Genomic DNA, 72,089 nt, shown 5'->3' with positions numbered 1-72,089 from the left:
ACACCCATCAGGCAGGACTTCCCATCACCACTCCCCCACCTCCACCCCCAGGCTGCAGCAACCACTAATCTACTTTCTGTCTCTCTGGATTTTCTTGCCCTGGATACTTCATATAAAGGGAATCATACAATATGTGGCCTTCTGTGTCTGGCTTCTTTCACGCAGGATAATGTTTTCAAAGTTCTTCCATATGGTATCGTACGTCAGTACTTCATTCCTTTTCATGGCTGAATAATATTCCATTCCATATGTGGATAGACCACATTTCACCTACCCATTCATCTGGGGATGGACATCTGTGGATGGGTTGTTTCTGCCTTTCGGCTATTGTGAATAGTGCTGCTGTGAATAGTTGCAATTGCCTTCATTTTTGATATAATTTATTTAATTGTAAGTTTATGGCATTTAATTTTTAATAATGTCTGTGTTTACCACCAGCTTGCAAAATTCCTGATCATTTGATGATCGGCTCTTGGGAGCAGGCAGGAGCTGGTTCCGGGGGGGGGGGGCACCGGTTATCATTCTCCACCTAGCTCCGGACAGGAGACAGAGTTCTGAACTTTGAGCCAGCAGATCTATGTTCTGGGGTCAGTGCAGCCTCTTCCGCACTGTTATCTTAAGCAAGTCATGAAGCTCTCTCATCCTCCGTCTCATCTCTGAAATGACGCTCTTAGGCTATATGATGCCTAATATCCCTTCCTGGGGTTCTATAAACAGATAGGGTGGAGGGCGTGGTCCCTGGAGAAAGAGAACACGGCTTTGTGGACAGAGGAGAAGCCATTTTTACCTAAGCCATCTTGTGATCTAAGCCTGGCCGCAATCCTTAACCTAGAACAGGTCTCAGTAAAAAAACGATCTTAAGGGCATAAAAGAACAAACTGTTATCAGGCAAAAGAAGTAAGGATAGCAAAGATAACAAATCAGCTGTAAAGGCCCCCAGTTCCCCTTCAGTGGGGAAGGTGAGCCTAGAGCGCTTTCTTTGAGCTATTTTGCAGAATTTAAAACCCCCTCAGGTGCTCAACCACCAGGTCAACTAGAACCTAAGGGATGAGGATGGTGACCTTTTCTGACCCTCGTGACTTCAATCAACCGAAGCTTGGACTCTGCCTGCTGCCCAAGCCCCTTCCTGAGTATGCTTGTGCCCTTAGCTTAAAGCTCCCCCAGTTTTGCTGTTCCGGGTGACCCTGCTTTAGGTAAGATCCCCGGGGTTCTCCTTACTCGCTGCAAGTAATAAGTCCTTCCCTCTCCTGATCTTGACTTGGTTGTCTCTTTTGGCTCGACTCCCACCAAGAGGCGAACCCAGTTTTTGGGTAACAGTACCTTCTAATGGGTTGGCCGTGCTGGGTAAATAGATGAAACAAACTCACATTAGCCGCCCCCCACCCCAGCAGTTCAGGAGACTGAACATCACTCTTCTGCAGGTTTGGAGCATTGGCTCCATCCCCGTAGTAGACATGCTTTGATTGTCACCCCACCACCCCTTCTTCTCTTCTCTTCCCAAGATTTTTCCTGTTGGTGAAATCAGCCCCTCCCCCATTCTCAGACTTGCGTTTGGGGCACTGACCTGAAGAGATTCTCTTCTTGACCAAATTCTAGTCAGGTTCCTCTGACCTCTTTTCCCTCCTTGGGCATGTCCTCAAGAGCTTAATTTTAGCAAGAATCTTGCTAAGTCAGTTTAGCCAGAACCCTCACTCTCAATATCTGACCAAATTCCTCACCCCCCCACCCATCCCCCAGGTGATATCTGATCACCCTGGCCTGATTTCAGCAAGATCCTGTGAGGTCAGTTTACCCAGAATCCCCCCTTAACTCTGATGCTTCCTCTCAGTAATTTTCCATCCACTGACCATCCCTGGCCCCTGCTTCTTGGCTATAAATTCCCACTTCTCCTTGCTGTGTTGGGAGCTGAGCACAATTTCTCTCCTCTGCTGCAAAACCCCATGGGAGCAGCCCCTGTATCTATTGCCACAGTCCTGAATAAAGTCTGCCTTTCTTTTATTTATTTATTTTATTTTTGGCTGCTTTCGGTCTTTGTTGCTGCGTGCAGGCTTTCTCTAGTTGTGGCGAGCGGTAGTTACTCTTCATTGCAGCGCACGGGCTTCTCACTGCAGTGGCTTCTCTTGTTGTGGAGCACGGGCTCTAGGCAGACGGGCTTCAGTAGTTGTGGCTCGCGGGCTCTAGAGCACAGGCTCAGTAGTTGTGGTACACGGGCCTAGCTGCTCCGCGGCATGTGGGGTCTTCCCGGACCAGGGATCAAACTCGTGTCCCCTGCATTGGCAGGTGGATTCTTAACCACTGCGCCCCCAGGGAAGCCCCTGCCTTTCTTTTTTAACAAGTGTCGTGAACAGTTTAACAGACCACACCCCATCTCCGTGTGACTCCTTTGGTTCTGAATACATGACTCAATTGGCTCTAAGAAGATGCCAGAGGCTGTTTTGCTGGGGCTTGTGGGAAAGAGGAGCATCCTCTCCCTCCCTCTGTTGAGATGCTGTGGTGTGAGGATGTGGTGCTTGCACTTTCTGGGGCCATTTTGTGGCCTTGTGAGTATTTATTAAGCACCTTCTGTGTGCAGGCAGAGCCCTGAACCAGTGCGGAGCTTGCAGATGAATTGTTGAGAAGCAGAGTGAGGGGCCGGTGAGAAGATGTGCAGTCTCTCTGGGCCTCTCAGTTACATGAGCCAATAAAGTTCTCCTTTTCTTGAGGCAGTTTGAGTTGGGTTTTCTGCCTCACACAACGGGAAAAACAACAATAACAGCAAACAATGGATACCATCTCCATTGGAATGAGAAATGGAATATTTCCTGCCATATCAGTAAACAAAGAATGTCACAGTCATCAGCAGCTGCAGACCTGCAGCCCTCCAATGTGAGCAGGTGAGCCCTGAGGAAACTCAGGAAGGAAAGAATACCTGCCACCTAGCAGCCATCAGACTGCAGCCACTCCCTAAGGTGAGCCTTGAAGAAACTCACGATATGAAAACACACGATAGGCCCCAGATAGCTGAGGTGCATATCAAAGGAACGATTTCAGTGAGCCCAGACACTTGCATCTTCCCATATATAGAAAAGCGCTACATTCCTTAACTTGGGATATCTGGTTTTCTTCAATTTAACAATAATCTTTTGATGTTCTGACTACCTGCCCTTTGTTGCAAAACTCCTGTATATCTTGGCTTCCCCCTCACTTCCTGGGAGCAGTTCTCAGGGTTCCTTGAGATGCTGTCTTCCGGTGTGAAGTCCTAAAAATTCCCACCGAATAAAACATAACCCTCAGCTTTTAGGTTGTGCATATTTTTAAAGTCGACAGGAACCAGCAACTTCACTATTGTTTCAATCTCAGGCCAGTTGTAGTCAGTGCTCTTGATCTAAAGAGGTCCCGGGGAAACAGTGGGAACAATTAGAAAGACCATCCCCAGGGTGGGGATGAACGTATAGAGGGCTGAAAAAAGTCACCTTTGGATACTGGCCTTTGTCTCCAGTTCCTGGCACAGAGTTCCTAAAACCCTTGGAATTTCCTGAGTGATAGGAGTATCTTTTGCTATTCGTAACAAAACGCTCCTTTATATCTCTGGTGTGTCTTCTCTGACACCACACAGTTCTTCAGTTCTTTTCGTGCCCAACCATTCAATTCGGTTCTGACACAAGCCCCTTTAGATCACACCTGAGTTCGTGCTAATGCATGACTTAGGGTGGCACCCTTAGACAGCCTCAGGGTAGGGATGGTCACCGGAAGGACCAAGTAATTAGAGGGTGGGAACTTTCAGCCCCACCACTGACCTCCTGGGAGGGGAGAGAGGCTAGAGATTGACCCCTATAAAAACTCTTGAACACTTCGATTCAGAGAGATTCTGGGTTGGTGAGCACATCAAGTGCTGGGAGGGCGGTGCTCCCAGAGAGAGCATGGAAGCTCTGCACACCCTTCCCCATGCCTCGCCCTATGCATCTCTTCCATTTGGCTACTTCTGAACTGTCCTTCATAATAAACTGGTAAACTTAAGCGTTTTTTTAAGTTCTGTGAGCTGTTCCACAACCTGTCGAAACTTAGGGAGTCATGGGAACACCGGATTTATAGCCAGTCAGTCAGAAGTTCAGGTGAGACTTACGAACTCCAGGTGGATAGTGTCAGAATTGAACTGAATATCCGGGCACACTGTTGGTGTCCAAAGAATTGGAGAATTGTGTGATGTCAGAGAAAACACACCAGAGACATAAGAGAGAGTTCATTATAATCTTTCCCTTCACTGATTTCTAATTCTTAGTAAATTAACCCGGTAAAGAAAACATGAAATGAATAACTAGCAGTTTGCAATCTGCTCGTGAGATCAGAAATTGAATTCAGGGATGTCCCAGGAAGCACACTCACTTCTGGTTTCTCTTCCCCAGAGAAACCAAGGTGGGCAAGGTGCCAGCCTCCTGAATAAAGCAGCCTTTCCTTTCCAACCAACACGTGATTCTTGAGCACTGGCTTTTGTGAGCAAAAAACCTGAGTTCAGTAACAATATTTTATGGCAAGACCAGGAAAATGTAAACATAGGAACATTCTCTCTGCCCTTTGGCCCCCTCTCTCCCCTCGGCTGTTGTGTATCTGCGTTAGGCATCCACCAAACCTCCCCATTGGCGGAAATACCTGCTCAACTGTAGAGAGCAATATTCTCCTAAGCACCGAGAAGACAACTCCTTAAAAAATAACCTTCCTTCCTGATCTCGTAAAGGGGTCATCAGGACTCACAGCTGCGTACTTACAGATCTGCATTGTGCAAACTATCTATGCCATTTACTGTACAACTCTCTGTCTCAAAAACCTATATAGGGCTTCCCTGGTGGCGCAGTGGTTGAGAGTCCGCCTGCCGATGCAGGGGACGCGGGTTTGATCCCTGGTCCGGGAAGATCCCACGTGCCGCAGAACAACTAAGCCCATGCACCATAACTACTGAGCCTGTGCTCTAGAGCCCGCGAGCCACAACCACTGAGCCCACGTGCTGCAACTACTGAAGCCCGTGTGCCTAGAGCCCGTGCTCCACAACAAGAGAAGCCACCACAATAATTCTGCACACCACAACGAAGAGTAGCCCCCGCTCACTGCAACCAGAGAAAGCCCGCACGCAGCAACGAAGACCCAATGCAGACACAAATTAACTAGCTCATTAATTAGTTAATTTTTAAAAAGTGACCAGGTGGTGGAATGGAAAGGTGAGTGGACACAGTTAAACCTACGATCACTCAAGGAAAGGAATAGACTACACTAAATGAGCTATGGATGTGTGTGTGTAAAGAACCATGTCAGTCAGCAAGCATTACTGAGCACCTCCTCTGTGCACGCAAAGCCCTAAACCAGCCCTAGAACAGGAGCTCAGAAGGAGAGGAAGGCGGTGGAAGACACAGTTCTGAGCCACAGGTGTGAGTCCTTGGTTCTCAACAGTCATTAAACTCTAGTCTTCAGTGGCTAGTTCATCATGGAAACGCTCTTAAGCATCACTGGGTTTAAGTGAGAAGCACTTAGGCAGAGTCACTCAAATCAGACTCGAGATGCTGCATTTGGAAATTCTCCAGAGTCTATTAGGAAGCTAGCTGTCTGATTCTTTAGGGAGCAAAAGACCTCACTGGAGGGTGGTTTTTATCCCCTGAAAATATGAGAAGAGGTAAAGGAAATGCTTCATAAGAAATGACACCTAATTACCAATTTCCCATTCCAGTTCCAGGCCCTACAGGCCAAGTCCTTCTGGACATCTAGTCTACCCTCCACCTTCAAATGCAAGGCACACACACACACCAACACAGAGGTTGACTCAAGGCCTTTTTCTCAGCTTCATCACGAGCCCTGAAAGAGCAGAAAATGAGCTCTGCGTTGTGATGCTCCATCTCCCACTCCTGATTAGTTGTTCCGGAGCTGTTGATGGGTGACACTTGCCTTGGCATTACGGCGACTTTCAATATCCTGAAGTGTAGAACTCAGGGAGGGAGCCCTCTGCACAGAATGACAACGCGTATTAAAAAAAGGAAAAAAAGCAGAGCTGCTGCCTTGAAAATAGGGATGCATCTTTGATGAGAAAGCACCTTGCTGATGAGACTCTCAGAAAAACAATTTTTGAGGCAAGTGTTTCTGAGAAATTGTACCTGTAGACAGACAGCTATTTTGCCAAAAGACACCACAGTAGTGTCTGATTATGAAGGAATGAAGGGATGAAAAGGGAACAGGGAACTTTTCATCTCATCTGGATACACACACTCCTCACCTTAGGGAATAGACGTGTTCCTGAAAAGTTAACTGCAAATTGGAATTTTTATAACCTAAATCATGCTTTTTCCAATACCATCCTTGAAAAAAAGGGGTCCACAGAATATTTTAAGCTCTAGGATGTAATAAGACCACGGCTAAAACCTTTTAACATGATCACTTTTATAGCTAAAACTGACCATTTTCTATATTAAAAAAGTTACGTTTCAAAAAAGCTGAAAGACATGCAGTAAAATAGCTAGGGTTTTTTCTCTCTACGGTACGATCGTTTCCATGTCAACCACCATTTCCTAGGTAGGTTCTAAGTTTGGGGCACCAAGTGAGGCATTTTCACATGATATCTAATTTAATTCCCACAATGGTTCTGTGAGCTAGATCATTATTTCCATTTTTTTAATGTAATAATAAAGTTTAGGGAGATTAAGTAACTTACCCATGCTCGTGAAATGGAAGTGGCAAAGCTGGGATTCAAACCAGGTCTGGATGTCCCTAGGTTTGGTATATTTCCCCTCCACCTCAGATACCTGGTTTAAAGGTCTTAAGGAAGAAACCAAACAAGCAATACCCCCAATGTAAACAACCTCAGCTGCTACATGAAACAGAACACGGTCCCAGATTCTAACACGTTCTTCTCTCCAGAGTCCTTCAGGGAGGTGAGACACCAGTCACGCCTTTTGCCATTCAGATGTTGTTTCCAAACCATTGATGGAATTTGTTGGCTTTCAAAACAGCATGGGCGAGGCTAAATGGGTGACGAAGACCCCACCACTCAGAGCTCAACTGGAAACAAACAAGAGTGAAGCCCATCCATGGAGCATGTATCAGGCATGAAAGGGTTCAACCACCGAAAACCCCCAAGGCCTGCAGAGTCTGGGGAGCCCAAGCTAGGGGAGTGATTACTGGCTTTGCATGTTGATTTTCTAAGGATGCCTGTGCTCCTGTTTCACAGCTGTGTGGAAGCTGGCCTCCAAGAAGCCCCTAGTGGTCCCCTTCATGGAGTTCTCACCCTTGTGGCCCCTCCCACACTGTACTGAAGTGGTCCCTGTGGCCACTAGCTCATGGCATGTCAGTTCTGGTATTAGTTATATGACTACAGTGCCCATCTCAGATCTCTCTCTCTCTCTCAAAACGCTCTCTGGGAGGGAGCCAATTGCCATTGGTGAGGACACTCAGGCTGCCTGGAGAGAGCTTTGCAACACGGCAAAGAGCTCGATGCCGGAAACTCAGCCTCTGTGCACCGGTGCTGAACTGAATCCAGGAGACAGAGCTTGGAGTGAAATAGAATAGCCTTATTGCTTTGTCAGGCAAAGGGGGACACAGTGGGCTCATGCCCTCAAAAACTGCATGTCCCAACTTGGAGGGATTGGTGAGGAGTATTATAGGAATGGTTCAAGGGTGGGGTTGCTAATAAGGATCAGGGTGTGCGCAGGGTCTGCATTCCTTGAATCTGGTCTCAGGTGGTCTGATGAGCTGTGTTTCTCAAGGTTAGCAAACTATGACCTTCTCTCTCGAATGAAGAATGCTTCATTAAGGAGTTCATCTTCCAGTTGTTGGGGGTTTTAGTTCTGTGGAAGAGCTCAAAGATATCGTCATGTGTATCCCTTTGAGCAGGAAAAAATCCCCTCCCTTCCCTGATTAGCAACTGTTCGAATCTGCCCTTTGGAACTCAGGGAAGGTCATGGAGGCTGGAGTCTATTCCCTACAATCAAGAAACAGGGGACACAGAAAGGCTTCCATGCCCAGCAGCCCCACAGGGTCCTGCTTGGTTTCAAGCTGAGGTCTCCTACCAACGGTCAGCAAGAAATTGAGGGCTCCCACCAACAAGCACGGAAGTGAGCTTGCACGTGGGTTCTCCAGCCCCAGATGACCTCAGGCCCGTCCCACATGGCGACTGCAACCCCCAGAAAGATCTTGAGTCAGAACCACCCAGCAGAGCCACTCCCAGATTCCTGACCCACAGAACCTGGGAGATAATAAGAGTTTGTTGTTTTAAGCTGCCAGGTTTGGGGGTAATTTGTTATGCAGAAATAGAAAACTGGTATAAGTTGTTTCCTTTTCAAAGCTTCCTCACTGTGGACATTGAACCTTACCTGGCCAGGTGGTACCCACACTTGGCAATTTCTCTCCTCCTTCCTCAGGCTCCTTTTACCCTCTTGGCCCTTTATTTTGAATAACTTTATTAAGGCAGTGAATCTCAACTCAGGGCCACTGCAATTAACCAGTGCACTACTTCAAGGGACAGTAGCTTATGTGAATGGTGGTCCCTGGAAGTGTGGGGTATACAGCTTGGTGTGGTATCCCTACCCACACTCCACCAGAAAAAGTGCCCGTTCTGTTGGATGGAGCAAATGGGGCAATTCCTCCAAAGATTACAGATGAGAGGGGTGGTGATAAAGTGATTCCTTTCCACTGGGGCTGGCGGACCCATCTTGAGGCTGTGGGCAAAGCCCAAGGATTTAGGTCACCATCTTTCTTCCCACCACCATGATGGGGTGGTGACCATGAGCTTGGATGCTGGCGTGGCACAGACAGGTCCACTTCCAACTGTCCGTGATATTAGCTGGGCAACTCAGCACGTGGCTTCACCTCCCTCTAGGACTCAGATTCCTCAGCTGTCAAATGGGAATAAAAATGACACACCCCCTCAGGGAGTGGCTGGAGGTTACCGTGAGTTCACATACGTAGCGTACCCAGTTCAGTGTCTGATGCCTAAACAACAGCAATTATTATTATCTTCTGGTTCCCCCAGGTGAGCCCCGCATCCTGCTTTTTACATAGCAGACACTCAATAAGGATTTCTTGAATTAATTGAATGAAAGTCTTCATTTCTCCGAGAAGGGGACAGCCCTCTAGTTCTGGGTAAATCAACAACCAACAATAATGATAATGATCATGATCAAGTCACACTTTTAACTGAATAATACAAAGCGTACGGTACAGTTTGAACCCTTTGTCTCACAAACCACAGCCTTAATCAGGTCACTTTTTTCCACACTGGAGAAATTTCAGAAGAAAAGAAACCACGTCCTTTGGTAAAATACAGAGTCAGAGGCAGCAGCTGTGCGGCTCCAGATGCCCTTGGAGGGCTCTGGATAATTCTAACCTGAAGATGCGCATGCAAATATTTAGTCGATAACTTAAGGCTGACTTAAATCGAGCTGCTAAGTGCCCCAAAGCTATAAACAGCCCTACCTGGATGCTTGGCCCTCCTTCTGTCCCCAGGATTACATCCGCAAGCCTCCAAGTGGGAGAGAAAATGCCAGTCATTCCTTCTCAGGCTCAGGACACATGTTGGATCAGCCACTTACGTCAGAGGGGAGTTCACTCCCCCTGCTCTGGTCTAGAATTTCGCAGCTCCTCAGTGGCAGGAAGGATGGGCCACATACTGGACACACAGCGGTGCTGGTGTGGCAGTGGAGGGAGAAGCCATGCCTGGGGCTGCGCCAGAGAGTTTAGTAAACTATATATAAAATCGAAAATCAGCAGGGACCTACTGTATAGCACAGGGAGCTACACTCCATATCTTGTAATAACCTATAATGGAAGAGAATGTAAAAAAAAGAATATGTATATTTACATATATATGTATAACTGAATCACTTTGCTGTACACCTGAAACTAACACAATGTTGTAAATCAACGATATTTCAATAAAACTTTGAAAAGAGAAGAGAACTGCCCAGGTCTTGGGGGCCCAGCTCCCATGCCCACTTCCTCCCCTGCCCCATCAGGCTCACACTCACCCACCCTCCCTCCTGCAAAGGTGCCCCAGCACCCCCAGGGCCATCTCTGCACAGGCACACAGCCAGCTGTGCACAGGTGGTGTGAACAGGAGGAGATGGACAGCAAGCACGGGAGAACTAAACTATAAGGTCACTGCAGACAGGGATGGTATTGTGGGGAGAGCAAGGGAGACCAGGTAGGGCTGCTTTGGGCAGGTGCCCAGGGGAAGAGCCCTCTGAGGAGGTGACATCTGAGCTGAAAAGACCTGGGTGACTCAAGGAGCCAGACATGCAAAGACCGACGTCTAGGCAGAGGCAGGGCCGGCCATGTCATTCTCAGGGTCCTGGGCTTGAAATGAAAATGTGGGATCCCATTCAACACATATTAAGAATTTCACGTTGGTGACAACAGGGCATTAAACCAAGAGGGAGGCCCCTCCAAGTTCAGGGTCCTGTGTGACTACATGGGTCGTATGCCCACTAAGCAGGCCCTGGGTAGAAGGAATAGTTGGCCTGAGAGCCCTAAGGCTTGGCTGGTCTTGGAGAGTTCCAGAGTTAGAAAGAAGACCAGTGTTATTTACAATAGCCAGGACATGGAAGCTACCTAAATGCCCATCGACAGACGAATGGTTAAAGAGTATGTGGCACATATATACAATGGAATATTACTCAGCCATAAAAAGGAACGAAATTGGGTCATTTGTAGAGACATGGATGGATCTAGAGACTGTCATACAGAGTGAAGTAAGTCAGAAAGAGAAAAACAAGTATCGTATATTAATGCATATATGTGGAACCTAGAAAAATGGTACAGATGAACCAGTTTGCAGGACAGAAATTGAGACGCAGATGTAGAGAACAAACGTATGGACACCAAGGGAGGAGAGTGGCCGGGATGGGGGGAGGGTGGTGGTGTGATGAATTGGGCGATTGGGATTGACATGTATACACTAACATGTATAAAATGGATGACTAATAAGAACCTGTTGCATAAAAAATAAATAAAATAAAATTCAAAAAAAAAAAACAACAAAAAAGAAAGAAGGCCAGTGTGTCTGGAGGGCAGAAGAGGGTCAGAGGGTATGCAGGGAGGGGACCCCTGAGAAAGATGTGACCAGAGCCTTTGCACAAGGGAGGGACTGGATCTGATTAATATTTTTAAAGATCCTACTGGCCACTGGGGAGAGACTGGTGTGTGGCGGGTCTGAGGGGAAGATGGGAGCCAGGTTAGAAGGCAGAGACGGCGGTGGTGGAGACAGACGGCCCCAGACTGGCCGCAGGGCCTGACGGTCCTGTCTCAGGCCGGCACTCATCCCCTCCCCTGGGCCTGGACGCTCCGAGTGCCCTGCACACTCACACTCATTCCTTAACTCCGTCTCAAACCTCCACACCCAGCCCCGTCAGTGTAGCCCGGCCTGCAGCCTGGCCCTGCCTGTGCCCAGCACCCACCTCCCCGCCGGGACCAGGAAATCTTTTGTGTTTCTGGTGTCTTGCAGGGTGCCTGGCCCGTGCTGGTTTGTGCTCAGTAGCTAGTTGTCCAGTGAGTGAATGAGCTTATTAACGCATTTTAGAAAAATAAAAAGGGCCCTGCTCCAACCAGGCAAATCTAAACCTAGACCTTGACCTGAAAAAGAGGGCTTCTATTTCCAAACCCAGCGCATTTCCCTCTCATTAGATGTTAAAAAAAAAAAAAAAAAGAAAGAAAGAAAGAGGAGAAGCTGACACCCGAGGCTGTGGCACCCAAATTACAGCCTCCGACTATTGTTTATGCTATATTTGTCTTGTCTCCAGGCGTCATCCTGGGGGACAGGGCTTAACATGCCAAACGGTCCCTCTGGCTGCGGCACCCCCAGGAGGAATGTTGCCCTACTGCGCCCTCTCGTGGCGAGGGTGGGCACTGCATATGTCCCAAGCGGTTTTTCCAAAGACTGCAGGAAGAACAGGATGGTTTTGATGATGAAGACTTAGAAGGAGAGGTGAGCTGCCGGAGAGGCTTGGGAGCTGAGGTCCTCTTGGGCTGGTGGTCTCCATTAACCTGGGATGTTACTTATCCTGGGTCGTCCCCCAATCTCAGGGTTGCCAGACTGTACCAAAGCTGGAGGACAGTTCTGCTGGACAGGGGATGGCAGCCTTTGCCAGAGGAGGACAGACAGCTTTTACAAGGCTTTTTATGGTCCCTTCACAGAGCTGTTTTATTTACCTGCTGCATGGATGAGGTCTAAGAAAAACCCATATCCACCATGTAATTTGGAGCTAAGTACATGATGGATGCCCAGAGATTTAAAATTAGCCAAGTAAACTTAATACCGGGGCATTATGCTTGCTTTCAAGCGCCTGGATGTCTGTTAGGGAGGCATCACTTGGGAAGGACTCTTGATAAAATAATCAGATTCTATTCTCCCTAGAAAGTAAAAAAAGGGACCCACTCTGAAGGGGACCAGTTGTCCCAAATGTCCTCCAACTAAAGCAATGAGTAGAGCTGGTAGTGCATGTGGGATTATTTTGCGGTTTGCGCAAATGAAAGTGAGGTTTCAGGTGATTTCCAAAAGGCAAATATACCTTTGCTATTTTATAAACACAGCCCACTCCGCTTTCAAAACTGAGTGTCTCCCCACTCTATGGTAGGAGGGATGGTAGGTGGGGTGGGGCAATGAAGAGGCTCGACCCTTGACACCTCCTACAAGTTAATGATAAGAAAAGGGATGGCATCAGTTCACATTAAAAGCTAGCATATGAGGGAATGCTTATCCGTATGCTCTTTACGTGCATTATTTCATTTATTTCTTACGACTTCATGAGGTAGATATTATTATCTCCACTTACTTAAATGAAGAGGCGAGGCTTAGCCTGGTTAAGTGACGCACCCATGATCACGCAAGAGGAAGTAATGGCAGAGTCAGGATTCAAATTCAGATCTGCAGGACGGATGCTCAAGCATCCTGCACTATTTTCTCCCAGAGTAGAGTGGAGCCCACCAGCCTACCAGTTACACCTCAGATCCTGCCTTCTGTTGAAACTGCAGGGAGTCAATCAATCACACCCTTTATTGCCCTTTAAAGTGTGCAAGCGATTGAGAAATAGATTGTATTCGTATCTGTTGCTGTGTATCAAGCTATCCCAAAATGTAGCAACTCCAAACAACAACGACCATTCATTACATCACGGTTTCTGAGGGTCAGGCATCTGGGAGTGGATTAGCTGAGTGACTACAATGCAGGGTTTCTTATGACGTTGCAGTCAGGAGGTCAGCCAGGGATATGGTTGGCTTACAGCTCAGTTGAGCCTGGAAGATTTGCATCTAAGCTCACTCGCTTGGTGTTGGCAGAAGGTCTCATTCCTTGCCATGTGGGCTTCTCCCTAGGGACACTCATGATATGAATGGTGGCTTCCCTTAGAACAAGTGATGGGGAATTAGAGGGCTCAGAAATGACATACTACTATTTTTGTCATACGTTTATGGTCGCAGAGACTACCCTGATACACTATGGCACTATACCAGGGACCACCACCATCATCATCTAGCATGTGACAAGCAGTGTACTAATTCCTTCACAGGAATGGCCCCATTCCATCACCACAACCCTCTGCAGCAGGTACTGTAGCTATCTACATTTAATGCGAAAGGCAAGTTAGCCTTAGAGAAGTTAATGTGCTCACGGTCACATACTTACAGGTGGCAGAGGTGGGAACTGGAGCAAGCATTCTGACTCCACAGCCTTGCTTTTAAATCCCATGCCAGAGAGGCCATTCAGTCAATATTTGTTGAAAGAGATTAACTCAAAAATAACTTTTGACTTACAAAAAGAAAAGAAAGCCTAAATAAGTAAAGTTGTTGGACCACAGCATGTTCTAGAGAAAACCTAATGTCCACAATGCTTTTTCCGGGTCTTAGGAATAAACTGAACGTTGAAAAAGTGACAGCATCTTGCAAAATAATTAGTTTCCAGGAGGCAGAAGCATAGGCCAGGACATGGCTTCCATTTCAGTGTAGAGCTGCTTCTCACTCCCACTCACTTCTGTAGATGCTGCTTCCGTGGTTAAAACAAGGGCTGTCCGTGAGATCTGAGCAAAGCAGGATTAGGTGAGAACTTTGCTCCCCTAAATGACCACTGGAGGCTAGCGCAGTGGTCATTGCAGATGGCTTGTTGGCTGTGAGCACCAGGAAATGGGGATGGGTTCATGCTGCACTTCCCAAGAAACAGAAACCCAGAGTTTGTTTGCTTATGAGACAAACAAATGAAAGGCCAAGAGACAAGACACTTAGAGACTTAGTGCTTCCACTTGAATTGCTGGCCTGCCTGGGAGCAACTGCCCACTTGCTGTTACCCACTGGTGTCTTGCATGCCTCTTGGGCCACCCCTAGTCCCCACCAGCTGTGTCCATCTGGCTACACCAACTCATTTAAATGTCTTAACCCAACCAGAGACTAGAGTTCACCAATGGCCATGAAAGCACCAATTAAGCGTAAGACACAGGGCAGGGCTTATGGGGAAACAAGGTCTCGTGAGAAACATGGGGAGACAAGACCTCCTTGGGGGAGATAAAGGGGAGATAAAATCTCACGGGGAGACAACGAGGTATAAGGGAACACTTACCCTGTGGGGAGTTGATCTGGGGTTTTCATTTGTCCTCAAGGTGCTTGCTTCAGTCTTGGGGTGATTTAGGGGTCATGGCACAGGATAAAAGGGTGATTAGCAGGAGAGAGGCTAAGAAGCATTGGCCACAAGGCTTTAGTCCTTCACAGGAAGGAGGGAGCGCTTGGGGCTGGGCTGAGGAGGGATGCTTTCAGGGGGGACATGGGATCTGAGGAATTGGGAAGATATAGCCCAGTGTTCCCCAACCCTCATTCTCACATGATTTTGGCAATATTTGGCTATAGCCTGTACTATTTTTTTTTTAATATTTATTTATTTATTTATTTTTGGCTGCATTGGGTCTTCGTTTCTGTGTGAGGGCTTTCTCTAGTTGCGGCAAGCGGGGGCCACTCTTCATCGCGGTGCGCGGGCCTCTCACTATTGCGGCCTCTCTTGTTGCAGAGCACAGGCTCCAGACGCGCAGGCTCAGTAGTTGTGGCTCACGGGCCTAGTTGCTCCGTGGCATGTGGGATCTTCCCAGACCAGGGCTCGAACCCGTGTCCCCTGCATTGGAAGACAAATTCTCAACCACTGCGCCACCAGGGAAGCCCCTAGCCTGTACTATTATTTATTTGAGATTTTCTTTAAATTGAATCATTTTTTTTTTTTTTTTTTTTTTTGCAGTACGCGGGCCTCTCACTGTTGTGGCCTCTCCCGTTGCGGAGCACAGGCTCCGGACGCGCAGGCTCAGCGGCCATGGCTCACGGGCCCAGCCGCTCTGCGGCATGTGGGATCTTCCCGGACTGGGGGCACGAGCTGGTGTCCCCTGCATCGGCAGGCGGACTCTCAACCACTGCACCACCAGGGAAGCCCCAAATTGAATCATTTTTTCACATATAAATAGATTCCTCTTTAAGGGAAACTTTAAATCACCGCAGTAAATGGAAATCCAGTAGCACTTTCCATCATAGAATGTAGCCATAAGCTGGAGGCAATGAAAATTAATCAGTAGCATTAAATTCTAGCCAGACACTATTGTTGGTGAAGTCTCTGACTCTTAACAGGTATTACAGAGGCATTAAAGACGCAAGAACACTTAATTCACACTTTCTCCATGATATAATCTGAAGATTAGAAATGAACAGAATTCCTCTTGCAGGAGTATGGCAGATCAGGTCTTCCAAAGACCCCTCCCACTATACTATAACTAGACCCTAGCAAGACTACAATAAGCATTCTTTTATGTTTGCTATGTTTGTGTGAAAACGAGGACAATCTCCAAGGTTGGTGGGGGGATAGAAGAGAATACTAAAATGACGGTAGAATGGGAATAGTCAGCAAATGTGACAGTGAGAGATGGCATGAGTACCAGCCCTGGAATCAGGGCCCTCAGCCTCGAGCCCTCTGCAAGATGGGAGAAATAAAACTGAGATTCCTGCTATAAGCCCTGATTCTTTGAATGGAGCCCAAGGTGCCCGCCCAATGTGGTAACAGCTCAGCTACTGAATAAAAGCAAACATAAATCGTCCCTGGAAGAAAGCATCGCCAATTTAGGCTCTCAGGATCCCTACAGATTATGTTCAACCAAATATAAACTCACCATAAAAAATTGCCAAGTACTCAAGGAAACAAGCTGCATGGAGTGAGACGAGTGGAATTAACAAGACACGAATTTAAAATCATATGAATTTCTGGTATTGGAATTGTAAGATAAAAAATATAAAGTATGAAGTGTTTATAGAAAAAGCTATGTTATTAAAAAATAAACAAAGAACAATAAACTATAAACATTGACCAGGAAAAAGAACCAAATAGAACTTTTAGAAATGAAAAATATACGCACTGAAACTCAATGGATCTGTTTAGCTGCAGATTAGACAGATAGTGGGTGAACTGAGGAATAGATGTGAAGAGAGTATCCAGAATACAAAACAGAGACAGGGAGGAAGAAAGTGTCAAAGATAAAAAAGTTATGAGAAAGTCTTAGATAAAGTCAATTCAATTAGTTAATGTAGGTGAAGAACTTAGAATACTGCCTGGCAATTAATATGAACAAAGACAAATACTGGTTCTTCAAAAAGATCTATAGGGCTTCCCTGGTGGCGCAGTGGTTGAGAGTCCGCCTGCCAATGCAGGGGACGCGCGTTCGTGCCCCGGTCCGGGAAGATCCCACATGCCGCGGAGCAGCTGGGCCCGTGGGCCATGGCCGTTGAGCCTGCGCGTCCGGAGCCTGTGCTCCGCAACGGGAGAGGCCACAACAGTGAGAGGCCCGCGTACTGCAAAAAAAAAAAAATCTATAAAAATTTAAGATCTCTGGAAAATGAATCAAGGGAAAAAAAAGACTTCCCAAATAAACAAGATCTGGCATAGGAAAAGAAATTGCAGATGTAGCTGAGATTAAGAAAATAATGAGAGTATACTATAAACATTATGCCAATTAACTGGAAAATGTACATGAAATAGACAAGTTCACAGAATATATAACTTACCAAAACCGACCAAAGGAGATATAGAAAATTGAACAATCATATAATTATTATGGATATAGAAGTTTGAAATAATAGTTTAAAATGACCCAAAGAGAATACAGCAGTCCTAGAGACATTTACAAGTGAATCCTACCAAACTTGCAAAGAAGAGATTATTGGAGGGAACATTTCCCAATTTATTCTATTAGACAAAGTTTTGGCATTAAAGCCAGGCAAGAATAATGCTAAAAAGGAAAATTATAGGTCAATTTCACTCAGGAACATTGATGCAAAAATTGTAAACCAAATATTACCAAATTCAATCAACAATCTACGAGAAAAGTAAGAAAGACCAAGTTGGATGTAATCTAAAAATACAAGGGTAGTTTAACATGAGAAAAATTTATAAGCACAATTCGTCACCTTAACAAATTAAAGGATAGAATCACATGATCATCTTAATAGAGGCCAAGAAAATCATTTGAAAAAGTTAATACCTATTCATGAATAAAAACTCTCAGCAGATTAGCAATAGGAGGGAATTACCAACAGCAGGCATCATTCTAAGTGGAGAAACATTAGAAACATTCTCTTTGAAATCAAGAGCCAGACAAGGAGGCCCACCCTTCCTATTCCTCTTTAACATTGGACTGAAGGTACTAGTCAGGGCAATAACACAAGGAAAAGGAGCAAGAGTTTAAGGATTAGGAAACAAAGTGTCTGTATTTCAAGATACCATGATTATCTATAAAGAGATAACCCAAAAGATTTTCAGACCTAATTATTAGATTTAATAAAATAGTTTAGCAAAGTGACTGAAAATGAGATCAATATACAAAAATCAATTGTATTTTTATACACAAGCAACAAATGAAAACATTAATTTTTAAAAAGGTGTTATTTACAATAGTAACAAAATAGAAGGTACACAGGAAAAAATATAACAAAGATGAGAAAGAAGTTGATAGAGAAAAATTTTTAACTTTTTTGAAAGACATTCTTTAAACACTAAATTAGTACTATATTAAAAAGATATTATCTCCACATTAATCTATAGAGCCCATGTAATTTCATTCATAATCCCAAAAGGTATGTCAGGGCTTACTTTCTTTTTTTGAGAAATTTGAGAAGCTGATTCCAAAATGTGACGCTGAATCCAAAATGATTCCAAGTTGATTCCAAATTTGAAAGAAGTGTGATGGTCCTAAAATAGTCTAGAGCTTTTCTCAACTGAGTTATTCCTCTGAACTGCAGAACACAGAAGATGATTTTAGTTGTTATTTTCTCCGTTGTCTCAGGGATGGAAGTAACTAGTACCACCCTAGATGCCTAGGAGATAAATAATTCTTTATGTACAATAAGTGCTTCAGGGCATTAGAGTGAAGAAAGGCTGGCTGGAAGGTGAGGGTGGAGGAATTTGCCTAATTCCATATCAAGACTCATTACAAAATTATAGTAATTAAGATAGTGTGATGTTGAAGCAATTACAGACATAATAATCAATGCAGCAAAACAGACTCCCAATTATTTGCAAACTCGATAGATGAAGAGGAGATGTAGCAGTTCTATTAGGATAGATCATGCAACAGATACTCAGACAACTGGTTATCCATCTGGGGTAGGAGTGGGGTTGAACCCTTACCTCACACCTTACACAAAATCAACTCCAAGTGGATTAACAACTTAAATGTGAAAGGTAAATTTGTTAAACTTCAGAAAAAATTGTGAAAGAATATTTTTTATGACCTTGGGGTAAGGAAAGATTGTTTTTTACATAGACAAAGAAAAACTTAACACACTGAGTTACATAAAAATTAATAATTTCTGTTCATCAACAGACACCATAAAGAAAAAGAAGCCATGAATCGGGGGGTATATTGCACACATATAACCACAAAGGATTGGTAGCACATAAAGGATATATATATATGTTAAATTCCTACAAATCAATAAGAAAAAGACAAATAGTCTAATAATAAAACAGGCAAAAGGATCCAAGCAGGTCTTACACAGAAGAGAAAATGTATTTGATGGATAAAAATATGGACTGATAATCCGCCTCGTTAGTAATCAGGTACTAACTTGCGTACAGTACCCTAACGAACTGTGTTATTTTACACCAGACTCCAGAACCAGACTGGCTCCTCCACGGCATGGGAAGGCAACAATTTCTCCAGGCCTCAGTTTCTTCTATGTAAAATAGGACACTAACCCAGTAAAACCTTATTGAAAATTGGCTCCCACCATCCACCCAGCCTGTTTTCATTCCACCAACCTTATAATAATCCCACCTAATATCTTAAACAATTGGGTTTTTTGGACCTCATTTATAGGATTAGGTGGAGTTTTACTGTAGTACCTATTTCACAAGGTTGTTGTGAGGATTGCATGAAAATTAGTAAATGGAAAATACAGAACAATGCCTGACACATAGTAAATATTATATAAGAATTAGCAAAAATAAAAAATTAGAAAAAAAGAATAGCTATAGTGTCATTGAAAAGTCTGAAATTAACAAGTGATGACAGATGGAGAGTAATGGCAACTCAGCTGTTGCTCAGGGTTGGGGGAAGGGTGTCAATTAGAACAAGGAATCACTTTGGGAAACAATTTAGAATTAACTCACAAAGTTAATGTCTTTGCTCATTCTGGCTACAGTAGCAAAATACCATAGATTGTGAGTCTTATAAACAACAGAAGGTTTTTCTTCACAGCCCTGGAGGCTAGGGCATCCAAGATCAAGGTGCAGATTCAGTGTCTGGTGAGACGGCTCTTTCCTTGTTGTCCTCTCTGTTATAAGGGCACTAATCCCATTCATGACCTAACCTTCTCCCAAATGCCCCACTTCCAAACACCATCACCTTGGGGGAATAGGTTTCAACAAATGAATTTTGGGGAGACACAAACATTTAGCCTACAGCAGTTAAACATGTACTTGCAAACGCACTTTCCCTATAATCTAGTAATTCCGCTCTTAAATTTATACCTGTGTTTTTCAAACTTTAGTGGGTATCAGAACTCTCTGGAGGGCTTGTTAAAACCCAGATTACTGGGCTCCGCTCTGAGAGTTTTCAGTTCAATAGCTCTGGTTTGGGGCCTGAGAATTTGCATTTCTAACCAGTTCCCAGGTGATGGTGATGCTGGTCTAGAGACCACACTTTGAGATGAACTGGTTTAGAGAAATTCTCAATTGCGGGCACCAAAAGACCTGTCCACGAGTGTTCATAGCAGCACCGTTTATAACAGCAAAAAACTAAAAACCCAACCCAAATGTCCATCAACAGGAGGTAAAAATTATACTGATAGTTCCACACAATGGACTATTACACAACAGTGCAAAACGGATGAACTATGCTACATGCAACAACAATGAGTATTAACAACGTAATTTTGAATGAAAAAAAAGAAGCAAGTTAGAGAAAACTATACACTTTAGGAAACTTTTCTAGCTCATAAACAAGAAAATTAATCGTTGTTTAGCTACATACACATATGTGGCAAATCTGTTTTAAGAAAGTCAAGAGGAGAATAAATACAAAATTTGTGATCATGTTAGTTCTGCAAGTTGGCAAAGAGAAAATCCTATAGCATTGGTGATATTTTCGTTTTTAAGTTGTGTGATGAATTCGCAGATATTAATTCACTATGGTGCTTTATAATTTATGCTTATGTTATATATGTTTTTGGCATGTGTCAATTATTAAATAGCTTTTTACAAAAGAAAATTAAAAAGAGAATAACTTTTTCCCTGTGTGATTATTATTTGATGTAATGGAAAACACTTTGCAGCAGAGGTCAAAACTTCTAACACTTCTTCAGAGGTAGGTGGAGAATGAGTTTTCCTTCATTTTTTATAGGTGTCCTCACTTTGATCTACATATTGGGATTAGAGGAACTGAAACACTCTAGTTATCACCAACACAGTCTCTTCTGGTTTGGAACAGTCCTCTAACATCTATCCGCGCTCTTTTGGGGAAAGGCTCAATTTCTCTCTCTAAATAATATCTGGGTGCAGGGGAAGCTTTTGCATCTCATGGGGACAGTGGCTGTGGTTATTAAATATGATGTGAGTACTCTGGCTTTGTCCCCTTGGGCATCCTGCTTGCCTTTGGGCATTGGCCTCTGTCCTTGCTGAATAGGCTGGTGATGTCGTTGGTCCTTCCTGCTCTTAAGTCACAAGCTGGCGCCTGTTGTTGCTGCTGACCCTGACCTCTGCCATTTGTTCTGGTCATAAGGTCACTGCTGCCTGAGGTCTCCCAGGCCTGACCCAGGGTTCCATCGGTTCCACTGGTCCTCTTAGCATCACTTTCCTTGGGGGACATGAGGGACTTCTTGCTGTGGGGAGCCAGCTGTGTCATTTCAGGATCACCTACCTGGAACCTCTCTGGACAGCTCCCTCCACCACACTTCCTCTTCCTCGCCATGTTGCATGTTTCTGGAAGCAGAAGTTCAGCCCATATATTCTTGGGAGGGGCCCTCAACTTGTCTGGGGTTTCTGTTTTCTTCCCATCACCCGTGACCTTGGGCAGAGTCCCAAGGGACCCAAGCAGCATCTGCTCTCCCCTCTTCTCCCTTCTGGGTATCTCCTTTACTCTTTTTCTCACTTCAGAAATGTTCATCACTTTCTCCCTAGGCAAGAGCGGCCCAGGAGCTCCTGGGCACATGAGTCTGGAGCTTAAGTAGTGATCTGGCAGGAAACATAAATTTGAGAGTTGTCAGTGCTTAAAAACCATAATTTTGATGAGAATGGTTTGCAAAAATATATGCCACCGGGTCATTTGAGACATTTTCAGTTTCTGGAGAGTACTTATTAAACAAATACTAATTTGCCTGCTATTCTTTCACTTAGAGACACTTTGTTTAGTTGGATATACTCGAAAAACAGTCGGGAAAATAAAAACATTTCTCGTTTCAAGACACCTTTGCCAATATATTTACATAAATTGATTTTTATCTGATCACATGTTTTACATATATTTTCACAAAAACCCGTAGAGCGGCAAACTTTGCTCATTGAATCAATGGGAAAATTCTTCCAGGAAACCTAATCGTCAAAGTCAGCTCTCTATCAAATCAGTAAACCAAATCAGACATTCCTTCTGTCAAGAGTCTAACTGTATTTCAGTTCAAAATAATGTGTTGTTATACACCTTCTTGAGAATTCTGATTCTTCTTCTGAATTCTAATCCTAACATGAATATATGCATCTGGCAGGAGCCTTGTCCATGGGTTTGCCTCCTACTTGAAACAAGGGGCCCTTGTTTCTCTTCGTTCTCCCTTTGCTTTGGTCTCTCAGGGCTTTCCCTCAGAGCCACGCGTCTGGGTTAAGAGCCAGAGTATGGAAGAGGCCAGGTCATAAAATTAAACTGTCATCACTCTGGCCACGTGAATTCAGAATAACCCAACGTGGGTCAAAATACCCCAATTCTAAAGCTAGATTTCACCCTTCACAGAAATATCCCTACAACAAGAAAAACACATAAAGCTCTTCTGTGGATTTATGGTGCTTTGCTCAGAGGAGGCTATGCAGACACCAACATTTGAAATTGTCCCTCACTTGTCCTTGGAAGGTTTTTACATCCTTTAGGCGATGCACCATTGTAGGATGAAGGAGGATTAAAAGATTCGTCTTCCTACAGCAAAGGAGAAGAAAAACAGTTGTGGAAGGGGAGGTAGATCCGTGTTAGGAAAGAGAACCCATGTGAGTTGCGAATCTGAAAACTAATACCCTTTAAACTTTCCTGCCTGTGTGTGTCCCCTTGGTCACTGCTACCTCCAGTGATGCGCTTCCCACTTGGAAGGCTGCTACTCTGCTCCATTGACTTATTTCTTTTCATAACCCTCAGCACAACCTCTGCAGACCTTATTTATTTCCTTATCTAGCATCTGTTTCCCCCACGGCATGTTAAGAGGCTCAGAAACAGCCGTCTGGATGCCTTGCTCCCTGCCACATTCCTGGAGCCTAGGACACCGCCTGGTACACAGTCAGATGTTCAACAGATCATTACTGAGTGAAAGAATAAATAACGTGTGCCGTAGCTCCTTGCTGTTTTGCCAGTTATAAAAACGTGATCGGGTTCCCTGGCTCTGCTAAGGAAACAGCGAAAACCCTCCAGTAACATCTCCCAGAAACTCCCCTGCGCCTCTCACCTATCTCCAGGACCCCTTAAACGTGCTGCTCCAATGTAAGAGAGTCCTTGCCCCGTCTGAAGGCAGCTGGGGACAGGGATGGGGGCACAGAGGCTCTGAATATTGGACTGCTAACATAAATCTGTTTGCTTCCAGCTTTATTAGCTTTTAAGACTTTTCCTGTTTTCCTAGCATGGCCAAACCCACCTCTTGGCAGACACTAGAGTCCAGATTTTTGAATTAGATTCCTGAACGGTGATTAAAATAGATTTGGGACCTCAGCAAAAGAGATTCCAAACTACCAACAAAATCCAGGCTATTGCAAAGAAAGCGTGCCCAGGGGAGCGAGGCAGGGTGGGGTCTCGCCCTTTAGGCCTCTCGGCCTCATCTCTGGGGATGGCGCTCTGGGCACGGGATTCCAGGCTGGAATGGCAAAAGTTCTGTGGTGGGGTTGCTGCCATCACCAGGGACGTGGGCAGGAGCTGGGGTGAGTGAAGTTGCTAGAGTTCTCACTGACTCGCATGGACTTGCCACCAGCATTGTCACAAGCCCAGTTTCCACCCAGGGAAACAGAGAGAGAGAGACCAGGATGGATGTGTCTAAGGCCACCACCCTTCAAGAGAGCAGTAAGAGAAACACCAGCCTCCAGCCCTGTCCCTACTCGACTTCCCAGCCCCCCTCACGGAGACACATTCATTCAGATCGCTTGCCTAGCAGTGCCGAGTCTCCATGACGAAGGGCCCTCTGAACACACCAGTGAAAGGAGCTTTCTGTGTGTATTGGTCTGAATTTCAAAAAACAGCCATCTGCCCCAATGCTTGTCCATCCATTAAAACTCAGCGTTGATCAGGAAAAAAGAAAACAACAACAACAACAAGCGAACAAAATTCTGATTCTATGCTCTCAACCCATTAAAGGAATCAGCGACCCTTTTCTCCCAACCTTCCAACACACCTGAATTCACATCCACTGATCGATTCAGCCAGCTTTTTCTTTTGGGTGGGGGAGGGAGGAAGGGTGGTATATGAATAAGCAATTTGTTGTTATTGCACTGGAAAAAAAAATTACCAGTGACCTGTGTAAGTGCTTTCTGCATTTCTCTGGTGCAGTGTAGAGTCAATATCAGATTCTGAGTAAGTAAAGTGGGGCGTCTCCCCTCCCCAGGGAAGGGGATGTTCACCCCCCAGCCAGGTCAGAGCTCTCCATCCTCCTGGAATCTGTGGATCCCTCTCTGTGGCCAGCAGAGAGGCCCAAGGCTCCTCCAGGACGACAAAGTGCACAGAAGCCTGTTGAAAACAGAGCTGAATGTTTTCCTTATTGCTTCAAGCAACAGCTCCACGCTTTTAATAGACCAGGGAAAAACCGAACATCAAACCTCGCTCCTCAGCCCAAGAGAGCCACAGCGTCCCACCTCGGTGACGAAGACTCAGCCTTCCTCTACCGAGATGAGGGCTAAGAGTGGAGAGGTTGATGGCATGTGTGTCCGTCAAGTGAAGACAGAGAGGGGACAACCAGCTCCAGGCAAATGTCACAGCTGCCACTGCTGGGTGTGCAGTGTTTCCTGAACGAGTGAATCAGTGAGTTACAACAGTGAATGAACGACAGCATAAATCCTGAGCTGCTGCTGGACCAAACGCAATTATGAACCAGATAAAACGTGTCTTTAGCATCCCAGAGCTTTCTATTTTGTGCCCCTTCTCCTTCTTGGCGATATCCAAGAAACTGGTCTCCTTGACATCTTAGCAAAACCTGCTCTTGGGAAAGGGAGAGAAAGCCATTCACAGCAAACTCTGCCAGACTGATAAGTGCCGCATGCCATCCTTCCTACGTATGCTTGCATTCTCAAAGGGATCAGGTTTCTAAAAGGGATTTAAGCTAAGGAATGAATACTGTTTATGGAACTTTAGCCCTCAGCCCGTTTGCAGGGGGATAGGGGTATGGACCAAGATTTGGAGAGATGCCCCCAAGGCTTTTCCAGCATCCCAGAAATCTCACAAGCCACCTGTTCATTTTGTCTTTGCACAGTCAGGCTGGCTGGCGGTATATCGTGCGCTGTTGACTCAACCTCCAGGCTGAGCTGGGCTGGGATTCCTCGACGGTAAGGATCTTCTAGCCGTCCAGATAAAATCACAACTCTCCTTTCACAAATATTGATGGAGCACATAACAGAGGAGGATGAATGTATCAGCAAGCTCCCGGCTGCAGGGAGCTCAGGATATCCTCAAAGGGGGCAGAGAGACACCATAGCTTAGAAGACATTGGCTCAACCCTTTAACTACAGTCGGGGTGGCGTGAAGTGGCCCTAATGCTGGGAGGAGATCCAGCCAGGCAGGGGGACAGAGTAGGGGGTCTTCAAACTGTGAATGCACACAGCTCTCCCCAGGGGTATGCCAGCAAGGGATGGGTTTCTCAAATTCTCAAGATTTGTAGGTTTTCCTCTAAAACTGCTGGAAGAAAGTGAAACCTTCATGATAACTCTTTGGTCACTTACAAAAGAAAAGCAGCTCCTCCTTCATCCTGAATTTTATTATGGACCATTTTTCTGGGGTGAAAAATTCTCTTTAGCCCCAGGGTACCAAGACGCACTGTCTTTCCCTGTTTTGCATACCTGCTGCTAAGAGCAGAACTTGGCCTACACTGGGGTGTTCTGAACTCAGGATCAGGAGGTGTTAACAAGGGATTAGTTAACGTTCACGTGTTGACGTTGGGAAATGACATCGGGGCCTGCTCAGGTGACACACTGAGAAAACGCAACGTCCTTCTGTGGTCATCTAGCCAAAAATGCACACCTGAACCTAATCATGAGGACAGATCAGACAAAGCCAAACTAAAGGACAGCCTACGAAGTAACAAGCCTGTTACCTTCAAAAAGCATCAAGCTCAGGAAAGGTAAAGAGAGGCTGAAGCAGAGTTCTGAGACCTTCTGGAGACACGACAGCCACGTGGGATGTGATGTCATGGATTAGATCCTGAAAAAAAACAAATCTATAAAGGGCATTATTGGTACAATTGCTAAAATTTGAATACGGGCTGTGGATTAGACCATAGTACCCTTTTTTAGTGTGTGTGGTACGCGGGCATCTCACTGTCGTGGCCTCTCCCGTTGCTGAGCACAGGCTCCGGACACGCAGGCTCAGCGGCCATGGCTCACGGGCCCAGCCACTCCGCGGCATGTGGGATCTTCCCAGACCGGGGCACGAACCCGTGTCCCCTGCATCGGCAGGCGGGCTCTCAACCACTGCGCCACCAGGGAAGCCCCATAGTCCCCTTTTAATATTAAATTTTGTGAATTTGCTAATCCAACTGTGGCCAAGAAAGAGAACGTCTTTGTCTTTAGGAAATTCACACCCAAGCATTTAGGGCTAGAGGACATTGATAATGAAACCAATATGCAAATGTTTGTAAAATGTCTGTAAAACAGAGATAACAGTGAAGAAAATGGGGCAAAACACAAGCAAATTCATGAACCTGGGTCAAGGGTATACGGGAGTTCTTGGACTATTCCAGTTTTTCTGTAAATTTGAATTATGTCAGAAGAAAAAGTTGCAAACAGACATACAAGGAAATCTGAGCATATGATAATTTTTCTATTTTCCTGTTTTTCCCGTTTCCTTTAACGAATGCATATTTTTTATAATAAAAACTTAACACATGCACAACATTTAAAAAATTTGTGAGTGACGCTGACTCTTTGAAGTGTAGCTGGAAAGTTTTCCAGGTCTTTTATCAAAAAATGTCAAGATGTATGGTTAAAAATTCATAGATAAAAATTTTATATAATTTTTCATGATCATTGTGTTACCAAATCGCAACATGAAATATTTTTTCCAATTACAGTCAGTCTTCATCTTAGTTTTTTTCATGAAGCATTTAATATGTACTACCTCCCATTAAAAATATACTTATTTAACTCTATGATGAAAAATAATTGGTACCTAGTTTTTCAAAATTCCTTTAGGGAGTCTGCGAGCAAAATTCTGTGCTGCCCATTGGACTAGGGCATGCAGTAGTGTGACTGACAATAGGAGGGGCAGTCAGCATTGGGGTGACTCCTGGAGAGAGATGGGGTGCTTTGGCAAATAGAGGTAGCCCAATGGGTCAGAAAGTCAAGCCAGCAGCCTACTAGTGGAATGGCAGGAGCCAGACTCCAGATGGGGTCCTGATGCAGAACATTAGTTCCTAGGTGGAACTGGGAGATAATCGGGTTTCCCTGAGGGAGCCTTGGGCCCAGGGAGCCAGACAGGGATCCAGGGGGCTGTCAGGAATCAGGCCCAAGGCGAGGGTTGGACTAGCAAGGGATGAGTTGATGCCGAGTCCTTATTTAGCTGGGTTTCCTTAGGCCAAAAGGAACCAGTTCCACTGAGTCCACGTCAAGAACCTCTGCCCTCGAGGCTAGGACTCGCTGAGGGTTCAGGTGGGCACAGGTGGCCATTGGAGGACTCGAGAGGCTGAGAACCAGGTAGGGCCTGGCAGAAACGACCATCACAGTAACCATAGCAGTTATACTCCGTGCTGTGCGTAGAACCCTCCGAAATGGGAATAACACACCCATTTCAAAGAAGCAGAAACTGAGGATCATGCTGGCTGAAGGCCACCATGGAGCTGAACTGTGATTCCTAAACACTGAGGCTCTTGCCAGCAAAGCAAGCTGCTGTGGTTCCTTCAGCCCCAGCACTGCTCCCTACCCGCCATCCCTACCCTCAGCCTCATCCCATTCCTGCTCTAGATGCAGGTCACTCACCTAAGTGCACCATTTAGCCCCGAGTCACAGAGGTGCCTTTAATATCAGTGATAGCTCAGCTCCAGAGCAGTGTGGGTTGCGAAGCAAGAGACGTTGTTGAGAAGCAAGAGAAGTTGTTGAGGAGTCTTCCCAGGCAGCCTGGAAGTTCTGTCTGCTGCCCTGGGACTGTGCAGGGGCCTCAGAGAACACAGGGCACAGGAGAGATTCTAACACTCATCTTGCACCATCCCTCGGGGTGGGGGCTCCCAGGCTGAGGGCTCTGGCTCTGCTCCTACTGCTTCTGCAGTTTGGTCTCCCACCCTCAGCTTGGGGTGTGGAGGGAGGCTCCTGCTTCTTAAAAGTAACTTACAGACCTCTCCTTCCAGATCCTTAAGCGGACCCAGCGTTATCCGACAGGCTCACGTCCTGCAACAGAGGGACCGTGGCTCCACCCGTTGTTCTAGGTGACCCAGACCACCTGTGTGGTCTCTAAATCAGTGACGCCCCAGGTCCAGCAGCAGCGGCATCCCTTAGCACTTGTTAAAAATGCAAATTCTCAGGCACCGCCCCAACCTATGAATCAGAAACTCTGGAGTGGGGCCCAGCTCTCAGCATCTTAATCTTAACCAGGCAAATCGGATGCACACTTGCTTTGGAAGCCCCTTGGGAAACCATACTGCTTTGAAAACCTGTTTCCTTGGATGTAAGATGGGTATTAGCCGTGTTCTTAACCCAATGTCCTGAGGATTACATGAGATAATGCTGAAAGTCCCGAAGTTCCCGGGTAAATGTCACTGTTACCTGACCAGTCACCGCTTTCACACTCAAGCTGTTTCACAAGAATGTAGGAACCTCCTGGCATGTATCATCCTTGCTTCCTTCTTCCCTCAGCTGGGCTGGTCTCAGACTTCCAAATCCCCTGTGCTTCACCGCAGTTTCTTTAGCCTGACCCTGAGTCATCCAGGTGCACAGTGGCTCCAACCTCTGACCCAGGAGCAGCGTCCCCTCTCTCTCCTCTGCCGTGGCAGCTGTTGAGGAAGGGCCCCCACTAGGCCCAGACAAACTCTCCAGTTAGACCAACAGTACCTGGCCCTGTCCACTGACTCCCAGGCCCGGTCCCTGTCCCCAGACCCAGGATGGCCTCCAACAAGATCCAACTCCTCTACCAGCAAGTCAGGTGATCAACCTTGTAGAATCTAAACACATCCCTGGAGGGCAGGGGCCAGGGTGGGTAGAGGTGCTTCTCCTTTGCCAACTGAAAAAAGAGGTGCATAACGTGAGAATTGTGAGTTACATTTTATTTGGGGCGAAATGAGGACTCTAGTCCAGGGGACAGCATTTCAGACAGCTCTGACAAACTACTCCAAAGAGGTAGGGGAGGATTTCCTTGGTGGCTCAGTGATTAAGAATCCGCCTGCCAATGCAGGGAACACGGGTTCGAGCCCTGGTCTGGGAAGATCCCACATGCCGTGGAGCAACTAAGCCCGTGCACCACAACTACTGACCCTGCGCTCTAGAGCCCGTGAGCTACAACTACTGAAGACCGCGCACCTAGAGCCCTTGCTCTGCAACAAGAGAAGCCACCGCAATGAGAAGCCCACGCACCGCAACGAAGAGTAGCCCCTGCTCGCCACAACTAGAGAAGAGCCCGCACACAGCAACGAAGACCCAACACAGGCAAAAATAAATAAATTAAAATAAATAAATTTTTTAAAAAACCCAGAGAGGTAGGGGGAGACGTCAGCATCATATATGATTTTAGTGAAGTGGGGTAGGTGTAGGCAAGCACACATTTTGGCAGAGACTGGCTGCTAGTCACAAGGAGAAGATGTCACCGTTAATCATTTTAGTGCTTTTCTAGATATGAGGAGATGCAAGACTTTGGCTCATAAAACCTCCTGGAAACATCTGACTGTATGAATGCCTGTCCCACCAGTTTTCCCCAGAGCACAGAGTGCCTCATTCCTGATCTCCCAACTCCTTTCAGGGGGTGTTGAAGGTCAGCGGCCACAGCAGTTTGTAACTTACTCCTTGTAGGGGCAGATGGCAGGTGCCAATTTTTAGTTGCCACCTTCAATCATAACCCAGCCCTAAGCACCCTCTAAATGAGCTGCACTTAACCTGTTCTCCCACCGAGGCTGCATTTCATCTCTGTTCCCAAGTGAAGTCTGTCTATCTTTTTTTTTTACTTTGGAGTGGATTTGCATCTATTCTCCATTTTGCAGGATAGACAATACAGGCACCATGCAGTCTCTCAACAAACATTACTGGTAATGCAGTCATACCAATAAAACGCATTAACGTGATGGGGGAGTTAGTTCAGCTTATCCTCTCTGTCTCCAGTTTTCTCTTCATGTTTCTGACCCCTTGACTCTCCAGAGTCCCTTCTTCTCCTTATTTCAGGTGTCAGCTCCTATCCTGTAGCCCCAGGACAAGACTTCACCTGGGAGATGGTGAGACATGCAGAATCTCCCCCGGAAGCTTCACAGCATTTTAACGGTGACTCACAGGGTCACGCTGTTTGAGAAGGGCTGCCAGGGGGCTCTGTTCACTAGATATCCCTGTGGCTCCTGCCTTAAAATATGGATTCCCCAAGGGTCTAATTAATGAGGAGAGGGTGGAACACAGGACTCGGAGGTTTTAAGCAATCTCCCCATGTGATTCTTATTACAAAGTAAATTTGGAATCTGGGGTTTGGGATCTGAAAACAACCAGTTTTCACCTCAGGATGGAGCTTTGGGCCATTGTCTGCTGGTTCTTTTTGCTGAATGGAATTTGTGGCATCTGGGAGTGGGCCACCTCTCCAACTCCTCCCCTTAAAAGAAAAAAAAAATTAATTCCAAGAGTTCAAAAGGAAATAAAATCAAAACGTAAATTCTCTTCCTGTTGCTAACATCCCGGACCTGAGATCAGGGCAAGATTGCTTAAACCAGTAAAGTGGGGACTTGGGGGTCAAGGTCCAGGATTAAAGGGGACGAGCCCCAGCTGGACGTGGACACAGGTTGGTGACCAGGTGGGTCCCTTTGACATCCTTGGGCTGCTGCGCCCCACCGACTGCGCAGGTCTGTCCTGGGCCCCAGCACCGCAGCGCTGTATCCAAAGTAGGAAGAGGCTGATCTCGCGCTCAGCATTTTTTCCAAACCTGCCGAAGCCACCGGGGCTGCGAAGCTCCCAGCCAGCTCTCTTCGGCAGCCCCCCGGGAGCCCGCCCGCTCGCGGCCCCTGAACAAGGGCGCAATTTACCAGCGCGAACCGCCTCTGGCTCACCCAGAGGAGGACGGCCACTTTTTTTTTTAAAGCCATCAAATTCACTATTTACTAGAACAATCCCTTGCTTGGTTCTAAAATGACTGGCCACACAAGGAACAGTTTACTTCTAAGAAGAAAAACCTAATCTTGTGCCTTACTTTTAAAAAAGAGAATAATGATGTTTAAAAATTACCAAAAAAAAAAAATCGCTTATTGCCTGCGCCCCCTTTCCCTCCTATCGGGGAACAGAATAAAAGCCTATGTTGCCGGGACTCGGGCCCTCCGCGCGTGCCGGGAGCGCCCCGCAGCCGCGGCCCTGTAACTTTAAACCTGGCCTGAGGTCATCGTTTTCGCTCTGGCCAAACAGAGGCAGGGGGCGGTCCTAGGGAGCCCCGAACTGGGACCACCTTACCGCGCGGGCTGTCCCCGCCCTCGCCCTCGTCGGGAGAGATAAATGCCGACTCTGATCCGAAAGTTCCCAACTGCAAAGTTTGCTCCTCCGGCTGACGCTGCGGGCGAAGGAACTCGGGGACCCCTCCCGCGCTGGGACTTCTGCTCCCCGCATTTTCCAGCCCCCAGTCTCGCTCCATCAAGCGAGGGCCTCTGGCTGTCTCATAATCTTCCCCCAGCACAGAAACGAGCTGCTCGGCCCCGCAAAGAACAAGTCAACTAAGAAAATGTGGAAGGTGCCAGTTCTGTTCTTCGTTTTGGGACGCGCATCGCTCTGGGTCCTGGCAGATGGTAAGACCCAGCAGGCGGGGCTCCCTGCAGCTGCTGGTGGGGACGAGCGAGCTGGGACTTGCGGGAATGCCCGGGCCTGGTATTTGAGGTTGCCCGGGAGAGCAGAGGGGGGCTGGCAGTGTATGTGTGCGCAAGAGTCCGGAGGACCCGGGAGAACGAGAGACAGCGGCTTTGCTGGTGCCAGGTCGCAGAGGAAGAGCTGAGAGGGGTGCCAGGAGGAGATCCCGAATCCACAGGCAGCAGGTGTGGAGCAGAGGGGGTCTCCCTCGGTGGCGGCCCACCCCCTGACGGCTCCTGAGAGATAGAGTGGAAGGGTAGCCGCCAGGAGCCTTCCACTGGCGGCGCTGGGCTTTCCTACAGGGCTGTGTATCGGAGGACCGCCCATGGCCTCAGAAGAAACTGACCCCAAGGAATTGGGAGGGACAGGGGCTGGGGGTGGAATTCCCCTGTGCTGCGACTGTCTCCCTCTGGGGGGCTGCCAGGTCTTATACCCTGTAGGAGGGTACGCTGGACACACCCAGGACCCTACCAGCGGAGACCCATTGGAAGAGGCCTCCGTTATCCTCTGTAGAGAGGATAGTGTGTGTCGAAAGGACTGAAGGGGAGGGTCCTGAGTGCGTGGAGGCCTATCTTGAACATTTAGGTTTAAGTTCCTTCGGGGCCATGTGTCAAACTTGGCCAAGAGCGCCAATGACTGAGTGTTGGTGACTCCCTAGACCTTCACTCCACTGGATCTGTTGATGGGAGCTCTGCCTGCCCATGATCTGCATCATCTCCTCCCCTTTTCCTCTTTCTCTTACATCTTCTTCTCATCTTGCCTCTTCCTGGCTCAGTGTGCTGTGTTTCTGGCATCCATGCACATTGGTCAGTGTTTACTTTTTCTTGGGTTTTTATTTTTAATCCATTTCCACAATAGAGTATAAGCTCCTGTGGACACAGCTATGTCTTCACCTCGATCCCGAGGGCCAAACAATATCTGGTACCACGGTGTTGCTCACTGAATAGTGGTCCAAGGCGTTGTAAGCTAACTTGTGATTTTTGGAGTTGGAGGTTGAGGAAATTAAACTCTTTTTCATTTTCCAAATTGAGGATGGAGGTAAGCCTGGTGCCAGAAGAATCCTGCTTGAAGGGAGGGGTTTGAGGGAGGACTCCACACAAAGACAATTATACCCAGCCCTAGGGAAGTGATATACGGTCTGTTACTCTCTGCCGGGCCGTCTGCTTCGGGGAAACTGAGCTGCTCTCTTTGCAGGACTGGGAGCTATTCGTGGCAGTCCTATATTTGGAACTTCTCTCTCCAGGGCGATATACATGGCTCTGCGTTTCAGTTACATTTCCTTTTTGGCAAGACAGTGTGCAAATGACAACATTTTGTGCTCAGCAGGGCCAGGTGTGGGAGGCCCCCAAACTGAGCTGCATCCCAGCTCTGCCCAGGAAAGACAGCCGCTGGGCGGCATCCTCTGTTTTCTCCCAGGGAAGAGTTAGCCGTAATTATCTTAAAGACAGTCCCGAATATCAAAGGTACTCCTAAAAAGAAGTGGTAGACCTTGTCTGAAAAAAACCAGCCACCCCTAGTACTAGCAACTCGATTGCTAAAGACAGCCACCCCTAGTACTAGCAACTCAATTGCTAAGCGTCCCCGGACCCCTCCCCGGGGACTGTGTGTCAATGCAGAGTTGCTGGGTTGCTGGCGAGGATTTGAGGCCCAGAAGGAGGTTTTGTCTGAGCATAATGAGTGAGGCAACTTGAATATGGATGAATAACTTCTTTGAGCTGAGCCATTGTGGGCTCTTGTTGGGGAGCTGGGCTGGGGGTAATTATGGTGATGAATTTTATTATCCTTGTCATAGAAGTCTACTCCCCACTGGGCTTCCCTCATCCAGTGTTATAATCTGGTTCAGTTGTATAATCTGGTCCCATGTGTTGTCTCTTGGGATGTTAGTGGATTCAAAGGAGCTCTGCTGTCCACACATCTGGCATTTTCCTCCTTTGTCAGGCCTACCCTCACTCTGAACTTTCATCCAAAACACGTACACGGGCCTCTTCATGAGGTCGTTTGTTTTGTGAAATTCTGAGGGCTGCTGCTTGCTGAAAACCCACATGTGCTTTTCCGGGACCAGTCCACTCAGGATTAATCATGCGGTGAACAAATTTCCCTAAAACTCTTGCCAGTTTCGGATGCTCGGAAATCTTCACGAGTTGCTAAGAGTTTTTGTTGCACTTAAAGCATCTCAGGTCTGTCAGAGCCTTCGTGAGGGAGGCTATCCATTCCTCTGGCGTATGAGATCCCAGATAACATTTAATACAGAAAAGCACATTTTTAAAAAGTATCCAAGCATAAGAAGGCTAAGTTGGGACATGGCAAATAGGGAGGAACCCAGGCTGAGCAGAGGTACACAGCCCCTTCTCGTTCCTCTGGCCTCCGTAATGAGAGGCCGGTGAGTAACTCTATACCGAGAATTACAGAGACCCCAAACCTTGGAGTGACTGGATGGTATGGCCAAGTAGGAAGGACACCACCTCTCTCCCTTTCCCATCCCCCACCATGTGCTAGGAATGTCACAGTTCCCTCATTTAATCATCACAAGGCCTTGAATTATACATTATTATCTTCAGAATATGCCAGAACTGGGATTCAAAAAATGGGCCTAACTCCAATCCTCAAGCTTCTTTTTGCTACATTACACACTGAAAAAAAAGGAGAAGGTTGAACTTGAAATTAAAGGTTAACCTTGCTTTAAACTCCTTAAACGTGAAAACAAAAAATTTTAAGGTATAAAAAGTTCTTTACATTTAATACTTACCATAATACTCCTTTAAACATGAAGATGTCACAGTACCTTAAAATAGGATTCATTAATTCATTCCCCAAATAGTAATTCATCATCTCCTGAAGTGCTGGATTTGAACTCTAAGCACTTTGGGGGAGGCGCACCTAGCGAAAAGCATGCACTTCAGTCCTCACCAGCAAAACGACGAACGTTGCTTTAAATTCCACTGGCTTATCTGAATATTTGTCATATTTCTGGCTTCTAAGAGCAGGCATGCCAGGTTGCCACTTGTGGAAATATTACAGGGGAGGATGTAGAGAGAGAAAAGGCTCACCTACTTGGCAGTACCCTTTTGAAACTCACTTGAGAAAAGCTAAATCAGATCCTGTAAGGCTCTCCAAGGAATCTGCCATTCCTTGGATATTCCAAAGAAATATCCAGTGAGAGTGTTTTGCTGGAAGAGAATCAAATGATTGGGGGGAACGGGTGGGTTACTGAGATAAGCCTTAGGATTCCCGTGGGGTGGGCAGGAGATAAAAGCACCTTTGGATTGGAGTTCTGAATCTTTCCCTACTGATGTCTTAAAACTTTTTGGGAAAGGAAAGTGATCAGGCATTTTATCTGAGGGCTCTGAGATGGAGCCAGGTTAGGGAACAACCGGAATTCTGCCAACTTTCTCCAAGGCAGGAAAATGAGGTGGCTGTTTCCTTCCCTCTGTCTCACCCCAGTGCCCACCCACCAGCCTGCTCATGGCGGCTGGTCCGTGGCAAGCATTCCCTTGAACTTCAACAGGTAAGGATGGTTGGGCTCGCCCGCCTTTTCGTCTGGCCGAGTGTCTTTACCTCGGGAATTGCTCAGAGGAGGTGGGTTTAATTCTTTGAGGGGAACCGAGCTAAGTTCAGAGGGAAATTTGCAGACCTGCCCATCTCATTCACCTAGTTGTCTGAGGAGCTGCAAACTGAAATTGTCAGGGCAACACTAAATTTTATGCAGGGAGAAAAAACACCCCCAAAACAACAAACCTACCAATAGGATAATCACCTTTCCGGAGGAAAGTGTGCTCTCGACCTCTGTCCAGAGGGTCAGGGCTTCCAGGGCTCCAGGCAGTAGAGAGAGGTCACTGAGGTCCCTTCCCCGGAGCGGGGGAGGTAATCGTTGTCATTGTTACATTTGTAGCAGGCAGGGGAATGACAGTTATATGGAATATAGGTGGGAAGTAGGGAAGGGCCACTAGAAGATGCGTCAACATATTACTGATGAGAACGAAGTATTTCCTGTAATTCATCACGCTGTTTCCATCTGGGTGAGTACAGTTAATACAAGCAAAGCTGTGATCCAGTGAATGGTATCCTGCCCAGAGGAGAAGGGAGTCTGTTTGCCTAGAATCTAGACAGGGAGGGGAAAGGAATAAGGACTAGATGACGTGAAACCTGCCTTACCCAAGGAATGCATTTATTTAACAAATATTTACTTACTAACTTCTTTGAGAGTCAGGCAAGGCAAACGTTATCCTTGCTAACAGCTAGTATGCAAGATGTCTTATCTGGTGGCTGTAGGGCTCCTGTGAATTAGGGATCCCTGTTCTTTCACAGTCTGGAAATGTATTCCACCCAATTGCTTCACCCCAGACTTTGTTCTATCTGAACCAGACAGCATTTCAGGTATTTCACTCTTGAGAAGGGCACGCCTTGAATAGCAAATATGGGTAGAAAGCATTGGAAAACTATTTCCCATTCTAAATAAGCTATTTGACTTCCTGCCCTCTTATGAGCTTGGCTAGGGTGAAACAGTTTCATCTGAGCTAGATCACCCTATAATAAGATTAAATTTCTGAATCTGTAAAACGAAAGGAACTAGATTCTGCATGGGTGGTATTCGTAGCAGTAACTGTATAATAACAGCTAACAGTTACTGAGTGCTTAGTGTCAAGCACCTTCCAAGCCCTATTGCATTTAATCCACACAACAGACCTACAAGGTAGGAACTGTTTGTATTTTACAGATGGGTAAAGAGGCTCAGAGAGCTTCAGTCACTTACACACAGACACAGAGCTAGAAAATAGCAATGGTGAGACTTCACTTCAGGCAGCTCAACCCCAGAGCCCACACCCCTAAACATTCAGCACAACAGCCAGCTATGCTTAGGGTTGTGGCCGCCAAGGACACTCAGAGATGTCAGCAGGTTGATTTCAAGTAACTTTTACAGCAGTAAGTCCACTTGTTATTTGTTGGATACATAATTCAGATTGAAGAACTAGACTGACGTTGGGGTACCTAACTAAAGGACATAACCCCTGTTCCCTTAAACATTTATAGAGCACACATATTATTAGGAACTTTAAGAGTTAGAACGGAATCATACAGTGGGGCTGCAGCTCACACAGAGAGGCAAGGCAGATGTGTGTGTGGTGTATACAGACAAGGCAACACAAAAGTCATGTCCTGCGTGGCACACAACATTACCTGCTGCTAGTCTGGAGATGAGATTCTCGTGGGCTTCAGGAGCTGGAAAAACCCTTGTGGGGAAGATGGGACTTGATCTTGGCTGTGAAAAATGGTGGAGTTGGTTGGGCAGGGTGGCAGGGAAGGGCAATCCTGGCAAGAAAGACTGCTTGGAAAAATGTGTGGAAATTAGAACAACCTGGAGTTTGTGTGGGAAGAGGTGTGGGCAGGCACCCAGGGCTGGGAAAAGCCATGAAGGCTGGGTGGAGTCATGGGTGTCATGGAGTCATGAGTTGGGGAGGGCTGGAAATCAGGGAGAAGGCTGAGTCCGTGTTGAGTGGGAGGTAGACCTTTTTCTGTAGGCAATAGGCAAATGGGAGCAGATCGGGCCATGAATAGTGATTGCCAGAAGAAAACTTAATGACAAGGACACCATATGGGATTGAATCTAGTTTATGGGACTAGTCTTGGGGGAGGGGGAGAGTCAGGAGATAAAGAGACTAAGTGTGGTTACAGAAGAAGGGGGAATGAGACCAGATTTGGGGGAATAAGAGCCAGCAAGACTTGTAGCTCAGTATCTCCAGATTTCTTCTTATTCTTTCCACATTTTCTGGTTTCTTCTTATTCACCTCTTACACCACTCATCACTGCTTTAATATGTTTTATTGATATGTAATTCTCATGGCATAAAATTACCCCTTTATGTTAAACAATCCAGTGGTTTTAGTATATTTAGAGAGTTGTACAACCATCATCACTGTAACTATTAGAATATTTTCATCACCCCCTCCTCCAAAGCCCCACACCATTAGCAGCTGCTCCCATGTCCCCCTCCCTCACCCCCTAGCAACCACTAATCTGCCTTCTGTCTTTATGGGTTTGCCCGTTTTAGGTATTTCATATAAATGTCATCATACAATATGTGGTCTTTTGTGTCTGGCTTTCACTTAGCATGGTGTTTTCGAGGTTCATCCACGTTGTAGCACGAGTCCGAATTTTATTCCTTTTTACGGCAGAATAATATTCTGTGATATGGCTATACTGCATTTTGTTTAGCCATTCACCCATTGATGGACATTTGGGTTGTTTCCATTTTGGGGCTACTCTGAATAATGCTGCTATGAACATTCATGTACAAGTCTTTGTGTGGACATATGTTTTCATTTCTCTCAAGTATGTCCCTAGGAGTAGAATTGCCAGGTCTTATGGTAACTCTATGTTTAACTTTTTGAGGAACTGCCAAAGTGTTTTCCAAAGCAGCTGCACCATTTTACATTCCTCCAACAACGCAGAAAGGTTCCAATTTCTCCACATCCTTGCCAACACTTGTTATTTTCCATTTGGTTGAGTGGTTTTTTTTTTTAAATAGTAGCCATCCTGGTGTGTGTGGAGTGGTATCTCATTATAATTTTGATTTGCATTCCCCTAATGACCAATGACATTGCACTTCTTTTCATGTGTTTAAAGGCCATTTATGTATCTTCTTCGGAGAAATATCTATTTGTCTCTTTTGCTCATTTTAAAATTGGGTTGTCATTTTTTATTGTTGAATTCTGTGTGTATCCTGGATACTAGACCTTTATCAGACGTATGAATTGCAAATATTCCTCCCATTCTGTGAGCTGGCTTTTCAATCTCTTGATAGCATCCACTGAAGCACAATTTTTTAAAAATTTTGACGATGTCCGATTTACCTGTTTTTTTCTTTTGTTGCCTGTACTGTTGGTGTCTTGTCTAGGAAGCCGTTGCCTAATCCAAGGTCACAAATATTTACTCTTACGTTTTCTTCCAACAGCTGTATAGTTTTAACTCTTACGCTGACGTCATTGATCATTTGAAATTAATTTTTAATGAATTAATCATGGTGTGAAATAGAGGTCCAACGCCATTCTTTTGCATGAAGATATCTAGTGGTCTCAGCACCATTTTGTTGAAAAGACAGTTCTCTCCACTGAATTATCTTGGTACCCTTGTCAAAATCAATTGCCCATAAAAGTGTGGGTTTATTTCTGGACTCTCAGTTCTATTGCATTGATCTATATACATCTCTCCTTATGCTGGTACCACATGGTTTTGATTACTGTAGTTTTGTAGTAAGTTCTGAAATTGGGAAGTGTGAGTCCTTCTCTTTGTTCTTTTCCAAGATCACTTTGGCTATTCTTATCACTGTATTTTAATTATTTGTGTACATCTCTTGCTCTTTAGAGAAGAGAGCAGGACCCGTCTTATTCAGCGCTTAAAAGAACATATGGGGGGCTTCCCTGGTGGCTCAGTGGTTGAGAGTCCGCCTGCCAATGCAGGGGACACGGGTTCGTGCCCTGGTCCGGGAAGATCCCACATGCCACGGAGCGGCTGGGCCTGTGAGCCATGACCGCTGAGCCTGTGCGTCCGGAGCCTGTGCTCCACAACAGGAAAGGCCACAACAGTGAGAGGCCCGCGTACCGCAAAAAAAAAAAAAAAAAGACATATGGTTGGTACGTGGTAAACATCTGGCAGGAGGAAGAGGGAAGAAACACAGTGGCCCAATCCGTTTGGCAGGAATGACAAGAAGGCAGGTGATAGAAATCAGATTGGAGGGATGAGAGATTAGGAACCAATGTGATGAGAAGGAACAGGAGGTTATGCATTGTCTTACAGATGCAGTGAGTTTGAGGTATAAGTAAGACATCCAATCTGATGTATCTGATGGGTACCTGGGGAGATCGCAACTAAAATGGCATCAGAAATAAGCCCTGGACACAAAGTTTGCTGCCTGAATTCCCCGTTCATGGGAACAAGGGAGAAGGATGGCAAGGAGGCTCAGAAGAAACAGGCTTAGGCTCAAGGCCAAGGACAGATAGTGGAAACACAGCTACATACTGTACATTCCTGTAGGGCCCCATCCTCCTGGGCTCACAGCTGGACTGTCTGTGGAGGATGTCTGTGCATGGGTGGAGGGTGAGGTCAGAGCCGAAGGGGCTTCTCTTTTCACTGTTGCAAAATCAGGGCCTGCTCAGCTGACAGCCCTGCGTGAATCACAAGCTCAGTTTCCGAGCAGATGGTGAGTGTTTCCCAAACACCCGATCATCCCATTGAGATGCTGTGCTCCAGGCCAGCGCTTCTAAAGCCCGCTTTAGTTGTTTGGTTATTCAGGTACTAAGCGGTCCACCCTAGGAGGTGGCCTCTTGATGCAGGACTGCGGCCCCTGCCAGGTTCCAGAAAAGTTATTACAGAGGTGTTGTTTCCAGTCCACAAAACTGTGAACTCATTTCCTCTTTTTACTGAGAACATTCCGCTCTTGGTCAAGAGAGAAACCTCTCCCCAGGTTGAGTAATCTTCGTTGAGGCTGTAACCAACAGCCTCGAGTTTTGGCATTTGACGGGTCCTGAGCCCTCTTTGAGTTTGGGGTGAGTGGCTAAGTTGATTCATTCTCCTGAGTCCTGAAAAGTGTAAATATTCATTCATTCAGTTATCAGAGACTGCTAGCGGCTGGGCCATAGACTTACAGCAGAAAGGAACGCTGCCCTCAAGAAGTTTGATAAATTGATAAATGCTTAGTAGGGAGAAAGTCGTGAATGCGGTGTTATCAAGCCCTACACTAATTTAGAGGAGATTACTTTCTCCTGGCACCTCGGGAGGGTGCGAGTGGGCTCTGAAGAAAGAGGTGTTTTCCCTGAGCCGTGAAAAGTACGTAGGGTTTGGGTGGGCAGTGATGGAGATGAGTGGGGGAGGAGAATGAGTGGGAGCTGTGGAAAAGTAACCAATACACATAAAGGCTGTGTAACGGAGTGGTTAGAGCTGGGGATTTCTTTGGAGTCTGACAGATCTTGATGTGTAAGCCCTGCATCACCCCTTGCTGGCTACATGGGTAGATTACTCTCAGCTCCACCATCCTCATTTACAAAATGAGGATGATGTCAGTCTGCAAGGCTTTTGTGAAGATCAAAAGAGAGTGCTTGGCACAAACGTTGTGCACATTCTCCTATAAACTAGTCGCCATTAGTAAAATACCTACCGCGTGGATCGTCGTGGAGATGGATGGCGAAGGTTTGTGAAGGGTACACACTAGGTCCCAATTCCTTTTCCCCCATCGAAGGGAAGAGAATGGATGTGGTTGGGAGACCTGTCTTATGGACTGCGTGTCCTGCACCTTCCACCTGCCAGTGAGTGGTGTGAGTCCTTGCTTCTGAAATGAAACAGGAGTCCCCAGCCATCTCTGGCCCCTCTCCTTTCTTTATTGCCATGTTCAGCAGCAGAGACTTTCAGAACGCTGCCTCCAGCTTTGGGAGGTGACCCAGAGGGGTCAAAGAAAAATGCCCCTCGGGGCATTGAGCATAACCTCCCCTTCTCTGAAACCAGGGGATGTTCGCTGCTCCAAGTCTTAATGGGTAGCATTTCTTCTGATTTCTCTAGAGGAACTAGTGACACTTGTCTGATCTCTGCAGGCTTGACACGTTTCTCTTGATTTTTTCTGGGAGAGGCACACATCCCCGATGCCGACAGCGGGCAGTCTCGGCCTCATCCTGCAGGGACTGACAGGACCGGATGCAATGAGTGGACAGGCTCCTGCTCATTAAAAATCAAACGGCAGAGCAGCAAAGTCCATCCTCATAGGGGAAGTGTCCTGTTTTCAGCTCTGCTGTCTCTTTCATCAGGGGAAGACATTTAACAATTCTTGGGTGAAGCAGGGCAGACGGTGGTAGGAATATTATAAGGAAAGGGAGAACTCAAAAGAAATCTCCTACTTGGCTGTAAGTGTACTCATTCAGTCAGTCACTCAGCAAACATCTGCTAAATACTTAACCATGGTGCCAGGCATGGGGAATATGGGACTCTGTGGGCTGGAGGCTGTACTGTACTGCCTGGAGGAAAATTAAGAGCACATGTGTTCCTGTGGGGTACTGAGTGGTGTGGCCAGACTTCTAGGAGTTGCCTAGATCCTCCACGGCCAAACTGTGATCCAGTAAGCAATTTACCAGGATCCTTGGAAGGGGTGGAGGTAGGTGGGGAAGCCCACAGGCCACATCAGTGATTGTACTGACCACAACCCGGGGTCTGCCAGGAGTTGAGGGTCTGGGTCGGCCAATGGCTTTCGATATTCCACAGAAAGGCTTCTGTACAAGTGAGGATGTGGGCCAGCCTATGGGACCAGAGGGGTCACTCGAAAGATGTGGTAAATAAAAGCAAAGTCCGAACACCTTTCTTCCGGCTGCAGAAACCCACGAAAGGAGTACCATCAAACAGCTAAATTGGGGATGTCTTGAATGGAGATGAAAGGCTGTACAAAGATCTGACTATCTCGGTGATCACAGTGGGTGGTCTGCAGAATGTTGGAAAACGTTGGAGGTTGACACCCCTCTGCAGTTTGGGGTGTGTTTATTTTCAGGCTTCTGAGCACAGTTTTGAGACATGGAAAAAAATAATGTCTAAAAGCCAGTGTCTGGGCAAAGAAACAGAAGCAGGCATTTTTGGTTTTGTTTTCTAAGTAGATGTTTTGACCTCCCTCTAAAAGCATTACATTCTCCCAAATTTAATTGGGATTATTTGTTTGTCAGTTATCTTACAGTTTCTCCTACAGGGAAAATTCAGAACTTCCTAGGATGTTGCAAGAAAAGAAAAAGAGCATTCTACTTCTGGACGGCCACAAAAATCATTCCAAGGCCGTGCAGTCATCCATCTTCAAAGGGTTATTTGTGCATTTAGATGCTGGAGCAGCTCAAGATGCTGGAAAATCCAGACAGCATGAAAGGTGCCTTAATCTACTGGCTAACACCACCCGTTTTCTTTGAAACCCTGGGGGTAACTCAGCTTGACTTCTTTTAAAATCAACTTTCCCACTTTAATCTCCAGCTGTTGGATTCTGAAGCTTCAGGTCAGCAGAAAGAGGACCACAGGGAACTTCTTCCTTATGTGGAGATGGAAATGGGGCAGAGGCTCTTTACCTAAACTTATGTAGGAGACTTCTGTGGCTGTCCTGATAAAACAAGGTGAAATCCAGTAAAGGACTCAGCATCATATGGGAACATCCTTCTCTTTTCAGTTCACCGATTCATACTCTAAATGTGGTTATCAGGACTTCCCTGGTGGTCCAATGGTTAGGACTGTGCCTTCTAATGCAGGGGGTGAGGGTTCGATCCCTGGTCGGGGAGCAAAGATCCTGCATGCCTCACGGCCAAAAAACCAAAACAAACCCCAAAACCCATAAAATAGAAGCAAGGGCTTCCCATGGCGCAGTGGTTGGGAGTTCGCCTGCCGATGCAGGGGACGCGGGTTCGTGCCCCGGTCCGGGAAGATCCCACATGCCGCGGAGTGGCTGGGCCCGTGAGCCATGGCCGCTGAGCCTGCGCGTCCGGAGCCTGTGCTCCACAACAGGAAAGGCCACAACAGTGAGAGGCCTGCGTACCACAGAAAAAAAGCAAAATTGTAGCAAATTCAATAAAAGACTTAAAAAAAATAAAATAAATGTTGTTATCCACAGAGCTGCAGCAAATGGTAAAATGAAGTCTTGCCGCTGAGGTTTCATATTTATTTCTGATTGTTGGGGTAATGACTTAAGATGCTTTCCAGCCATTACCTGTCCAGTTCTTTCCCTTCCCACTGCTCTGTCCTGGTGCAAACACCACCCACTTCTGCCTGGACAACAGTCTAAGTGATCTTTCAGCTTCCGTCTGACGCCAGCACCATACCCGACACCCACATCTATTCCATGACACTAAGAGTGGTTCCTGGGACTGGGGTTATGTCCTGCCCCCACTCAGATCATCTCCTGGCTTCCTTTCTACTCCAGTTGAAATCAAGACCCCTTCCTTACAGAGTTCCACAAGACTGGCCCTCCACACCTCCCGGGTCTCATTTTGTTACCATCCAGCCACACTGATCACCCTGTTTCTGGAGTGTGTGGTGCTCCAAGCTCATTCTGGGCTTCAGGGTTAGTTAGACCAGCTCTTCACCTACCTGGAGATCACTCAGTCATTCAACAAATACGTACTGAGTGCCTCCCCTGTGCCAGTATCGTAGGCAATGGGGACGTTGAGGTGAAACAGCCTTTACTGAGCTTATGTTCTAGTGGGACAGTCGATCAGTGAATATACAAATATTCACTAATATTAGTGTGTGGGGAGGGGGCTTCTGATCTCCATGGGTGGTCAGGAAGGCCTACGGAGAAAGTACCCTGTGAGCAGGGATCTGAAGGGGGGGGCGGGGTGCAGGAGCTCTATCTTGAGATTTTCGCTTTGTCTGCTTGTTGTGAGCACCCGTACTCCACCACAACGGTACCCAAATCCACGAGAGTGGAGACCTCACCTGGTTCACGCCTCTGTCTCCAGTGCCCAGAATGGGGCCCAGCATATAGTAGGTGTGCAGTAAATATTCAAGGAGATAGAGGTGAACCTCGGGAAAGCTCCAGTCTCCATCGTTGCTGCTGCCTTTGTTTGTAGAAGCAAGAGAACCTCTGCTCTGAGCAATACAGCCTTTGTAAGGCAGTTCACACCTGACTTCTAACCTGCCACTTCTGGGTGCCTAGTCCGAGAAGGGGACTCATTTGAGGAAATAGAGGTTGTAGTCACTAAATAACTTGATTGGGGGATTCTAACGGATGGGATTTCATAAGAGGAGGTGAGATGCCCAAGGAAGCAACTGCTTCCGACAACCAGGATTATAATTTTTTTTTTTTATGAAGACATTGGATACTGTCATTCAATTTATTTGGGTGCATAATTTACATTTTTCATTGTTAATGTAATCTTATGTTAATCTTCTTTTAACATCTTTATTGGAGTATAATTGCTTTACAATGGTGTGTTAGTTTCTGCTTTATAACAAAGTGAATCAGCTATATGCATACATTATCCCCATATCCCCTCCCTCTTGCGTCTCCCTCCCACCCTCCCTATCCCACCCCTCTAGGTGGTCACAAAGCACCGAGCTGATCTCCCTGTGCTATGCGGCTGCTTCCCACTAGCTATCTATTTTACGTTTGGTAGTGTATACATGTCCATGCCACTCTCTCACTTCGTCCCAGCTTACCCTTCCCCCTCCCTGTGTCCTCAAGTCCATTCTCTACGTCTGCGTCTTTATTCCTGTCCTGCCCCTAGGTTCTTCAGAACCTTTTTTTTTTTTTTTTAGATTCCATATATATGTGTTAGCATACGGTATTTGTTTTGCTCTTCCTGACTTACTTCACTCTGTATGACAGACTCTAGGTCCGTCCACCTCACTGCAAATGACCCAATTTCGTTCCTTTTTATGGCTGAGTAATATTCCATTGTATATATGTGCCGCGTCTTCTTTACAGGATTATAATTTAAGGGAGGATGAGGGTGGGGGTGAAGAGGAAGGATGACAGAACCCAGGACGGGCGGGCATTTTCCAGGCAACAGCTGCCATCGAGTCCCCAAAGCGTCTTGGGGGCCGATGAGCAGGTAAACCGTTTGGCTTTGCATCCATCCATCCATCACTGGCCAGGCCGCCTTGGCAAATCGTTTAACTTCTGACCTTGTTAAAGAAAGTTTTTCTGGCACTCGTTCAAGCAGCTGCAAAACTTTATTCAAGACTATTGCCGTAGGGGAGAGAGATGGGGCTCAACTTCAAATACAGTAAGGACAGCTGGGGATTTGTGGCCAAGGAGCAGAGTGAGGGACAGTGGATAGAAAATTATGAAGAAGAGACCTCAAGGGTAGGGGGCTTCTTGCTAAACTGGCCTAACAGGATTCTTGCTAAAGGCAGTCCAGGGACTTAGACATCAAAGGTGGGAGATGGGGAACTTGATCACATATCGAGGGGTCGAGAGATTGTCTCTAACCTGAACTTAGCAGGGTTCTTGCTGAAACGGGACTCTGCAATGATGGACACGGAAGCCCAAGGCCATGGTCTCGTTGAGAAGAGGGCTCAGAGGAGCCTCACTAAGGTTTGGTCAAGGAGGGCCTCTGTCAACCTCACCTTCCTCATCTGATCAATGGGGACAAAAATGCCCAATGCAGCCCACCTTGTGATATAAAGTCAGCCTGAAGACGTCACGTAAACCCTGCATTGCTGAACAAATGGGAGAGAGGGTGTGTTGTAATGCTGTACCTCCTGCCCTCAGCAGAACCTATGACTCAGAAAGATCTCAGTGCCCTTCTGTTCGAGTGTGGCACCCTCTCCTTGTGCTTGCCCTCTGCACCCTGTTTTATTCTAACTACATCCCTGGCACAGAATTAGCTCAGTGGCGGTCAGCTGATGTGAAGAGGAAGAGGGAGATGGTGGCGAGGGGAACACACATTTAGGAATCAGTTCTGGAAAGAGTCTGCAGACAGAGGGCGGAATGCAGGGGGCATGGCGGCAGATGGCAGTGCCCAGGTCATTTAGGCTGGTCCTTGTGCTAAAGGTTTCTCCCAATACCCTGACACAGTATTTGGAAGAAACCATTTGTCTCAATGAGAGCTAGTTTTTTTTTTTTTTTATTTTTTTTATTTTTTAACATCTTTATTGGGGTATAATTGCTTTACAATGGTGTGTTAGTTTCTGCTTTATAACAAAGTGAATCAGTTATACATATACATATGTTCCCATATCTCTTCCCTCTTGCGTCTCCCTCCCTCCGAGAGCTAGTTTTGAAGCAGAGAGGAAAAGAGGAGTTATTGCAATGACAGTTTAATCCTTGGGGGAAAATCACATTTATATTCCCATTTTACATCACGCTTTGAGATGAACACAAGACAAATAGAAAGAACCTTAAGGAAAATATAGATGAAATTTACATAATCTTGAGGAAGGGTTTGTAAGTGTGACATCAGAGGGACAAAACAAGCTTAATAAGTTAGACTAGTGAGGGACCTTGCCACTCACAGAGAGACATGCCAATTAGTAAAAAAAAAAAAAAAAAGATTGTAGCATCTATTCCAAAGAATACATTCTTAAGGCATAAAGAGCACTTAAAAATTATAAAAAAAGGTGAACACCATAAGAGAAAAATGGTCACAAGAGAAGACACTCCTATCGGCCAGCAAACAGATGGAACAACTCACCAGCACAAATCAGAGAGTGTAAATAAAACCACAAAACTGAAAACACTTACACAAAGGCTTTTCATCAAGAATTTGGGACTGTTGCAAGGCAATCACAGTAAGAGTGTGATTTAATATCCCATCCGAATTCTAAAATATTTTAAAAGAAATGCCATCCCATAAATGTATGGAAACTAGAATAATTTCTTCGGAGCTATTAGACTTTAATGCTAAGATAAAAATGATTCATAATTAACACTTTTATCCCAATAAGCATCTCTTCAATGCTCATTTGTTCTCAAACTTAGAAACCTTAAGATCAAATCAAATTATCACATCATCTTCTTAGAGGTAGTACCTTTTTAAAGAATAACACATACACACAAATTCCAAAGCAAATGGATGCCTTACAGCTGTGTTTGGAAACTTCCATTGGTTCTGACCAGCAGGCTGGAGGAGGCTGGGTGTGGCAGGAAAAAGGTGTTCATGTGAGCATAAGGGGACACCGCTCCAGAACAGACTGTTATTGTAGGTTCATCGCTGCACTTATATAAACAATTGTGCGTGTTGCCTGTGCACACACGTGTCTTAGGAAGAAAAAAAGGATTGGGGAGCAAAGGCATCAATACATGATTTGAATTTCACCATTCAAGAGAAAAGGATGTCAAATGCTGGCTGGAAACTCAGCAGCTGGGCTCATAGGAACCCTTCACCCAGGAAAGCCTTCAGCTGAAATAATGAGAGGGAGAGTTGAGCATCTCTTGTTAAAGATCAACTTTCCCATGGAGCAAAAAGAACTCCAGGGCAGTGAGACAAAAGAAATGCCTCTTAATCATGAGTGTCATTCATAAAATGTCCTTTGTCTATTCAGAGCAATTTTAGTCCTTGGGTCTGTGGGCCAAGAGTAGAAAAGAACAAGAAGGAATTTTTATCAAGTTACACTTTCAATGAACTGAACATTCTATGAAAGAATTCAAACTAACTTCATTCAGTACTTAATTTGTTTAAAGCAAGGGTGGTTTTATTTTGCTTTTTAAAGTTAGAGGATGCCATATAGTAAGTGATTTTGCTGAACACTCCAGAAAACATTTTTTAAGTGGATGGTCTGTTAACTGAGTTCAAACCAGGAGTGGAAGAAAAGAAAATAGGATGCTTAGTTTTTTAATAAAGACTGCTTGCCTAGCAAAGGGATATTCCCCCTTGAGCTTGATAACTACATTCAACATTTGGGACTTCCCTGGTGGCGCAGTGGTTAAGAATCCGCCTGCCAATACGTGGGACATGGGTTCGAGCCCTGGTCCGGGAAGATCCCACATGCTGCGGAGCAACTAAACCCGTATGTCACAACTACTGAAGCCCATGCGCCACAACTACTGAGCCCGTGAGCCACAACTACTGAGCCCGTGAGCCACAACTACTGAGCCTGCGAGCCACAACTACTGAAGCCCATGCGCCACAACTACTGAGCCCGTGTGCCACAGCTACTGCAGCCCGCGCACCTAGAACTCGTGCTCCACAACGAGAGAAGCCACCACCCCCCACAACTAGAGAAAGCCCGAGCGCAGCAAAGAAGACCCAACGCAGCCAAAACAAAAAAAAAATACATTCAACATTTGCTGAGATCATGGTCATAAATCCTTAGCAGGAGCCCCCAGCAACCAGCCAAAAAGGGAGGCGACCCATTTGCAGGCACTGAGGTATTCAGTTATTGCTAACTAGTGAAAGCCTTTCCCCCCACCCCAGATGAAAAATAAATGCATATGCTCGGGAACCTCATCCAGAACGTCGATTGGCAACACTGGATTAGGACCCTCAGTGCAAAAAGAAGGCTCACGGAACAAGAGAATTTACTCTAGAGGTTTCCTTCCTCTCTGCATCAGCAAAAAAGCTGTGATCAGATATTTATTAGCTGTGACTTTGGGTGAGCCATCTAAGCATGGGAAGAGTAAGGAATCTTAAGGCAAGGGCCAGATTGCTCACTTAGGCACTGTCTAGATATGAACGTCTGCCCTTCAGTTAAGCACATAAGTCCCCAAGCACCCCCTCGCTCTTGCTCCTGGGCTGTGCGCTCACTTATTTTGCAACTGCAGTTAGTCATGGAATTTCTTCCAGAGCCACTCGAGTCTGGAGAGGGAACCCATGACCAATGAGTCAGATTTGCTTTAACTTGTGAAAAGGGTTATTTGATGAGTTGAGATGGTGCTCCTACTAGGTCAGGATTAGCTCCGATCATTGCGGTAGAGGGTGAAGAGGCCACTTCTAGTTCTCTCCTGAGTCCTGGAATTCAACCTGCAATCTCACCCCACCCATCCCCTCCTCCTCTGGAAACCTTTCTCCTCGGCACACAGGGTCATTCATCTAGTGCTAATGCAGAAAAGCCAGAATCAGGGGCTGTGAGGTCTCTCTTTAGTACAGCTCTGGGTGCACTAGAAGGTTCTATTGGTTATCTCGGCATCCTTAAGTACATTACTGATCTCCGCTGGAGGCGATAACCCCAACCGTAAAAGAAGAGGTTGAACTCTGTGTCGTCTATGAGGTCTGTGGTCAGAGGCAGTGATTCTAGTCATTCAAGCAGACAGCAGTCTCAAAACTAAATGGACAGTGAGACTGATTTTAAAAAGAAGGAGGCCCTGCTTTTGGACATTCTGATTCAGTAGGTGGGTTAGAGTCTGCTAATTAGCATTTTTAGAAATCTTTCCATGTTATTCTTCTAGGTCTAAACGATATTCTGTTGACCCAAATGCATTAATTAATTGTATGAAATGGCACCAGGAAGAATCAGGTTCATTATTGAAAAGGCAAAGTGTACACTCCCCATCCAGCATACCTCAGTGGGATACCAGGGAGGGGCTGCCTGCTTCACCTTTTTATATGCCCATCTTCCTTTCTTTTACAATGGAGATAACCAGGCAGTTGTATGTATGTAGAATGGTTTGTGTTAAGCCAGAATGACAAGCCCCCTAAAAAGAAAAAATACCCAAAAGAAATGAAAAGAAAATAATCTGACTGAAGCTGGCCAGTTAGGTCTGCCCACATGATTTCCACGTTGAGGTCTGACTCAGTCTTTCCTTTTCAGCCAGCGCGGTCCGGCCAGAAGATGACGTGACTACAGGTGTGGAAAATAGCAAGGCGAACCTGGGTGTGGAAGATTACATGGTGACCCCAAGTGCCGGTGGAGAGCCCCATAAGTCTGCTGGCTTGACAGCTCTGGTGAGTGAGCACATGCAGGGATATTTATTATATGTATGTGATCACATGCAAGGTTATTTATTATATGTATGTGATCACATGCAGGGATATTTATTATATGTATGTGATCACATGCAAGGTTATTTATTATATGTATGTGATCACATGCAGGGATGTTTATTATGTGTATGTGATCACATGCAGGGATATTTATTATATGTATGTAATCACATGCAAGGTTACTTATATGTATGTGATCACATGCAGGGATATTTATTATATGTATGTGATCACATGCAGGGATGTTTATTATGTGTATGTGATCACATGCAGGGATATTTATTATATGTATGTGATCACATGCAAGGTTATTTATTATATGTATGTGATCACATGCAGGGATATTTATTATATGTATGTGATCACATGCAGGGATATTTATTATATGTATGTGATCACATGCAAGGTTACTTATTATATGTATGTGATCACACGCAATGATATTTTGTGACTGACTTATTTCAGCATGCTTGAACATAATGTCCCCAGTGTTCATCCATATGGTAGCACGTGTAAGAATTTTTTTCCTTTTGAGGTTGAATAATATTCCATTGTATGTACCACATTTTCTTCATCTGTTTGGATTGCTTCTAACTCTTGGCTATTGTGAATAGTGCTGCTATGAACATGGCTGTGCAAATCTCTCTTCCAGACCCTGCTTTTAATTCTTTTGGGTGTACACCCAGAAGTGGGATTGCTGGATCATATGGTAGTTCTATTTTTAATTTTTCTAAGGACCTCCATTCTATTTTCCGTAGTGATTGCAACCGTTCTACCAACAGTGCACAGTGGTTCCAGTTTCTCCGCATCCTTGCCAACGTGTTATTTTCTGTTCTTTTGATAGTAGCCATCCTAACAGGTGTGAGGCAATAATCTCATTGTGGTTTTGATTTGCTTTTCTCTGATGATTAGTGATATTAAGCATCTTTTGTATGTTTTTTGGCCCTTGAGTATCATATTTGGAGATTTGTCTACTCAAGTCCTTTTGCCCAGGGAACTCCCTGGTGGTCCAGTGGTTAGGAGTCTGTGTTTCCACTGCAGGGGGCATGGGTTTGATCCCTGGTCAGGGAACTTAGATCCTGCATGCTGTGCGGCACAGCCAAAAAAAAAAAAAGACTGGAAGTCAAGTCCTTTTGCCCATTTTTTTAAGTCAAGTTATTTGATTTTTTTGTCATTGAGTTGTAGGAGTTCTATATACTTTAATCAGATATTAAAGTATATGATTTGCAAATATTTTCTCCCATTCCATTGGTTGCCTTTTCCCTCTGGTTGATTGTGTCCTTTGATGCACAAAATTTTAAGTTTGATGGAGTCCCATTGGTCTATGTTTGTTTTTGTTGCCTGTGCTCTCTAGCACATTTGTTGAATGCTACCTTGGCATGAACTTTGGAGTCAGCAGAACCATTTCCAAGTCTTGTTCTGTTGCTTGTTAGCTCTGTGAGCTTGGGCATATTATCTGATCTCTCTAAGCCTGATTCATACTATAGGGCTAATAATAGAATTTACTTAGGGGTTTTTGTGGTATATATGAGAAGGTATTTAGAGGGCCTGGCAAATAGTAAGCTCTTAGTAAAGGCTAACTATCACTCTAATTGGGGAAGGAAGGGCATTAAAAATAATACAACATAGTATGTGCCAAATAAATGTTACAGGGGAGAAGTGCCATTCAAGTTCAAGGAAGAGAAAGAATTAATGCCTCGTGCCCCAGTGTTTTCTGAAGAGTTTAGACCTTAGGAAGTCAGCGTGCTAAACATTTGGCATTTACTTCAGGATTTTACTCCTATCCCCATTCTTGTTGTTTCTTTACGTTTGTTTTCTTGTTTCCACTTTAAATTCAGGTCATCATATAGCTTATACATTTATGCCACCTTAAATCCATTTCTGTTATAAGGCAGAGTATAAGGCATTAGGTTTTATTTCTGTTTTGCCTCATTTACATCTCCAACAGATGCCGACAAGAGCCAAGAGCATAACAGAGGATCACAAAGAGGACCGGCCAACTGCAGAAAGCACAGCCCACTCCCAAGGACAAAGCCAGAGCACCACAACCCCGAATGTGGCAACTCGTCCACAAAGCCAGAGCACCACAACCCCGAATGTGGCAACTCGTCCACAAAGCCAGAGCACCACAACCCCGAATGTGGCAACTCGTCCACAAAGCCAGAGCACCACAACCCCGAATGTGGCAACTCGTCCGGCCCCGGGTAAGAAAACCAGACACCCCAGTAGGGGTTGATCTTCTTTTGCGTAATCAGTGTATTCCAGAAAATCCAGGAACGAATATAATAATCAACGGGGCACATATTGGAATGCAAGCCCTAAGTTTGAACCAAGCTTTCTGTGAAATACGAATTTCAGAATTTTTATTTATTGGTTTGCTGACCACAGCTTTCTAACCTTATATGACAACTAGGGATAATGCCTCCACAGGGGCAAGTTAGGTAGCTACGGGTGTCATGTTGCTGACCCTCACCTGATATCATGCCACACTAAGAGCTTTGTGTTGACACCCAAAAGCATAACACGTAAGCCAACCTATGTAAATCTTAGTAGATTCTAGGCTAACGTTTACCACCTTACACTGAGTTCATGTCTGTACACAATGAAGCAAGAATCTACTCTAAACCAGTCTTACCGGGATTTGGGGTTGTGCTTGTGATTCCCAGTTGGTACCTGCAGCAAAGTGAATGGGACCCCATGAGGTGAAACTCTTTAGGGCAACTTTGAGTCTTTGTCATTATTATGAGGTTTAGACCATCACTAATGAGCATGAGGAAAGATCATTGCCATTACAACTTAGCAGGAGGGAAAGAGCCTCCTATTTCCAGAACTTTCTTAAGAGAAATTCAGTTGTTTGGGATATTTTTAAAATATACCTTATTTTGTAGTAGATAGGAGTGGAAGAGAAAAGGAACTAATCCTCTAATAACTGCAATGAAAGCTTGCTAACTCAAGCAATTTTCTATAATCATTTTATATAGTTAGGTGTTTTCATCTTTAAATGAAAGCAAACATAAGGACCTTCCCTAAAGCCGTGGTTCCCGAAACCAGTTGCACAGCTGAACACCTAGAAAGTTATTCCTTACTGTTTAATATGCATTTCCAGACCCAGTGGCCAATCTGGTTTTAAAAACTCTGTAGCACTTCTGAAGATTTTTTGAATACGTTATATTTGTACACCCATGTTCACAGCAGCAGTAGACACAGTAGATAAAATGTGGAAGCAGCCCCATTATCCATGGACAGATGACTGGATAAACAAAAGTGTGTCATATACATACAATGGAGTATTATTCAGCCTTTTAAAGGAAGAAAATTCTCACACATGCTACAACATGGATGAACCTCGAGGGCTAAATGGAATAAGCCAGTCACCAAAAGACAAACACTGTGTGATTCCACTTAGAAGAGACACATAGAGTAGTCAAAATCATAGAGACAGAAAGTAGAATGGTTGTTGCCAGGGCTGTGGGGGAGGAGGGAGTGGGGAATCGGTACAGTGTCAGTTTTGCAAGATGAAAAGGAGTTCTGGGGCTTCCCTGGTGGCGCAGTGGTTGAGAGTCCGCCTGCCGATGCAGGGGACACGGGTTCGTGCCCCGGTCCGGGAAGATCCCACATGCCGCGGAGCGGCTGGGCCCGTGAGCCATGGCCACTGAGCCTGCGCGTCCGGAGCCTGTGCTCCGCAGCGGGAGAGGCCACAACAGTGAGAGGCCCGCGTACCGCAGAAAAAAAAAAAAAAAAGAAAAGAAAAAGAAAAAGAAAAGGAGTTCTGGAGATGGATGGTGGTGATGTTTGCACAACAGTGTGAATGTATTTAATACGATCAAACAGTACACTGAAAAATGGTGAAGATAGTAAAGTTTATGTTGTGTATTTTACCACAAAGATAAAAAAAGTTTTATAACATGCTTTGAAAATAAAGCCTACGGTTACTCCAAGATTCTAAAGAAATGGTTAACATTAACACCAGAGAGAACCAAATAGGGCTAAGCAAGGAAAGAATCGTCAATATATTGATAATTGGTCATTGGAAAGCATTTCAAAATTTTGGAGAAGCGTTGATCATTTGTAACAAGAGTTCACAGCTAATGAGCAGCAGAAAATGGAGCATTACAAGTTGACTAGTTTTTATAGCATACCAGGAGATTTCTCCTATTCCTTAAAAATAAAGATTCTCGATTAACTGGAAAATACGGTTGCTCTCTTGTCCTGTCCCCTACCCCACCCTTTCACAAAAACTGTGATTATAGCAGATTCCCACTGCATGTATCAGTGTTCCAAGAAATGTTCACATGTGAGTTACAAGGTAATTATAAACAATTGGTTTTTTAAGAGGTCATCTTATTAGGGCAGCAGATGTCTTTCCCATGAAACGCCCAAGGCTGATGATGTTCGTATGTATGACACACTTGCACGATCACAGTCAGTATAACTGGGAGGGAGCTAAGGAGTACAAGACTAGTAAACTCTAATTTAGTAATGAATCTTCCACAAACTTTATTTTCGGTAATGTATTTTCTGACAAATGATGTCATTGATGGTGATAATGTTATGTTATGTTATGAGCCCAGTATGCAGCATGTTAAGACATGATAAGCAAAAGACATGACCTGTCTCTACTGGTAGTTGGCAGCCAGGTATAACATTTAGGGAGTTGATTGGATGACACCTTTGTCCTGGGCAGGCTTCAAAACCAGCCATCTCCTAGTCTCCCAACTGGGTTGGCGCGATCAGCTTGAGCTCCACGTAAGTGCTGTAGAGCTGTGAGTTCAGCTCATGCAGGGAGAGCTGGGTTCAAGGACCCATACCCTGGGGCCATCTTGAAAAGATGTCTTCTTTTTGAAGATGGATTTGGTACAGAGTGGATGACTTCTTTCCAACTCAACCGTTAGAAAAAGAAAGCATCGTATAGCTGATGGTTGGCTGGTGTCACCTTTGATTAGGAAAGCTATTGGATATCTGTGGTATTTTGCAAATTGTGAACTAAGTTTCTAGGGAAGGGCCTGATTGCATCACTTCTCTCCATTGTCTCATTATATCAAGGCCTCTTGACTTCTTCATAAACATCTACCACCCAGAGGAGTGAAGGACTCACAATATACAAAGAAGTTGATGGGAGAAACAAAACAAAAGGCCTTTATTTTTTAATAGAAATTGTGTAAAATTACCTGAAAGAAACTCACAGTTTTATTACTTGCAGGAAGGTATTCATAATTAAACAACTTCACATCCTTGGTAAATGAGAATATTCACATTGTAACTACTGGATTAAGTTTAGCTGCAGATAGAAATCCTACAATAATAGTGCCATAAATACAAAGGGTGTATTCTCATTAAAATCATGTGCCCTGTAAGATCTGGATTTTGCTAGGATATTGATATCACGAGGCAAATCACAGTCTTGACCACAACTTCCAAAACATTTTGCTCTCAGAATGATGTTTCTTCAAAATAGACCTCATCACAATGGGTGAGTTTTCCATATGGTCTTGACATTGGACCAAGAATCAAGGGGCTTAGATTCTTTTGTTACCCTAACTTCTGAAGTCTTTGACTATTTATTTAAGATCTCTATGGGTCCGTTTCCTTGACACTGTTCTCTACAGTGGGTGAGAAAAAAAGTAACCTCCACAAAAGAACTACAGACCCATAGGTGTGAAGAAGCATTCGTAAATTCAATAATAATAGTTTTGAAACAAGATCATGTCAGAGCTTGCTTAAAACTCCCCTGATCCAATTTACTTAAGAAATTATCCTCTTTGCTTGTGTTTTGTTCATCTTCTGCCAATTGTTAAATTATAGTTACTAAATCCTAATAATTCTATATCATTACATCTCTCTCTTTATAGGGAAAACAGATGGAGAAAAACCAACAGTTAAGAAAGGTGGGTTCGATTTTGGTACCAAAATATTCTTATGTTTTAAAAAAGGTCTCTTTGAACTTAATCTTTGTGATGAATTACATTCTTTCCCGGATTGTAGTCAATGGGAGCAGAATACGAGCCTTCTGAGAATAGGTTTCAAACCTCTTTTAAGAGAGAAAAGCCTGTATTTGAAAATAAGCAAACTGCAAATGAGTCTATTCACTTAATGACAGCTATGGAGAACGGTGTCATATCACAATTTATCATTCCTAAGAATGAAAATAGGGGCTAATTTAGTAGCTGTGTGTACACAAACGCCACCCAGTAATTAACAGTGAAGCCACCTAGTAGGAGTGGTATGCTTGAGAGATCTTGAGACCCAGAAAACTTTCCATTCATAATATGAGATTAGAATAACCCAACATTTCTCCCTTCCTAAGTCAACTCCCACTGAATACAGGAGAAACAACGTAGAACATCATTTGTTATCTACCGTGGGCCAGTGGCATCGTTTATTGTTGGTGTATTGTTTGTCTGGGGCTTATGCTTTTTTTTTCTTCTCAATCAGGGGGCTTGTCAACAGTGACCCTGACAGGAATCATAGTTGGGGTCTTACTAGCCATTGGATTCATTGGTGGAATCATCACTGTGTTTGTTCGGAAAATGTCAGGAAGGTACTCGTAAGTAAATATCTTAGGCCCGTGTGATAGATAAATGAGGGCAGCCATTTCCAACCTTTGAACTAATAGAAACCTCCAAATAATAGAAACCTCCAAATAAACCTTCTGAACCTTCATGTTCAGAAGCCACCAACCTCCGTAAGCACTACGTCTGAAGCTTCCCCAGAAGAACGTGTGTCTACTTGGGGCTTCATAAATTTCCAGGAAAGTACCAGAGATGGCTCTTTAGTTGACTTCCATTGAGATCTCACCAGATTTGACCTCTTGTCTTAATTTTCCAACTAAGTGAACTTGAACGAAAACCCATCTGTTGGGAAGATAATATGATTGGGTGGGGAAGGATAAATGCTATACAACTGGGGGGTCGAGGGATACAATTAGCAATACAGTTGCAGAGTTATGTGTCTGGAAATGCCCGGGAATCTGACCCTGGGTGTGAGGACCAGGCCTGGAGGAGGGATGAGCAGGGAGAGAAGAGCCCCCTAATCCAGAACTGGAAGACGTAGACAAAGGACAATAGGAACAATGACTTACGGGATTACCAGTCACAGTGCCAGTAAAAGAAGTGACCGTCACCTTTCTCTTTGTTTTCACAGGCCCTAAAGAGCTTAAGAATTGTGCCCTCCTGCCAGTATGCTTTTAAAAAGAGAGTTTCCGACTTCCCCCTCATGCCTGACCATGTGGAGAAGATGACCTGTGGAAATGCTTCACCACTCCACTCAAAATCCACGGTGATTCCTCCACTTGCCAAAAGTAATGGAAGGAAAGAGTATTCATAAGACTTGCTTCTCTAAGCGTTTGTCTTCTGAAAAAAAAATTGTTTTAATATAAATTTTGTATAAGATGATTTAAAATGCATAGAAAACGGAGCAAAGCTATGTCATCTGATGTGTAACTAAGGTAGACAATATAATTCAATCGATGTTAGAAACTGAAATGATGTCCTTGTTCTGATTGTTCTCCCTTGTTGTTAAAACGCAAAGGAATTTGGAAATATTTATACCAACGACGTCCTTGGGTGTAAAGCTATGTCAGTAAGTGGCATAAGCATTTTGCAGTTTCTGATCTGTTGAAATGTATGCATTCCAGTCTAATTGGGTCCGTTTTTAAAGCCCGATTTGGTGTGAATAATCAAGTAGAAAATCTAAACTTGCATAATATGTAATGAACAACTGCCTTTCACTGGTCTGGGTAAATCATTGCAAAGGTATCTATTTTAGATCATAAACAGAAGTCTGTACTTCGGGAAAGGCATGTTGTGTCTCACAACAAGGGCACCGACAGGGTCGCAGTGTGCTCGGCTGCCTGCTGCAATGATGACTTTATGACACAAAGGTTTGTTTCTACCTGTCCCCTTCCACTTCCCTCAGATGATGGGGATCCAGAGCTAAAGGGGTGACCTTCTCTCTTCCCCATGACACAAGTCCTCCAGATTGGCTACTTTGCTCTGGAATATGAGGATCTCAGCCCTGGATGCCGAGGAGGCTGCTGAAGGCCCAGTGGTGCCAGAGGCTCAGGTGTTCCAGGAACCAAGAACCACAGTGATCCCCAACCCCTGTGTGTGCCTTTGAGAACAAGAACCTGCCAGTTTCCTAACATTTACTTTCTGCCTCGGAAGAAAGATATGGGAATACTGATTTTTAAAAAGCAGCGGGATTTAGAGACTCTATTTTTAAATGAAAGATATTTCTGGTCTTCCTGAGATCCCACATACTTCTGTGGGGTCACGATGGACAGTTCTATCTTGGCACCATCCAACTCAGGACGTTTCTCCCTGTAGGTGAACTGAATTCTTTCTCCTACACAAAAAATGTTTGTACTGAGCAGACGCTGTATCACAGTTGTGGTTGTACACTTCTGATAGCCACTAAACTCGTATGGGTTCATAAAACAGGAAAAAGTAAAACTATCAGTCTACTTTGGCATGGCCTGTTCCTCTATCTTTTGCAGGAATGTGTGGATGTAATTTTAAACAGTGTGCTCTAGTGTCGCTCAAGTCCAGCTGGTCCACCAGCCCAGGTTCCATATTTGAACATCAACTGATGGGGAGAAGGGTCTTTGGAAGAACTTTACGAAATCTCTTAAATATCCCCTGTATCATCACTCAGATTCCTGAACAGGAGTTGGGAATAATGTTCGTTTCATCTTTCCTATCCTCTCTTTTTTTCTCTCACTGTGAAAAATAATAGTCAACCCCAAGTCATACACTGGACCCATCACCTGCTGGGACAGGACTGTGGGTTTCTTGGTCACATCTGTGTTGGTGCTCAATGCAGTGTAGACATGTTTTGAAATAAAACAGATGATTGCATATAACGATGAGTCAGACCTTTGACTGGGAATCTTGATCAAGTCTGAATCACCCCTGAGAACATCTCCATATAAAATTACATGTTATATAAACATTCGCCTCTTGGCTAGATTGGGAGTGAATTATAAATGGGTATAGGAAGTACACCCATGGGAAAGAAATGTAACTATACATTTCACCCAGAGCTCTGCCAAAGTGGGGAGGTTAAGGTCAAGTGGAGGAATCGGAGAAGTGGCACCTTGGCACTACTTTTGTTCTCTATGGTCACAAAGGGTTAACACAGGGCTTCCCTGGTGGCGCAGTGGTTGAGAGTCCGCCTGCCGATGCAGGGGACACGGGTTCGTGCCCTGGTCCGGGAAGATCCCATATGCCGCGGAGCGGCTGGGCCCGTGAGCCATGGCCGCTGAGCCTGCGCGTCCGGAGCCTGTGCTCCGCAACGGGAGAGGCCACAACAGTGAGAGGCCTGCGTACCGCAAAAAAAACCCCAAAAAACCCACAAAGGGTTAACACGGTTTTGCCTGGCTTCTGATTTCTCTGCCCTGGGGACAGGAGCCATGTAAGGGAGCAGGTATACCTTGCCCCTGCCAGTCCTACCTGGGAACCTGACCTCATGTGGTTAGGGCTTGACCACACAAGAAAAAGAAGTAATAACCCCTGTGAGGGTTTTCCAACTACCTATGGCCTGGGATGCACGTTGCTCCAGAATTTCTGTTCCTGGGACATCTCACTGCTCCTTGGCCCTCAGCTGCAAATACTCCACAGCATCTGGAGACTGCAGTGGCCAGGCCCTCTGCCTCTGCCCCTCTGTCAGGCCATCTGCTCCCACCGCCACCTGCACTGCCCTATATGGATTCCAGCGCCATACCCTGTGACTCTCCCTGCCAGCCCTACCCCCACTCATAAAGGTTGGATGCTAAAAGCAAGAGAGCCGCTCACATCATGCCTTCCTCATAATAAATACTCAGTTTCTGTTAAGTCAGGGTTGTTGAATTTGCCAGGTGTCAGGAATCCCGGGTGCCTGTTTCTAAGTGGTGACACAATGAAAAAGAGCAGAATTCGGATACTTTACAGCTGTAGTACCTCAGAGGAGTCGAATTATTTGGACTACAGTTTCTTCATGGAAACTTCCATGAGAGGACTTGAAAGCATCCCTTTTTCTAGCAGAAAACTAACCATATCCACCTAGTCCCCCAGACCCTCAAGGGAACTGGGCCCTCGGCTACATCAAGTGTAAATTTATATTCCCTTACACACTGCCCGCAGGAGATGACTAGGAACTAATGGGGCTGCCAAGGGCACTGGAACTTTAAGGAAAAACCTCCATCCTCTCTTCCATCAGAAATGCCTGGGGTGCGGGGCTTCCCTGGTGATGCAGTGGTTGAGAGTCCGCCTGCCGATGCAGGGGACACGGGTTTGTGCCCCGGTCTGGGAGGATCCCACATGCCGTGGAGCGGCTGGGCCCGTGAGCCATGGCCGCTGAGCCTGTGCTTCTGGAGCCTGTGCTCCGAAACGGGAGAGGCCACAACAGTGAGAGGCCTGCGTACCGCAAAAAAAAAAAAAAAAAAAAGAAAAAGAAAAAAAGAAATGCCTGGGGACCAAGCAGTGCCGAAGTTAACTGTTTATGCCATGTTAAAGCCTCTTTTTAATACCTATTGTTTTTTCTTTCAACCTGGGAGAACTAATCAAAAACCAGGACTTAGTTCTGCTTCATGTGCTGCCTTTAATGAGCACGGAAAGAACAAGTAACTTAATTCCTTACTCTCTCCATCTTTATTTTAATTCATGTTGACTTAGTGTTCAGGGCTGCTCGTGCTAAATGCTTTCATGGGGCATAATGCATATCCTGACATTGTCTGCTAATTTAAACTTTGTTTGCTAATTTAAAGTCCAGTGGAAGTAGGAGAAGAACTTCCCTGAGATACAGCTGGATATTAGCCCATACACTCGGAGCAACAGTCATCCACCCGTGAGCGTCAGAGAACTTGGCGTTCCCTGAAAGACTGCATTTCTCTTTGCTCCTCCTGAAGCTTAAAGCCAAGTTAGCATGTACAGTAGATCCTGGGGCTTTTAATTCAATAAATACACAGTATCTAACCACAGCTCATGGACAGTAATGCAGAGTAAATGTAAAATCTTGCAGTAGAATAATAAAGACTGTCCTGCTGGTGTGAAGAGTGTGAGATTTTGGCCCAGGGGCCCAGCACACACGGATCCGCCTGGTTCAGGCAAAGTCCCAGCCTGGATTCACCGAACATTAATCCTCAGCACTTTCCACTCTCTCTCAGGGGTCATTTTATCAGACACGGACGCAAAGCACCCAGGGTTCTCTCTCTGCACCCAAGGGCTCGGGGCCGCAACACAGAGTCCCGTGCATTTTCCTGAGACCTTGCTCCTCCCATGTTTTCTTTCCTACCCGCTTCTTTCCACTGCCTTGAACTCCCCACGGATGCTCACGTTTGAGAAAACAATCCCGTACCAGTCACAAGAGGGATGTTTCTGAAGTGACGGGGAGCCTCTGGGTGCTACCAGAGAGGTTACCTGAAGTAAGTGCTTGAACAGCCTAAAGCACTTAACAGCACCCTGTGGGTAACCTCAGGAAGGCGAAGAATGTTCTGAGCGAAGGGAAAGCTCGAGCCTTCCTTCTACTCCCCGCCCCGCCTTCCACACAGCACCTGGGCATGAGGCTGGGGCTGCGGATCTTGTCCAGCAAGACCCGGGGACAAAAGACGCTCACAGGCTGACAAGGTGTTTGGGGCTGCTGCAGAGATATACCCTCGTGAGCCAGGAAGAATCTGTTTGTTCATTCATTCATTCAACAAACATTTATTGTCTGGGTACTGGGGATACATAGTGAGCAAAATCGACAAAAATCCCTGCCTGCGTGGAACTTTCATTCTAGTGTGGTAGACAGACTATACCCAAAATACATAGGTAAATCAAAGAGCACGTGGAAAATGAGAGGGTGGCAGAAGCAGTGGGGAAAACCAGAAGGGGAAGGGAAGAGGAAATGCAGGGCGGAGGGACCACAGCATTGCATCGGGCTGGGAGGGAAGGCATCTCTGAGATTTGAGCAAAGCTCTCAAAGAGGGGAGGAAGGAATGTCAAATGGGCGTCTGGGGGGAACATTCCAGGCAAAGGGAACATCAAAGGCCCAAGGAGCATGTTTGGCGTGTGGTAGGGAATGCAGGGAAGCTCAGGAGGCTGGAGAAGAGTGAGGGTGGGGAGAATGGTAGGAGATGAGGCCAGAGAGGTGGGGGGTCCATCTAAATGGGAGCCTTTGGAAGTTTCCGAGCAGAGGAGTGGCATCATCTGAATTATATTTCAAAACAATCACTCTTGCTTGTGGTTGGGAACTGGCCAGATAAAAAGCCAGTGTGATCATCCAAGCAAGAGATGATGGTGGCTCAAACCAAGATGGTAGCAGTGGAGGTGTCATGAGGTGGTCTGGTTCTGGTTATATTTTGAAGAAAGTCAGCAGAATTATCTGATGGACTGGACATGGGATCTGAGAAAAACAGACAAGTCAGACGACTCCAAGGATTTTGACCCGAGCAATTGGAAACTGGAGCTGCCATCACCTCACCAGGGAAGGCTGTGGATGCTGAAGGTTTGGGAGAGAAGAGCAGTTCTGTGTTGAGCATGTAGAATCTGAGACGCCTGTTTAGAGATCCAAGTGGACGTATCTCAAGCAGGCACCTCAGTGTACGAGCGGAGCTTAAGCGAGAGATGTGGCTGGAGACATAATTGGGAGCTGTCAGTACTTAATGACAATGATACTGATGAGATCACCAAGAGCATAAATGGAAAAAGACAAGTCCAAGATCAGAGTATTGGTGGACTCCAAGATTAAGAGGACAGGAATAGGCAGAGAGATCACCAGAGGAGTCTTCCACCATCGCTTGGATGACGTACACCTCTGGGTGAGCTATTTCCTTTTGTTCTCATTTATACCATCTAACAGCCTCTGATTAATAGTTCAGCTCTCCAAGTAGCTTAATGCTGGGATGGGGGTGCCCTTGATAAGGGACACAAACATTCCCAACACTGGAAAAGAATCTCACTCGTTGAAAATGACCAACCTGGCATGTGGGGTTATAAATCAGTTTTTATAAGTTTGATTGGTATGAGTTAAGCCCCAGAACCACCTCGATTCTTATGCACTTAGGATTTCAGGATTATGAATCTGAGGACCAGATCCTTAGAGCATGATACGCACATCAACTTACCACTGCGATGAAGACATCCAACTCTCCTCCCTACAGGGCACTTCTGTTGTAAGTCCCAACAATTATGATGACCTCCCACAATCTAGCTTCCACCCACCCCATTGACTGGCTCTGACCCAGCTTCCAAATGATCCCCCATTTGTCAATGTCAGTGGCCTCTTCTTGGTCTTGTCCTTGGCAATGAGCAGCCGTGGTCAGCCCTGTGGACCCCCTTCTTTCTCTTGGTTTGCCTGCCATGCTATCAAACCAGTTGTCCCTCCTGGCCCCTCTGCTTGCTGCTCCACCGGCTCTTTTTCTTGTTTTTGTTTCACCCTTTTCCTCTCAGGCATACCTAAGGCTCACTTTTCACTCCTCCCTCGGAGAGCTCATCTACTCTCACGGCTTCAACGAGCAGAAGCTCCAGGAGGGCAGGAGTCTGTTAGGTTCCCTGCTACATCTTCAGCCCCTGGAGCAGTGCCTAGGACATAGCAAGTGAGCAATTCTTTCACCCTTTACATATATACCACCACCCTTCTGGTTCAGATCCTCGAGCAGAACCTTATCATTCCTACAAAGTTAAACATCTCCCTGATGCAATCTGATCTATATTCCATGAGTGGTATCTTCCCAAGACATCATTTTGCACATTGAACCACCACATTCTAAAACCGTTCCAACGGCTTCCCACAAAATAATTTGATATTCAGGGCTTCTACACTTTATCATGGGACCTATATCATTTGTACAGCTAGGGTGGTAGAGTGGAAAGAGCATGGTTTTAGATCCAGATGACTGTGGCTTTGGTTCCAGGCTCTGCCACTTCCACTATGGAGGAAATGACTTAACATTTTTATGTCTTTAGGCTCTTTTGATTGCAAGGAACAGAGACTTACCCAGGTGTCCTCATTCAATGCTATGTATTCTGTGGCTACTTGTGAAAACAAGGGCGACAAATCCCATGGCAACCCCCAAGCAGTGACAAAGCTTGACCACAGGGAAGTGAGAGTGTTCTCAACAGTGCTGGATTCTGGATTATCTTGACACCTCCATCACTGCACTGGATAGTTTTCATTTGTCCCTCTGAGTCTATTCTCACCTGGCTCTGTGACCAGGGAGACTGACCTGAAGGGACCAAATTCCCTTGTCCTCTGGGTTTTGGTTGGGTTTGGCCAATTAGAGGCACTGAGAGGTGATTTGGGGGCAATAGAAGACACAGGTTGGGGTATTTATTCTTCTGGCTCCTTCCCTGCCAGACTAATGGGTTTCTGGTGGTTGCGTTTCTCTATCAAAAGCCACAGCTCCTGTTGGATGGAGCTAGAGTTCTGGCCAGGTTCCGGTAACCAATCCCTGCTCTTGCCTATTCAGGACTGTGAGTGTAAAGGGCCTCCCATGGTTGCTAGCCTCGGTGTCTTACTGTCCCTTGTGTGTTTCCTTAACTATGTTGCCCTTGGTAAATTACCCCTTTATCCAACTCTTCTCCATCCTTCTTCTGAGGGTGACATATGTTTCCTGCTGGGGTCTTGACTGGTACAACCACATGGGTGTTTTCTGATGTCCACTGTTAGGGTGATTCAAACCCTCATTTTCGCTGCCACTACCAACCAACAAACTGATTCTCTACTCTGAGCATCTATTCTGTGCTTCCTGGCTTCTGCTTGTTTACAGCTTCCACTAACTCACAACTCAAATGACACATGGGCCAGGGCTGTCCCCCTAAACACACCCACCCCCTGCTTCAGCAACTTCTCTCTGTGTGTTCTCTCAGCTTTGGTTTCTGCCACTCATGGACTCATTCACTCTCTATTTCCAAGACCGCTGATGTCCAAGGGAATCTGCTTAGCCTGGCTATTCACCGTTGTCCTGGTTGGTCAGAACGTCCTGTGCCAGGCCACATGGGTCACCGACCACTGTAGGTGCCCCCACCCCCAAGCCATTGCCTGTTCCTTGTTGGCAAGGGTTGGTTCTGGAAGGAAGAGTATGGGAAAACCATACGTTTCTGAGCTTTACTATTTTTTATGTGGAAAATAATACCTACATCCTAGAGCTGTTATCAGCCTTAAAGGATATAATGAATGTTTAGGGCCTGTCTGAAAACACAGATGCTGATCAATCGTTAGCAGCAGTTGTTCCAAAGACCACTTCTTACTTCTATTATCAGAGCCTCATTTACTCTCCCAACATCCCTGTGAAGTAGGCAAGACAGAGATTATTCCCATTTTATAGATGGAAAAACTGAGGTTCAAACAGTTGCCTAAAATTACAGGGTTACAATATGTCTGAAGCATCAGCAGGGAGCTGGTGTCTCCGGCCCTCCTTTGTTTAGTCCACATGTCATCTTTTAACAGCAGTGTCTCCCTATCAGCTCAACAGTAGCGCATTTTGAAAACACAGTTTCTTCAGCCAGTGGAAAATAGGGAACTTATTTTATTATTATTATTATTTTTTGCGGTACGCGGGCCTCTCACTGTTGTGGCCTCTCCCATTGCGGAGCACAGGCTCCGGACGCACAGGCTCAGCGGCCATGGCTCACGGGCCCAGCCGCTCCGCGGCATGTGGGATCTTCCCAGACCAGGGCACGAACCCACGTTCCCTGCATCGGCAGGCGGACTCTCAACCACTGCGCCACCAGGAAAGCCCTCATTTCTTTAAATTATGAAATATTTTAAACATACAGAAAAATACAGAGAGTAATAACAAAACCCCATATACCTACCACTCAGCTCCAGCAAGCCCTAACATTGTCTCATATTTACTACATAACTTTTTTTTGAGAAATAAAGACTCGCACACATCATCCCTTGGGTACCCTCCTGACATCAGTTTCTTCCTTCTTCTCTTCCCAGAGGGATCATTCTCCCGTGTTGGGTGCATTTCACTGGGAAATATGTATATTTTTCTACTATTCTTATTTTATATGTACATAACCATAATCAAGATATAGCATCGTTGTAAATGTTTTTAACTTTTATTTGCATGGACTCCTTCTCTGCAACTTTCTTTCTCCATCCACATTATTTTTGTGAGATTTATCCTTGCTGATACCCTAACGCATCTACGTAGCTGGTGGAGAGGGTAAGATTATGACTATACCACCATGTAATTATGTTTTTCCTGTGGATAGATATTTAGGATGTTTCTAAATTTCGGAGTTGCAAACAATGTTCTGACAAATGGGGTCATAATAAAAGAATTTCCATTTTTCTAGAGAGCAGAATTTTGTCCCCTAGAAAAAAATAAAAGTAAAAATGAATTATTTTTTTGGATATTTAAATATCCAGCCTTGACTAGGAATTACTTCACGTCTATCTTACAAGTGTGATACTCATAGAAAGAAGGTCTAAATTAATGAGATTTAAACGGCCAGTAACTTCACAATGGTGCTTTGTCTCTACCCATCTATTTTCCTTCAAATGACCTTCTGATCTTTTTCCAATATGAAAATACTGGAAGAAAATTCATTCATTATTTCTTTTCAAAATGATAGAGATGTCAGCTACATTTCATGAAAACATTTTTGGAGCTAGTTATTTCTAATAAAAATACAACAGTGAATTTCAAAGTCAGCATTTTTTTTAAGTACAAAGTGATATATCAGAAGTTGGAAGAGATGTTCTAACATGCAGAAGAAAAAGAATTTAAAAATATGAAATTGGCTTCTGAGAAAAATCCTTCTAGTGACCCAGAGTCCAAAATAGTTCTGGTGAAGATGTCAAAAATGGAAAGATTTCATAATAGGCACCGTCTCTGAAGTGAAAAATAATTGCTAGGCACACAAAATTAAATTCAACATTTTCCTCTTTTAAACAAAAAATAAGGAATTCTTGACGTTGATTGGGAATTTCTCCACACATCATTTTATCAGTATCATTTTCAGAAAGTAAGTGGAGCCAACCTCACCTGTAATGGGTTGAACTGTGGCCCCCAGTAAAGATATGCCCAAGTCCTGACCCTCAGTCCCTGTGAAGGTGACCTTACCTGGAAAAAGGGTCTTTGCAGATGTAATTAAGTTAAGGCTCTATCTCAAGATGAGCTCATCCCGGATTAAGCAGGTGGGTCCTCAATCCAACAACAAGTGTTCTTTTTTTTTTAATAAATTTATTTATTTTATTTTTGGCTGCATTGTGTCTTCGTTGCTGCGCACGAGCTTTCTCTAATTGCAGCAAGCGGGGGCTACTCTTCGTTGCAGTGCGCGGGCTTCTCATTGCAATGGCTTCTCTTGTTGTGAAGCATGGGCTCTAGGCATGCGGGCTTCAGTAGTTGTGGCTAGTGGGCTCAGTAATTGTGGCTCGTGAGTTCTAGAGCACAGGCTCTGTAGTTGTGGCACACAGGCTTAGTTGCTCCGAAGCATGTGGGATCTTCCCGGACCAGGGCTCGAACCCATGGCCCCTGCATTGGCAGGCGGATTCTTAACCACTGAACCACCAGGGAAGCCCACAAGTGTTCTTATAAGAAGAGGAGACATAGACAGAAGAGGTGAAGCACAGGGGAGAGGCCATAGGAAGATGGCGGCAGAGATCAGAGTGATGCGGCCACAAGCCAAGGAATGCTCGGGACCACCAGAAGCTGGAGGAAGCCAGAAGGCTCCCCAAGAGCCTCCAGAGTGAGATTCACCTGAAGATGCCTTGATTTCAGACTTGTGACCTCTGGAAATGTGAGAAAATAAATTTCAGTCATTTCAAGCCACCCAGTTTGTGGTAATTTTTTACAGCTTCTCTAGGAAACTAATACACCCGCTGAGTAACCCATCTGTGAGAGCAGCCCCCCACTGCCCGTCCAGCCCATCCCAGATGGAAAGCGACACACACCTCTTCCACTCTGACCTTGAGCCATTCCCTTGATCCTTCCAAACAATGGTTTGGCAGCCACCGTGCTTCCTTTGGGACAGATGTTACTAGACCTTCCCATACTGTCATTCCAATTTTGTACTCACGTTGGAGGAATCCATGGTGAAAGAAATGCGACCTAGAACAATAGGCAAAGCCAACCCTTACAGGATGAGTGAAATACAAAGGTAGACCCAGCTGCACTAACCTCGCTGCCCTTCATGGTGACTAACCCTGAAATGCCTTCCTCACTCAACACTTCCCTTGAGTGGTCAGAAACGTTTCAGTGAAAATAAAATCCCAATGTCTACTGAGTGAACATTCAACAAACGTTCATTCAGTGCCTCCTGTGAGTCAGGCACTGCCATAGATGTCAACAGTGAGATGAAATTATTCTAATAACTCATCAAGTGTGCCAATAAAAATAGTCCTTTGGGTCTGTGGCTAAAGGAGAAACTCTCTGGGGCCTGAGGAGCACACTGCTTTCATAGATCTCCAGCTTACAAATAGCGATGGCATTTACAGGTTGCTGTCAGACAGCGGACACACAGCAACACGATATCAGAGATGGTCGTGACAAAGTTAAGAACTTCTCTGGTGTCTGCTCACCTCTCTCCCCTTTGTCCACTCCTCTCCCCCAGGCTCCTAGTCTCGCCCCCATTGGATCCACCTAAAAGGAAAAAAAACAGAGTAGAAAGAACCATGTTCAAGGTCAAGGATGGGAAAACCTGACTTGCAGTTTACTGCAAGTTAAACATTTAAAATGATAACACAGTCCAGCCCAGCTCATAACACTGCATCTGAGGCAAATAGAAGGTGCGTGTGAAAGTGTTTTATAATTTTAAAATATACAACAGCCATATACAACAGCAATATACAACAGCCGTATACAACAGCAATATACAACAGCAGTATACAACAGCAGTATACAACAGCCATAGGAGTTGCTGTTTATTTGGCAACCATCACATCCAAGAACATGCTAGATCCCCTTACATGCGTACATCTAATCCTTACAACAACTCTGAAATGTGGGTATTACTGTTGCCCTTTTTTAGATGAGCAAGCCAAAAGTTGGAATGGCTGAAGTACCCAAGGCCACCCCATAGTGGGTGAAGGAACTGCAGTTCCAAATCCATGGCTCTTTCACTATATGCCACTGGGCCCCAGTATAAGGTATTATTATATCTGTAGCTCACTCAGATGAATTTTTATGTCTCATCTAGAGAAATAAATTGTTTTTAAAAATCCAGGAATCAAAGGAATATCACCGATGGCAGAAATCAGGGACTGGGACAGGTAGTAAGAGATTTTTTGAAGGGAGACCCTGCAGGGTGCCTGAAATCAGGCTACGGAAGCACCCCCTGCTCCCTCCGTGCACCTTCTTGTCTATGTCACAGACCTGGGATATGGCATCATGAAGTCTTACTCTTCGTTGCGGCCCAACTCATGTGGCTACCTCTCCTGTTGAGGAAGGTCAAGTCATTGCTATTGTGAATTCAGCAGTCATAAAGCCATGGCAGTAGCACACAGACCGATGGCCCTGCTCATCGCCCACACCCCACACACAGGGCCAGCCAGAGCTCGGGTGTAAGGCAGGCAGAGAGAGCTTTGGGTGCCTTTGACGTGATCCCGTCCTCCAGGGGAGGGCCTGACGGAAGGAGATGGGGGATAGTAGTGGGAGAGTGGGGAGGGGGAGAGGGAGGTTCTGGGGAGGAGAGGTCACTTTCCTAGGTTTGGGTTCAAATTCCACACCTCACAGCCCAGTGCCCCAGAGTGTGATTCTCATACTTCCCAAGATTCCGAGAGGCATGCCGGGAGCAAAATGCAAACTTACCAAGCTTCTGCATTGTCCTGGCTGTACTGACTCGGGGTCAAGTTTAGGTGCTCGAGGGAGACTAGAGCCTTTAAAGGCTTCATTTCCCACCTCCAGGGCTTAGGATCTGAGTTGGGGAGACAATAACAGGGTAAAACAGTGCTGGTTTGATCATCTGACCAAAACTTTTTGATCCCTAGCAGTAAAAACCGTGAGCACCCACTCCCAGTGTAGTATTAGGTTGAATCACATGAAACTGTCATTTTTGTAGGATAAAAAGCGTCCGAGGGCTTCCCTGGTGGCGCAGTGGTTGAGAGTCTGCCTGCCGATGCAGGGGACACGGGTTCGTGCCGCGGTCTGGGAAGATCCCACATGCCGCGGAGCGGCTGGGCCCGTGAGCCATGGCCGCTGAGCCCGCGCGTCCGGAGCCTGTGCTCCGCAACGGGAGAGGCCGCAACAGTGAGAGGCCCGCGTACCGCAAAAAAAAAAAAAAAAAAAAAGAGTCCGATACCTTTGTGCGACCCAATACATGTTTATAAATTGCATACACATGGACCTCAGCCAGCTTGGATGTTAGAAAGGCTTCATTTCTTTGTTTTTGAAGACACAGACTGAATTAAAAAAAGAGTTCTCAAATCTTCCTCTTGTATCCCAAATGATCATCGTATGCCCCCCACCCCAACTCTGGAGATCACTGCTGTAGATGAAGAAGTACCACGGGTGCTCACATGTGAATGAAGGGATATTTGAGCTGAGCCTGAAGAACGGGCGGCATTGCCTAGGCAGAGGGTCCCGGGGAGGGTCTTCCTGAGAAGAAGAGCAAAACCAAATCACGGAAGTGAGGGGGGGTTATGGGTTGAGGGATGGTGGGAACCGCCTGTCAACGCACCCAGGACCTGCCAGCCAGCCCACAACATAAACATGGCGGAACGGAGCCTTCTCCTGCAGCTCAATGGGAAGTTTAACCCTCTTCTGGAAAACTTCATCCTGTAGGATAGAGAGCGAGTAGAATTGTTTTCCCATATCGTGCTCTCTAACCTTCTTTAAGGGACTAAGGGCGTTAGGATGAGAACCTGTCTAGGTGGATGGGTTCAATGGTGGCTCCCCAAAAGATATCTCTGTGTCCAAGTCCCTAGAACCTGTGAATGTGACCTTATTTGGTAGAAGGGTCTTTGCAGATGTAGTTAATTTGGGGATCTTGAGATGAGATCCTCCTGATTACCCAGCTGGACTCTAAATCCAGTAAGTGTCCTTGTAAGACACAGAAGAGGAAGCAATGTAACCATGGAGGCAGAGACTGGAGTGAAGCAGCCACAGGCCTCGGAACGCCAACAGGCACCATAAGCTGGAAGGGGAAAGAACGGATTCTCCCCGAGCCTCTGGAGGCAGTGTGGTCCTGCAACACCTCGATTTGGGGCTTCTGGCCTCCAGAGCTGTGAAAGAGTAAATTTCTATTGTTTTAAGTCACCCCTGTTTGTGGTACCTTGTATGGCAGCCACCAGAAGTTGATACACTAGGAAAACGCACTTCGACTCCCTGGGCTGGGATACCTGCCACAGCTGCATTAACATAAAGCAAGTGGGCAATAAGACCCATCTTTGAACAGCCCCCAACCCAATCCCCAGAGGGCTCTCCAAATGTGATCATCTTAGCACGACGTGCAAGCAAGCCCCTAACCCAGTCCTTCTGTCCCTCTCCCCCAGGACCCCACACATACAGCGTGACTGTTTACAGGGGGAAAGATCTACTCCCCCAGGTCAGGCTGTCCTCAGTGACCCAAGCCCTGAAATCTGCTCCCAGCTAATCCCAGCCCACCCCGGGTCACCAACCTGGTTGCTGTAAAGGTCAGCCACAGTGCACAACGAGATGGGGAACATGCAGCCGGGGGGCCACCCAGAAGAGGGGCTGGCAGCAGCAAGGGTCTGAGTCAGAGCCTCTGCCGCCCTCCAGCCATGGCCTGAGCCCCCTCAGTAAATAAGCCGACATCGCACTAGCCATGTGCCTCCTTGTCTGCATCTGTAGATCTAGGCATCAGACCAAACCCACAGACCCCTCTCGGTAACAAACAGTTGGGTGAACATACAAAGATCTCCATTCAACCTCCTTGCTTGTTAATTTCTCTGAGCTGAGG

General features: G+C 45.7%; 1 protein-coding gene across 1 annotated transcript; it reads left to right on the top strand.

Annotated features, from left to right (window-relative positions):
- The first annotated feature begins 31,598 nt into the window (after window positions 1–31,598).
- Window positions 31,599–59,110, top strand: PDPN (podoplanin). The gene is made up of 6 exons (XM_082860096.1): window positions 31,599–31,836; window positions 50,087–50,220; window positions 52,208–52,463; window positions 56,109–56,144; window positions 56,692–56,803; window positions 57,400–59,110. The coding sequence occupies exons 1-6, from the start codon at window positions 31,773–31,775 to the stop codon at window positions 57,404–57,406; spliced, it is 609 nt and encodes a 202-aa protein (XP_082716222.1). The 5' UTR covers window positions 31,599–31,772; the 3' UTR covers window positions 57,407–59,110.
- Window positions 59,111–72,089: the final 12,979 nt, after the last annotated feature.

The sequence above is a fragment of the Leucopleurus acutus genome, assembly GCF_964270905.1.
Source record: "Leucopleurus acutus genome assembly, chromosome: 2".
NCBI lineage: Eukaryota > Metazoa > Chordata > Mammalia > Artiodactyla > Delphinidae > Leucopleurus > Leucopleurus acutus.
The sequence above is the reverse complement of the archived record's forward strand: the minus strand, read 5'-3'. Positions and strand labels throughout refer to the sequence as shown.

Excerpts from the sequence above, each read along its gene's own strand:
- PDPN (XM_082860096.1), top strand. The coding sequence starts at position 31,773 with ATGTGGAAGGTGCCAGTTCTGTTCTTCGTTTTGGGACGCGCATCGCTC. Across the intron at positions 50,221-52,207 it reads CTGCTGGCTTGACAGCTCTG|ATGCCGACAAGAGCCAAGAG; the intron begins GTGAGTGAGCAC and ends CATCTCCAACAG. Across the intron at positions 56,145-56,691 it reads AAAACCAACAGTTAAGAAAG|GGGGCTTGTCAACAGTGACC; the intron begins GTGGGTTCGATT and ends CTTCTCAATCAG.